The sequence below is a fragment of the Thalia democratica genome, chromosome 5 (assembly GCF_965202585.1).
Source record: "Thalia democratica chromosome 5, ktThaDemo2.hap1.1, whole genome shotgun sequence".
NCBI lineage: Eukaryota > Metazoa > Chordata > Thaliacea > Salpida > Salpidae > Thalia > Thalia democratica.
In genome coordinates, this window is record NC_139169.1 from 51,050,768 (window position 1) to 51,122,856 (window position 72,089).

The following is a 72,089-nucleotide window of genomic DNA, read 5'->3' on the forward strand; positions in this document are numbered from 1 at the left end:
TTCTTAATCTTTTCAAAATAATATTGCATGAATAAAGTTTTAATAATTTGTTAAATACCTTGTGAGTATAACGACAAGTCATTTAGGATGTTTTTATTAAATATATGGTATTAGTTTAGTTTTTGTTAATTTTAATTGAAAAAATAATTAATTTTTTATAAATATAGATTTGTTTTTTTTTCGTTTAATTGAAAAGTAATTAATTTTTTTAGTTAGTTTAAAAATGAGCAGGTATATTTACAAGTGATGAGCTCCTAAATCACTTGCTTCAGAAAACATTTATCGTTGCAGAGGTAAGAGTGAGTTCTGATGTTTTCTACCTTATAAAAAATAGATAAAGCTTGTTCAAATACAGTTTGTTATGTTTTTAAGTTTCAAAGTATTTTATTTTCGTTAATATAGTACACTATCATAAAAATTAAAATACAATTTATAGTTAATGAAATCAATGATTTTATTATCAAAATACTAATAAATAATTATAGTATATAGTGTTTGGGTGCGAGATCAAACTAAGAGACTTTAGGGGTGCGGGCCGCGGGGCATCAAAAAGGTTGGGAACCACTATACTATAGAATTACATTTTTGCTGTCAAGTTGCATTATAAGCTTTCATATATAAGCTGCATACTGAAATAGGGGATTTTTCTTACAAAGTTTGAAATGTTTAAATTAAAGTAATTTTTCAAGCTTTATCTACTAGTATAAAATATATAGTATAAATTAAAATTAAGGGCTTCACTTTTTTTAAGTAGATTGTAATTATTTGTGGTTTAAATTTAGTTATTGTAAAAGATCTGTAGATATGCCAAAAATATTTTTCTACAAAAAACCACATTGGGTCACATCTGTGTTAAAATCTAGTCAACAGGTGCCTTGCTCCACCTCCCACCTTAGTATTATAAATATCAAAAGACTTCATTGTTGTTATTACAATAAGTTTGAAATAGATTTTGTATCAACAATACCAACTCTTTTTGCAAATGAAATAGACAAAGTTTACCCAGCACAGCAAAAAAAAAAACAAATAAATATAATTTTTGGATGTTCTACTAATGTTACTGATGTTTACAACTGCTCAGCAAAACCAAGTAGTTTATTTTATCCATCCATTTACAAGTTAGTATATAAACCAAAAATAATGATTTTTGATTTCTCTCCTTTAAATCAAAATTTTATTAACCTACCAATAAATGATGAAAATCATGTACTTTTAAGTCAAAATAATGGTTTAGCAAAAAATAACTATGCAATAAGCAGTCACAAAGCAAAGTTGATAGTTTCTTTTTCTACTACAAGATCTACATCTAACAACACAGGTCAGTAAGCTTATTTATTTTATTACTAATAAGTACCTTTTAATACAGGGTTTGTACGTATCAGGTTAAACCACTTTAAATGCCAATGTTAGAGTATTTTAGTATCTATCTGTAAAAATGCTTCAAATTTTCAGTTGAAAATAAGTTTGAATATTAGTTGTTATAAATATTGTTTTTTGAAAAGAACTTTAAATTGTAAAATTATTTTTGAACAAAAATTTAGTTTTTGTAGTCATGATTAACTAAAGTTAAATTAATATTTGAAAAGTGTCAGGATTTGTTAGCACAAATGCTTATAAATTTAAGAATTTTTAAAATAATTATCATTATAATTATAATTTAAAAAGTATTTGTTTTTTTCATTAAATTGTAACTTTCTATCAAAATAAATAATCCGATTTGTAGATTTAATTGTAGTGAGATTAAAACACACTGTAAAATGAATACCATTTTATTCCAGCTATTTATGTGCCATAATATATTAGATACTAATTTTTTTCATAGACATGTAGTATTTAGACAATTTAAATAAGTAAAACTAAACTAACTTAAGCGTTAATTAATACGAGTATTTATAAGGGGCTATATCTATAAATTAGTTTGAAGCTTAAGGTTATTGTAAGAATTAGGAAATAATACATTAAAATTTAACTATTCAAATATAAATTTAATCATTTGTTAACAAAAGATCCTAGCAAAACAAGTTCACTGGAATATATATAATAATAACAAGTTATACAGTATCCTTCTTTTATTACACTGACATATGTTTCTGTGTTTTAAACAAGTCAACACACTTCAACTGAGCTTTATAAAAAAAATACTGTAAGGAAAGAATAGAAGCTAAAGTAGGTATATACATGTGTCCATTAGAAATAGAAATGATAGCTAAACATTTTTATAGGTTAATAATAGATAAAATACTTAATGTTAAGGGCATAGGGGGTCCGACTTTTTCTTTTATACTAAAAATAACATTGAATCTCAGATAAAAGCTTAAAGTAAAAACTACAAGCCAATTTTTATAGAATTAAAAAATATTATTTATCTTTTGAGATATTTTAAATTTTATAAAAAGCTTCCAATACAAACAAATGGACTGCAAATTTTTTGAGGTCAATTTTCTCAAAAATTTAAGAAATTACTAAAAACCTATCTCCTCCTTCATTTTTAAGCTAGAGACTTCAATCTTTCAGCAAACGTTCCTTTTATAATTTAAAAGACTTCCAATGTTGCAATTTTAAAAATATTGAAAAATATAAATTTTAGATGAAAAAAAAAACTAAAAAATAGGTATTTTGTTTGTAATAAATTTTTATTTTTCAAAATTAAAATAAATCCTGCATTCAATATTTTTAAAATTTAATAATACACTTTCTGTATAATTTAAAGAAGATTGCTTAAAAAATGAAGGAGGATATTGATATTTAGTGAATTTGTCTTTTTTCCCGTTTTTAGTTTGCACCTTCCATTAGGAACCTATTGAGGTCACTGACTTTGACCGCTCATACCTCAAAAAATACTTCTAATTTTTTCAAACCGTTTAAAATGTCTGATAGCTCAGATAAAACTTCATAAAATAAGATCAACTTGTAAAAATAAAGGTGGAACACCTCTATGCCTTTAAATTTGACTGTAATAAAACTATATAATATTTGTAATTATTAAATTTAAATTTAATAAAATAAAAATAGGAAATAATATAACAAATCATAATATAAACTACTTACATGAATTTGAAGGAAAAACTAAATCTAAATATTTACTGGTTACTAATCATTGAAAAAAATATATCTAATAATTACGTCACAGTATATATGAAAATGTAAGTAGTTTGTAATACGATTTGTTATCTTATTTTGTATTTTCACTTTAATGTATTTAATTTAGATTTAATAATTGCAAATATTATATAGTTTTATAACAGTCGGATTATTATTAAGTATGTTATCTGTTATTAACCTATAAAAATCTATAGCAATTAATTTTATTTTTAATGGACACATGTATACCTACTTGAGCTTCTATTCTTTCCTTACAGTATTTATTTTTTTACAGAGCTCAGTTGAAGTATGTTGACTTGTTTAACACACAGAAACATATGTCAATGTAATAAAAGAATGATACTGTATAATTTGTTATTGTTTTATTTATGTTTATCTTTCTTATTTAAACCTCTATTTAAAGCGAGTTGGAAGATACGCTATAAACTACATTCATTTTGAATCTAGTTAACTTATTTATGTATTAGAAGGTTGCGCCTAATAACTCATTTATGCTACTGTTGAACTTTATTTTATATTCTAGCTTATGATTTGATAATTAACTTAGATACACCTTAACCTTTAACATTGTTGATTTTATAAACCCTACAATCCTATCTTATATCTTATAAATCCTACAATTCTAGCTTATATCTTATAAACAACTTATATTCAAGTATACTTTTTAATGTTATAACTTTATAAACTTTTGCTATTTGATTTGTATAGTTTTTATTTGTTTATGTGTAATACAAAGTTTTTTTACACATAAACTTTGTATTGCAATAATTTGATAATCTTTGACAATTCAGCATATAAATCAACATAAATTCCTAATATACTCTTAACTTTGAAGTTTATAGTTACTTCCAACTTATAAACATGTTGAGATGATCAATATTCTTTAAACTTTACTAACTAGGGTTGCCAAAAAAATTGGAATCATTTAAATACATTGAAAAACTTGGAACTTGACAGTTTAGGCAAAAAAAAAGCTGGATTAACCTGAAGTTTCCAACTAAAATTACAAAAAAACTTTGTACAACCTACAGCGTAAATTATTTTTAAATGTAAAGTTATGAAATTGCAATTAAATATAAAAATTCCAACATAAAGATAAATAACTTTTTGTTTAATTAGATTTTTATAAAGTTAAAAGACACATTAAAGTTTTATAGTATAATTTCAATGTTGTTATTCTCTATAAGTAAGTGTTTTTACCTTAAATTTAATTTTATAATAATGATGGACCAAAAAGCTTGTTCTTTAAAAAACCTGGAAGAAATTATAAAACCTGGAGTTTTCTTTTAAACTTTTGAAAACTCTGACTAATATTTTTAGTTAGTAAGTATCTATACCGCTGCTTGTGAAGTTAATTAAAGGCATAGGGGGGGGGGGGGGGTAAAACTCTTTTTTTGTTTTTGATCTTATTTCATATAGTTTTTACTAAGCTACAACATGCTTTTTACAGATTTTAAAAATTCAAAATAATTTTTGAGATATAGCCGGTCAAAGTTGGAGGCAACAATAGGATCCTTATAGGAGGCGCAAACTAAAACGGCAAATAACTAGAAATCACTAAAAATATATCTCCTCCTACGTTTTTTAAGATAACTACCTCCTTAAACTCAAGTTTTCAGGAAATGTTCCTTGGAATATTTAAAAAATTCTGTCGGAACAGAATTTAAAAAAAATAAAAATATAAAAATTTTGAAACAAGAAAAAAAAACAGTTTTTTGTTTATTTTTCATATAAAATTTTTATTTTTAAAAAAATTCTTTGTGACAGAATTTTCTAAATATATTAAGAAACATTTCCTAAAAATTTGAGGTAGTTATCTCAAAAAACGTAGGAGAATATAGATTTTTAGTGAAATAGTCTATTTTTGCCGTTTTAGTTTGCGCCTCCCATAAGGAACCTATTGTTGAATTAGACTTTGACCAGCTATTTCTCAAAAATTATTTTGAACTTTTTAAATCTGTAAAAAACATTTTGTACTTAGTGAAAACTAATATAAAATTAGATCAAAAACCAAAAAAGGGTGTTTACCCCCTCCCCCCTATGCCCTTAACTGATAGAATTTTACATTTGTTAGGATTTGAATCAAGTTTTTAGCCATTTGTAAGTACCATCTAAAGACAGTTGTAAAATAATATCTAACTTACTTAATATTTTTGCATCATCTGCAAATAGTCTTATTTTACTTTGAATGTCAGTGTTTAAAAAGATATCATTGATAATGATTTAAAAAAAAGGAACCAATTTCATCATTTAGTAATACTACAATGTAAACGTTAAGGGTCTAATGCAGTGGTCGGCACGCTATTTCGAATCAGTGAACCCTAGATCACAAAATTAAAATTCTATGCACCCCAATTTGCATTCTTTAGCGCCGCTAGTGTTTAAGAGTATGTAAACACTTTTAATCGTTTTTTACTAATAATTTCGTAACACCCAGTTAATTTTTACACGCTTACTTTAAGTTTACCAGTTTACCCTATCCATTTTAATAAACTTTTAATATCGATGATCTAGTTTTTACAACAACCAGAGTTTTAGTATTTAAAATTTAACAAGTAAGTTTGACACTATTACATTTTAACCCCTTTTGAGTCAAAAACCAAGCCTGAGTGACTAAAGACTGGACTTAGTACACAAGATAATCTTGAAGAGTGGTAGGTATAAGCAAAAAACTGTTTTAAATTACAATGAAAATTATACATTATAGATCTTGAATTATTAAAATATTAATAATTAATTACAAGTTAAAAAATTTCAAGTAAAGCAACAGTTGAAGATTTTTAAAAGATATCAAAATAAACCCAAGATTTTTGATAAATTTATAACTAGTTTCAGTCAAACTGAGTTTTTGTAAATATATTAAAACTAGCCTCAGTTAGTCTAGGTTTTTCATGATTTAAAACCAGACTTAATTACTCTTAAGAGAGCTAAATATGTGACAGCCCTGATATTATTGACCCTTTCTGTACTTTAATTTTATTATAAGTAAAACATAATTAATTTTTTTTGCCTAACAAATTTTTTGTCAAATATCAGCTTATTAAGCTGATAAATATAGTGATTTTTAATGTAGCAAAACGCTTTTAAACATTAAGAGCTAATAAAATTAAACATTAATAAAATACTAACCGTTTTATTTTGTTTTAAGAATCTATGAGATTTGCTCACTATAGTTTTGTTTAGGCGGTTAAGGGTGGAAGAATTTTTACACGAGGTAAGAGAATTGAACTAGGAGAGTACTAAAATGATCGTTTTATTAACAACAAAATGGTCAATTAGATATCAAGGTTGAATATGTCTTAAATGTAGAAAGATTAAAAAAAAAACTTTAATTTACTTTCTGCGCAAAAAACAAATTCATATACCCTAAAATAAGTTTCATGCACCCGAAAAGTCATGTGCACCCTAAAAGAAATTTCATGTACACTAGTGTGCACCAGTGTACACCGTGCCGACCACTGGTCTAATGGCATATTATTAATGAGTACTCTTTGTGATCTATTATTATAATAAATGAACCAATTTATTAAGAATTCATGTAACCCATCGTAAAATTTTTAATTAATTTTTATTGATATTGAATCAATTTTTTTTAATATCAGTATAGACTACTTTAATACATTTGTTTTTGAGATAAAGAACTATTTAAATACAAACAGTTAAATGCTTGATGAGCGGTTAGGGACAAAACCAAATTGTTTATTATATATAAAGTTATAATATTGTCATACGCTTTTTTAAATGAAAAACTAGTTGAATGAAATATGGTTTTATCTAAACTAAAATGATTGAAAATTAAGAGATAAGTATGTTTCCATTTTTATGGGTTGGACAATTGATTAAGTGAGTTCAAAAACTTCTGTGCCAAAATTAAGAAAACACTCATGGGTTTCATTGTAGTCTGTGTTAAGAATTTCCCAATTTTTTTTGAATATTTTTATACCCAAGAACATAAAAAGAGTAGTCATTGGAAAAAAAAATATTTATATTACATTTTTAACAGTCTCGTATATTAGACAGGTGTGGAAGGTAAATACAGAAAACTCTTAGTTTAATTTTTTTCTAATTTCGTTTATACATAGTAATTTAAAATTTATGTTGTTAATAGAGATTAATTCTTTTTTAACTTTAAAAACTTCAAGGGAATTTCTGTAAAAGACAGCAACACCTCCTCCCCTACTAAACCTATTGTTTTGGATAATATTATAGTTAGGAGGATAGACTTTAGGTGTCAACCATGCTTCATTTAGAAAAAATAAATCAATAATATTCATGTTCAATTAATTCTCTAAAAGTAAATTTAATTAAAACAGATCTTATGTTAATGTTATCAATTCTAAAATTATTTTTGTTTCAATAATTATAAAGAAACTTATTACTATTAATATTAAATTTATCAGATAAAATACTATGATTAGAAATGTTAAGAAGTGTTGACTCACTGTTTTTTACTAATACCAGAGCTCCTGGGTATTGTAAGAAAACTGCTAACTTGTTTATTTGACTGATTTATTGTTCCTAACCAAATACTTCATGTTTAAAATATTCTGGTTTAGTTTGCTTGTTTTAGTTTGACTTATTTTCTCAAGGTTCTAAATGCTTCAAATTCCAAGATAGTTCTGTCTGGGTTGATGTAAACATTTGCTTCTTTTCTATATTTCATAATTTTCAAATTTCTCAGTTTTAACAGTCTGTGTTTTGAGGCTACATTGTTCAGCTTGATTATGATTGGTCTTACCTTTTGTTATCTTACTAACACGATATAGTGATTTAACTCTATCTTTTTAATCTTGTTTTCTCCTAAAACTTTTTGGATAATTTGCAAATCTTTTTTTTTAGTTTTCAAGTGAACTAGTAGTTGAGTTTTTCCACTAAGGAATGTTGAATACAGTTAATACATTTCATGCCATCTTTTCTTTTAACTTTAGTTTGTTTCAACTTCTATTTTTGGCTACAGCAATCAATTTGGTATTAATTTTAGTGATAAAGTCTGTTGTTATGCTTGTCTGTATTGTATCAGCATATGTTAAAAACTTGATTTAAACCTATCAATTTTGGGAGAAAACTCAGTTTTAAATTCCTAAAACTTATTTGTAATTCAATGATTTTTTAAATCAATCCTGTTACTATACATTAATTTTTTGTCACAATTGAATTCATTTCAGAATTACAAAAGTTTTCTTCTCAATGCTCTTACTTTCTCTTTATACTCTTTTTTTAACTTTATAATGTCAGCTTAAAGTATATTGAGTTCATTTTCGTTTCTACTTCCTAAAGCAATTAAGTTTTCTTTTGGTTGTTTTACTATTTTAGAAGTTTCAATCAGGGCTTTGATTTCATTTTCCAAGGACATTTACTTTTTCTATATACACATTCTTATTCAAATAGAATGAAAGTTAAATTTAATAGACTGGAAAGTTATTAGTAAGCATAACTAATGAATTTGTTGAATTTGTTTTTTGTAAAATGAGAGACAATCTTGTTAAAAGAACATTAATATCAAAGTAATTCTTTTTAATAAAGTTTTTTAGCCTTAATTTAGTAAAGGATTATTATAGCACAAAAGCAAAGTAAAATAACTGAAATTTTATTTTTTTCCATTATTCATAAATTTCAACTTTGGAAAATGCAGTTGAAGCAATACACTAAAACACAAAACATATATATCACACAAACTATAAAAGTTAATAAATTTATTAAACACAGGTATAGTCTACAGAAGTAAATATCAAATTAACACAAAATGCTTTCTTTGATGTTCTGGCTGAAAAAAGAGATAAAAAATTCATAACAAAAGTATAAAGAAAAGCCATTTTTACAAGTAATTACTTAAACTTTCAATCCTTTTGTAGCAAACACATATAGATTTGTCTTTTTAAAACGTTATACAGTAAAGCACAAAGAATCTGCTCACTATAATTTTTAGCTCACAAATTAAACAACAATAAAGCAATTCTCGAACTCAACGGGTGACCTGAGAATTAGTGAACAATTTAATTAAGTTACAGTCAATTCCTTAAAAAAATGCTAAACCATATACACCAGAAAAATGCCTGGTATTACTAAAACTATTGTATATTGGAGCAGCTTCTAAAATGATTAAAAGATAGTAAATTTTACGAGCAGAACATACTTTTCATTGAAACAAACCCAAAGTTCTCTTTACGTCCAAACCAACACTTCATTGATTGGGCAAAGACCCAATGGCATCAGAAAAAAAAAATTTTGTTGCCTACAAATTTAATACTACTGCGAAAATAGCTACATTTGGCAAAATTCCAGACATCTAAAACCAATAATAAAAATTAGTGTATAAGTGTAGACCAGTAATAGAGAAGACAAACAGAGTTCATAGTTGAACACCTTTTGTAAACAATCCCAGTTGTGGAAATATTTTCAAAATTTCTAATTTTAGTGTTATGAAACAACGTTCAACTATTTTAGAATTAATTGGGCTGGAAGACATTTTAAGGCATTTAAACAAACCTAATTTATGCTAAATTAGGCTATAGTGAGTTTGATTACACTTGAGCTAAAACCATTTTGTGTTATTTTTAAATTTACTTTTGTTCAATTATTTGATTAGTTTATATAGTTTTTGTAATGTACATAAATTGTGTTTTATTGTATTGTTTTAACTCTATTTTCTCTGATGAAAATTTATGAAATATCTAAAAAAAGTAATTTGATTCTTATATTTAGTGAAGACAAAAAAGTCTGGTTTTAAAACAACTTAAGAAAAACGCTTCATATAATTCTAATTTTTTTTTATACATTATTTTTTTTAGTGTGTTTCTTGTATATTATATACAACAGGGTTGCCAAAAAACCTGGAATCCTAGAAAAACCTGTAAATTGGAAAAAAAAAACTGGAATTTCGAGCAAAAATCATCAAAAAACCTGAAATTTTGAAAAAAAAAACTTGGAATTTTAAACAACTTTTAAATTTTAGCTAGTAAAATTTGGATTTTGACAATAAATCTGTGGCATAGACAAATTTTTTTTCTCATCATCAAAAGTTTTTTATTTAAAAACCCGTTAAAAGAATCTTTGAGATATTTTTTTCAATGTTGTTATACTATAAAACACATTTTTTACAGGGTTACTTCTTCCCTATAATTCCATATAAATTTGCAATATTTAAAAAAATCCCTATAAATCTCTAGAAAAAATTTAAAAACTTGTGAAAATCCCTAGAAATTACGTTTTTTTTGCTTGGTGATTGAAATTTCAAAGCCAAAACAGCAACACCCCATGGTAAAAAAAGACATAAAAAAAATTTAAATATTTTTTTCAAATCAAAATCTTTGCAATTAAAGTACAAAAATGTAACTCTATTGCACCACCTAACAAATAAAACTTTTCCTTTTATCATTAAATACGATTAATCTAAAGTTTACCTATTTAACTAAAAACAGAGCTTAAAAATCCACGAACCTTTGTAAATTTCTTATTAAGACTGTGCTTTGTAAACAGTTAATGACATATTTTAATTTCTGTATGTCAAAAATATGTTCTTAAAATTCATTTTTTTTTGTTTGATAATTTCCCCACAAAATTGCTATATTTAATGGATTTTACTATAAAGTTTTTTTTTTTTAATTTTATTTAGAACCCTGTTTTTACCTTAAACTTAATTTTAAACTAAAAATAGACTCCAAAAAAATTTATTTTTTAAAACCTAAAAGAAATTTAAAAAACCTTGAGAAAATTTGCTAAAAACATTTGGCAACTCTGATATAAAATTGTTGTTAATACAAACTAATGCTTAAAATTTACATACTCTTAATTGATTAACACTTGTTGACTGAAATAAAGTTAACTGAACTGAAAATTCAAAATATCAACAGTATAATTTTTTTTTGTAAGCCTAAAATATAATTGTACCTATAAATCAAATTAATAGAATCTCAGGTCTACAGAAAAGAAATTGATACTTGTGTAATTTTTAATGTCAATTAAGTAGCTAGATTAAAATAGATAGAGTAAGTATGGATAATCAAATTGCACCAACAATAGCCATCTTTTTATGGGTAGCTTATCATATGAGTATAGTAACTTAAATTTGAAGCATGTTAATTAATTAATCAAATTTAGAAAATGAAAGAGGAAATAAATTGAAGTGTCTTGCTGATAACCTTCAAAGTGAGGTAAGTAATTATCCCATTATGCAAAACTTTTTTTTATTTAGAAACATATTTTTATTTAATAGTACTCTTATAAACTTAGATTCAATAATATATAATAAAATTTAATTGTTCATTACCATTACACATACATCTGTGTATTTACTTACAGTATATAAATTATATATACTTTAAAACAAATATATAACAATTATATGCTAGCTACCATTATTTCTATCATCTGCTACTAATTGGCACAATTTTGAACGTTATACTGAAGATGTAAAACTGAAAGTTGTCATTCACAAGATGAAAGAAAAAAAAATTAATTCTGAAATCAGGTCTAATACAAAGAATATCTCTACTGTAAGTTTTAGGTAAATTTTTATAATAACTTTATTAATAAACTCGATTTATAAAAGCTTTATAAAATGATAAAAAAAAATTTCGTCTTAAAGTACTTTTATCTTTAAAGTAGAAACTTTAAAATTTATTAACATACCTTTTTAACTATCGACCAATGGACAGTTATTACTTAAATTACGCGAAGCTGGTTTTTATCTGACTCCTAGCGCGTTATAAATATATCGTTGATGTTATTTAAATGTTTAGAATTGACTTAGCTAAGTTATTTAGCTAAGTCGACCTAATGAAATGTGACTTAAACTTAGACTATAATTGGGCAGAGGGGGGTAAACACACTTTTTTGGTTTTTGATCTTACTTTGTATAATTTTTACTAAGCTACAAGGTGCTTTTTACAGATTTTTAAAATTAAAAATCATTTTTGAGATACAGCCGGTCAAAGTCGGAGGCAATAATAGAATCCTTATGAGAGGTGCAAACTAAAACGGCAAATAACTAGAAATTACTAAAAATCTATCTCCTCCTACGTTTTTTGAGATAACTACTTTTATGAAATGATCCTTGATATATTTGAAAATTCTGTCGGAACAGAATTTAAAAAAAAAAAAAAAAAAAATTATAACATAAAAACTAAAAAAAAACTGTTTTTTTTTGTTTATTTTTTGTATAAAATTTTTATTTTCTTAATTTTAAAAAATTCTTTCCGACAGAATTTTCTAAATTTATCAAGGAACATTTCTAAAAAATTTGAGGTAGTTATCTCAAAAAACGTAGAAGAAGATAGATTTTTAGTGAAATGGTCTATTTTTGCGGTTTTAGTTTGCGCCTCCCATAAGGATCCTGTTGTTGCCTCCGACTTTGACCGGCTATATCTCACAAAATTATTTTGAATTTTTAAAATCTGTAAAAAGCACCTTGTAGCTTAGTAAAAATTATATAAAATAAGATCAAAAACCAAAAAAGGGTGTTTACCCCCCTATGCCCTTAATGCTTAGCCTAATTGAATAGTTAGATTGTTAGAATGCTTAAACTAATTGTATATAAGAAATCGAGTTCTAGAAATAAAAGCTGTTTTATAATGAATAGAAACTGCGATAAACACATTAACAAAACATAGCAAGTAATACAAATTATTACTTCAACTCAGAGGTTCATACAACAAACAGTTGCCTTCGTACAAGAAGTACGAGGCAAACACAACCTTTTTACCATGATATGATATTATTCCAAGCTAAAAACTAAATGGCCAAAAAACTAGCGCTTTACTGAATTTAAGCATTTTTAACTTTGAGAGAAAAGGAAGAAAAGAACAGTGCTAGCTGTTACACCTTGTAGTTTAAGTATTTAAATGTTATTTTTCAGCTCTATTAGTAGATAATGAACTTAACCACACAACCAACAACAACAGCATCAAAGACAAACAAGCGTTGAGTTGTGAACAATTTAGCTATTTAATTTTTTCAACTTTATCCACAAATGAAGTTGCTTAAGGGCATAGAGGGGGGGTTAACACCCTTTTTTGGTTTTTGATCTTATTTTATATAGTTTTTACTAAGCTAAAAGATGCTTTTTACAGATTTAAAAATTCAAAGTTTTTTTTGAGATATAACCGGTCAAAGTTGGAGGCAACAATAGGTTCCTTATGGGAGGCGCAAACTAAAACGGCAAATAACTAGAAATTACTAAAAATCTATCTCCTCCTACGTTTTTAGAGATAACTACCTCAAATTTTCAGGAAATGTTTCTTGCAATATTTAGAAAATTCTGTCAGAACCGAATTTAAAAAAATTTCTTCCAACAGAATTTTCTAAATAAATCAAGGAACCGAACATGTCCTAAAAATTTGAGGTAGTTATCTCAAAAAACGTAGGAGAATATAGATTTTTAGTGAAATAGTCTATTTTTGCCGTTTTAGTTTGCGCTTCCCATAAGGAATCTATTGTTGCCTCCGACTTTGACCGGCTATATCTAAAAAAATATTTTGAATTTTTTAAATCTGTAAAAAGCATTTAGTAGCTTAGTAAAAACTATATAAAATAAGATCAAAAACCAAAAAAGGGTGTTTACCCCCCCATGCCCTTAAGTGATTATGTTACTTTAGCCGGCTTGGTCATATCTCAATAGCAGTTTCTCATGATTATACCTGCCTGATGAGTCCTAATAAGGACAAATTTAGTCGTAGGTTATCTTGGATGCTGTTGTTTATCATGTGATGTAGTTCATTTTTTATAATTGATGGCACGAAACATCTCAGCTTTGTTGATGACGGCCAATATAAATACAATTAAGATAAGGTTTATTAGTAAATCTGTCAAAAGATAAACTTGCAAGGTTTGTTACTTATATGTAGTTAAATGCAATAAGTATGTTTTTACCACCACATAAAATATAAAATAACTTAAGTAAGACTTGACTTTCAAAAATAAAATAAAACACAGCAAAAGACAATATCAAATTAAAAAACTCTTAAAAAATATTTTTCTGAGCAGCAGTCTTTTTATATTGATGTTTGCAATTCTATATTTAATTTTATGTTTATGCAAATAAACTATGAACAAACACATTTTTAAGTTAGTTTATTTTTTAGTCTAAAATTTTTGCTTATGTTTAATTTAATTTAAAAGAGTTATTTAAAAAAGACAGTTTTTATATAAATTTTATTAAAAGTGATAAAATGCCTGATACTACTTAAGTTTTTTAAGATTAGGTTATTATTCATAAAAATTTGTTAAAGTTTTGTTGAGTAAATTTCAAAGTGTCCTTTTCAGCTATAGTAGTTTTTATTAAATGTAATCTTAAAACTTTACTAATCAATTTTTTATAACAATTTTTTGTTTTTTTGAGTTACTACAGTTACAAGAGAACTAATGTCAGGGTTGCCAAAAAACCTGTAATCCTGGAAAAACCTGGAATTTGACAATTAGGCTAAAAAACCTGAAATTTTGAACCAAAATTACTAAAAATCGTGGAATTTTAAACAACTTTTACATGTAAAGTAGTAAAATCAAGATATTGATAATCTAAGTTGATAGAAGATGAGGTACAGTCTGTCTTTATAAACTTATTGCGAATAAAAGCTATTTTTTATGATAAATACTGATTGGGCTGAATCTAGATTTTTTGTCAAGATCAGCCGGATCCATATTTATTAAACAGATCTGGATCTAATTTATTGAAAAAAGCAGTGGTATCATTTTTATTGCTCAAAAATCAGGGTTGCTAAAAATTCAGAAAAGTCAGGAAAAAATGAGGGTTTTGAATAAAAAGTCAGAAAATTTTATATAAACATGCTCTTAATAAGAACGTTTATCATTACTAATAACCGCAATTTGTTGTGTTATTTTCTGAAAATTTTGCTTTTGCAATTCATCTTTTTTTCAGGGTTTAACTTAGTTTTTGAAATAAATTAAAACCTGATGTTTTTACCTGTATAAGAATTAAATTGAACTTGGTTATTTTTATATTGGTTTTAATTAATGGTTTGATTTAGAAAAGTTGGGATTTTTTTCAGCTTGATATGTGGCAACCCTGAAAACAACAATGACTCTAACTTTGTAACAAAACGTTTACTGAAAAGAAACAAGTAAGCTTTCAAGTACAAACAAATTCACAGTATTAGTAATTATAAATAGTTTTTGTTAAACTAAGTAGCTTTATAAATTTAGTTATGTCTACAAAAAAAGCTCTTCTAATAGGAGCCAAAATATAACAAAGTACAATTTTAAATTTGTATAACTTACTGTGTTTCGTGAATAAGGCAATGTTCAAACTTTAATAACTTTACAAAACACATTGTACAAAACTACTTATACTTTTAGATGAATAAATTAAAACAAAAAGTTGTTCATGTACATTAGTTATTTATAGTTTAGTAGTATTTTGTTAATGTTCAATGAATAACACAACAGTGCATATATTTTACTTTTTTATTGTACTAACTTGTTTTGGTTTGGTGTGATAAACAAACCTTAACAAACAATAATAAAACAAGTGAAGTTTGCATAGACTATTTTTGTAAAGTGCAAACAATCAAGGGATAAATTGTATATATTTATATTTATTTTTGATACTTGTAAGAAAAAAATCCAAGGTTGTAATACTTATTCATAATTTATATATGTAAAATTGATTAGATAATTAAAAAAAAAGTGTGTATTGATTTAAAAGAAAATTGTAGTTTCTTTTAAAAGTAAGTTAATATAAATCATTATAACAATAACAAAAATTTTCACAGAACTTGCTATATTCAACTGATACACATGTTAAACAAACTTAGTTCCACAAAATTTTGGAAAAAATAAAGCTCTAAAAAAAAGCTAAAGAAGATTAAATGTGTTTTTACTAAATATGAGCCATAATTATAATAGATTAACAACTATAGTAATAAGTACACAGATTAATTAATCACTGTGTAAAATTGAGTAAATGTAACAAGATTATTAGGCTTCAATTAATAAGTTATAGCTATAGTGCGAATAATTATTAAATTTTGCTTAATAATATCAAAATGAAATAAAAAACTTATTAGGTTAGTTAATAGTTGGGAATAATATAAAAGAGTTTTAATATGTCAAAAATTTAAAGTTAGTCAAATTAAAATAAAATAAGCTATACTCATATTCATTAAAGCTTTCCAAAGTAAACTTAAATTAGAATATTTCTAAAGCAGAAGGTTTTTTAAACAATAGTTTTGTCATTGTATTATGCTCTAAGTTTTAGTTCTTCTAGAAAGCTTTAATGAAGTGAGTATAGTTAATTCTTAATTGATTTTAATGTAGTAATTAAACTTAATTTAGTCATTAATTAAAACAAAATTATTAAGAGGGTTGCTACACACTCAGGATTATTAGGACAACTTGGGATATTTTGAAGTTATTAAATATACCAAGACAGAGAGGACAGCTCAGGATATTTTTTTTCAACTCAGCTGACTCAGGATAATTTTGTTTATTTATAAAATATTCAGGGTAGTTTAAATATTTTTTTAAATTTCAGGGTCTTTTTTTTTAGATTGTGAATGAGACTTAGTTAAATTAGTTGCAATATTAAAAATTTAAAAAAAATATATAACCAGTTTTGTTAAAGAACTAGTTTTTTATTAGTTTTAGAAAGTTGAAATAATTTTTAAGCATTTGAAAAAAAAACTCAGGATGACTCTCAGCACAGTATAAGGTCATTCACGACAGTTTTTGGTCACTCAGGACAGTTTTTTTGACTCGAAGAGTGGTAACCCTGATTATTTTCAACATAATAGCTTTAATTATCATTAGTAATTAATTTAGTTGTTTAAAAAATTAATAAGTAATTTTTCAAAGCACTATAGTTTTAATTTATACTAATGCTTATTAATTTACTCAATTATACACTGTAAATGATAAGTATTTCTTTTAATCACTAGTGATTATTAAGGGTATATGGGGGAGGAGGTCAAACATTTTTTTTACTTAAAGTAACATTGGCTCTTATATGTAAGCATAACTTATAAACTACAAGCCAGTTTTAATAGAACATAAACATTTTGATTAGTTTTTGAGATATATATGCTTTTGTAAAAAGTTTCCAATCTAAACTTATGGACCGCAATTTTTTATCATCAATTATCTCAGAAAAATTAAAATTCACTAAAAATCCATCTTCTCCTTTATTTTTGGAGCTAGAGACATAAAATTTTCAGAAAACATTCCTTTTATAGTTCAAAAGACTTTGAGTGTTGCAATAAAAAAAAATATAAAAAACCAAAGTTTTAGTTTAAAAAAAAAGCAGATTTTTTAGATTGATTTATTATTTTTATGATTCAAAAACTTCCTGCATTCAATTGATTTAAATATTTATTAAAGACTTAATGTGAAAATTTGATGAAGTTTGTATAAAAATGAAGGAGAAGATAAATTTTTAGTGAAATAGTGTTTTGCTGCGTTTTTGGTTTGCGCCTTCTATAAGGAACCTATTGAGGTCACAGACTTTGATCGCTTATATCTCAAAAGTTACTTTAAGTTTTCTTGACCTGTCTAAATGTCTGATAGCTCAGATTAAACTCTACAGAATAAGATCAATTTGTAAAAATCAAGGTGGGCCTCCCCCTATTCGTTTAACCTATCATAAATATGGCTTATAAATGGTATATACACATAAACATATTTTTCTTTTCTTTTTTGCATCACTATTTTTTTTTCAGAAATCCATTGAACTGTGTTAATTGTTTAACACAGAGAAACGAGTGTTAGTTTAATAAAGTAGTTACTGTTCAAATATAAACTGTAAGTGAATTCACTTGGTTTCAAATGTAGTTTATTTTTGTTGATGATGATATTTCATCACACCTGTGTGTGAAATCAAACAGAACACGTTGTTTCTTGACTTTAGCTTTGGCTATATTTAATGTATTTAACTTCTGTTTCAGTAAATTATAAGTATTTATAATTTATCACTCAGTTTAGTAGTTTTATTAACATATTTATGTGTATAATTTTGAAAGTAAGTAAACACAGATTATGTAATTAATGTTTGTATTATAAAGGTTTTATAATAAACGGTAGAAGGAAGCATTTTATAAAATACATATGTGGTTTACTTTTTAAAAATTATTAGTAAGATTGTATAGTAAGTAAGAATGGAAAAATATTTATTTATTTTTCAATTTACAGCTTTTATTATAAATGACATGATAGAGTATTTATATACAGCATATAATTAAAAATTAAAATTTTTGAATGAAGGTAGTCTGCCTCCTTTGATTTTGAAAACTGGACAGTTTTTAAAAAATTGATTAAACAAAAATAAAAAATGGTTGAGACCATTAAAAAAAACCACTGTCTCAGTCTTTAAAAAAATACTTTGAAAAGATCTTTCCTTTGTTAAAAAATAAACATTAATTATTTTTATTCAAATAGAAGGAATCCAATTAGAATTCTATAAAAAAAGATCTTTCGTTTTTAAGAAAATAAATATTATTAGTTCTTATTCAAATACAATGAATTTAAATAGAATTCTATTTGAATAAGAATTGATAATGTTTATCTTGTAATAAACCAAAGATCTTTTCAAAGTGTTTTTCAAAAGACTGAGACAGTGGTTTTTTTTAATGGTCTCAACCAAATTTTAATTTAGAATATGGTTAATTTTTCTTTTTTGTAATATTTTCCTTATTTTCTTTTGTTTTGTAAGGTTTATTTAAAAATGTTATGTATAATTATGGCTAAGTTTTTAGCATACATTATGGTGTAACTTTTTAAAAGCTTTAATCAACATTTTTGTTTTGCAGAATTAAATATGATTTAGTTTAAGTTTTTAAAATACAATTTCAATAAGTACTATTAACAACTATCCTACGTTGAAGTACACATTCTGAACACATCAGCTACTCAAAAGTTTTCACTAAGAATTACTTGTCTAAATAAAAATGTAACTTGACAGGAAATTTTTATTTTAGTTGAAAACTGCGTACTAAATAAAAATTGCGTACTAAAATTATGCGTTATTTATAAAAGTTCGTAAAATAAATGTTTTATTATCAAAATATACGTATCAAAATACGTATTTAAGTGGAAATGTGTACTTAAGAGGAAAGTAAATTTAGGCTTATTTGGTCTAAATCTTGAAAAGTAAGCCTAATTTAATAAAATTATATTTGGCAACCTTGATTAAATACTGTTAACATATAGTACTAAAAGCTTAAATATAAAACTACAATTTGTGAAAATTAAAAATAAATACTGTACTCTTTAAGCCTTTGGTAAAAGTCAAATCAGTCGGAGGTGAAAAGAAAATTATAATTTTTTAAAAGTCCGGTGTCTTGACATGTTTTTAATGATAAAGTGTTACACCAACTTTTAAGTATAAGTACCTTGTAAATTATAATTGTTTTTGCAGAGGATTGGAAAACTACAAAAAAGTTTTACAAGTTTACAGATTCTGGAATAAAAAATATCTAAAAAAAGGTACATTTGAAATAATATCTATTAATCCTTACGAAAGCCAGAGCTTAGTAGAGGTCAAATGGAGAATTGTAGGTTATACTCCAATCAATGTAATTTCTTCTATTTTAATGAAGTTCTCTTCCTTACCTACGTGAGTTTGTTAAAGCATTTTGTATACTTTAGTTTTAGTCGCATTCCTTTTTTTAATTAAATTCTAGATTTGTTTTCAGTTTAAAATACATACTTAAACCTTAACAGATATTTCGACTATGTGAGCTTGTTTCATATGAATGAAGATGGTTTAATTTATTGTCATGAAGTAGAAAATGTTAGTAGTTTTGTAAATCCATAATACCGTTTATAAAATTGTGAACTAATAAATTCGGCTTTATATAAATTTCTGGGGAACGGGTCAAAGTTGCACGAGATTACTAAATTTCACGAAGACAAAATTACACGAAGGTAAATTTGCACGAGGGGACAAAATTGCACGAAGGCAATTTTGCACGAATTACAATTTTTCACGAGAGTAAAAAAACAGAAAAAAAAAAGTTACTGACCGAGAGTTAGGGTTAACAGTGATAGTAAAAAAAAAAAAAATAACAACATTGAGAAAAATTTATAAAAAATACTAAAAACTACCGACCGAGGGTTAGGGGTAACAGTGATAGTAAAAAAAGGAAAATTAAATAAAAAATTCAACCCGTGCAAAAATGTCTCCGTGCAAAATTGTCTGCTCGTGCAAATTAGACAGCTACCCAAATTTCTTTACATAAAAATTTCTGTACAAGTTTGATGTAATATTTTGAAACAATTAAATGATATACTTTTTTACTTTGCTTTCTTAGTGCATTGTATCAAAACTTGCATATATCAAAATTTTATTTGCATATAAATAAAAGGCATATAAAGAACTAACAAACTATATTTGGGATTTGAAATACAACAACACAGACTTTAAAATAAAATGGGGAACACTAAGCATACATCAAAACTCAGTGCTAAGTTTGGTTGCAGAATTTGTAACCTAGAAAAAATCCAAATAGATAAAACAGATAAGACTAAATCACTAAATAAGAATAGTGAAAGCCAAAATATATGTATACATTACCAAAAATATTTTTTTGGAAACATTAAACCCAAATAAATTAAAATAAAAGTAAAATTAAGCTGCTTACACGAATAGTTTAAAACATAAACATTGTTCATTTCAAAAACATAAAAAACAAAAGTAATTATTGAACTTTAAACAAAACTTTCTAATTTTATTTTTTTCTTTTGTATTTTACAAAATCTTTAATAGCATTTACTTGAACAAACCTTTTAAAAGTTTACAAGTTCTTACATGAAATCAACAAAAAGAAAAGCAGCGTTTATTCAATTTCAACTAGGTGTACATAATTTTTTAACATCATTACTACATCATAATGTCTATAACATTTGTAAATTTATAAAATTCTGAAATTAAAATGGGATGAAGGTAGTCTGCCTCTTTTGATTTTAACGACTGGAATAGGATTGAAAATTAGACTTGACAAAATAATAAATGGTTAGAACCATCAAAAAAAAATCAGTCTCAGTCTTATACACACACTTAGAAGAGATCTTTCGTTTATTAAAAAACAAACGTTTTCAATTCTTATTCAAATAGAATGGTAATTCATTTTGATATTAAATTGATAGTAAACTAATCAACCTAGAATTCTATTTGGTTAAGAAATTAAAATATTTGTTTTTTAATAAATGAAAGATCTCTTCTAAGTGTGTGTATAAGACTGAGACTGATTTTTTTGATGGTTCTAACCATTTTTTATTTTGCTATAAAACTCTGAAAAAAATTTAAATAAAAGTAAATTTATTCTGAAGATTGTATAAGATAAGAATGTTCCATATATTAAGCATGCGTAAAAAACTGAGTTTAAAATAATTAGCTAACTACTACTTAATTAAGTATATATATATATGTAATTTATTCAAATGGCGATTTTAAAAATTCTGGAACATATGTTTCACAAAGCTTTAATTTTTCATAAAGCTTTGATCATCAGCCAGTTAAATTCAAAATACAAAGCACTGTACTAAACAAAGATACAAAAGTTATGCAAAAAAACAAAAAACAGTATGACGTAATATTGTACATTACAAATATTCAGTACAAAAATCGATCTACCTTCTAACTAATTAAACAACTAAAATTAACGAAAACAACAGTTAATTGACTATAAAATATATTAAATTTATATAAGATGTAACGTTATAAGGCGTTAAATCCTGGAGATCCTGATAAGCTAAGCTTATCGGAATGTATATCACAGATGTTCTTGTGCTAAAACTTTATTTTAACTAACGGCGTTTCACTGCTCTCAAATAAATTTAAGAACAGATCTACGGAGTCTATAAAATGTTAACACACATTAGAAAAAAAGCAGAAAAAAGCATGTATAATTATGTATAGTATTTATCTAGGTAGTAACTATAAATGGACTTTATGGTTTAAAAACAAAGTTTGGGATAAAAGCATAAAATTATAAAATTGTCTACAAAAAAAACAAATTTAATAAAAGTAGGCACTAACCTCAAAAAGCTCTAAGAATAGGCAAATTTTAAAAAATGAAAATTAAATTGATTTTCATTTTTTAAAATTTGCCTATTCTTAGAGCTTTTTGAGGTTAGTGCCTACTTTTATTAAATTTGTTTTTTTTGTAGACAATTTTATAATTTTATGCTTTTATCCCAAACTTTGTTTTTAAACCATAAAGTCCATTTATAGTTACTACCTAGATAAATACTATACATAATTATACATGCTTTTTTCTGCCTTTTTTCTAATGTGTGTTAACATTTTATAGACTCCGTAGATCTGTTCTTAAATTTATTTGAGAGCAGTGAAACGCCGTTAGTTGAAATAAAGTTTTAGCACAAGAACATCTGTTATATTTATATATATTTTATAGTCAATTAACTGTTGTTTTCGTTAATTTTAGTTGTTTAATTAGTTAGAAGGTAGATCGATTTTTGTACTGAATATTTGTAATGTACAATATTACGTCATACTGTTTTTTGTTTTTTTGCATAACTTTTGTATCTTTGTTTAGTACAGTGCTTTGTATTTTGAATTTAACTGGCTGATGATCAAAGCTTTATGAAAAATTAAAGCTTTGTGAAACATATGTTCCAGAATTTTTAAAATCGCCATTTGAATAAATTATTTAAAAGCCCTTCAAGTGGGCTCAGTTGAAAGTGTTTACGTTTAAACATTAACCTTATTTTATATATATATATATATATATGTATATATAAAGATGATTAAAAGTATACACGACTTAAGACCTATAAACTTCAATTATTCATTAAAGAGCATACCAATAAGTAGTAGTAATAAAGAGTTCAAAATTAAAATGTACGAAAAAGTAGATAAACTGATAACTAAAATGAGATGGAAAGCATTCCATTTAAGGGATGAAAACACAGAAGCTAAAGTTTCAGATTATGACGGCTTATTTCCAACAAAAAAAACGAGCTTCCGAGGATAAACTGTTAACAAATTTTGAAAACGACCTTTACGAGTTAATAAATAATTTAAAATTCCGAAAATACCAAAATTCTTTTACCCGCAAACTTAACAAAGACTTAAAGGAAATAAGGTCCACCAAAAAAGTTTTTGTTTTTGCAGATAAATCTCACAGCCTATACAAAATTAGTCCGGATAAATATAAGAAATTAATTACAGAAAACATTACATCTACATACAAAAAATCGGAAAACAGTCTCATCGAAAAAATTAATAATGAAGCAAAGGAAATAGTATTGAAAAACAAAATAAAAGGTAAAATTCCCAAACTTTCTCAACAACAATGTTACATTACTTTAAAAGATCATAAACCAAACTTCCTAAATAAACTAAGTTGTAGAATAATTAATCCGGCAAAAAATTTTATTGGCAAACCTGCAAAAACTAATTTAGATAAGGTCAACAATTTTATAAGATCAAAAAGTAATTTAATACAATGGAAACATACTTATGAGGTATTGAAATGGTTCAATAGCTTAAGCAATAAACCAACTTCAAGGTATATCAAATTTTATATAGTGAGCTTTTATCCAGCCATCTCAGCAACAATTTTGGAAAACTCCTTCAATTTTGCTGCAGGCCTAACTAAAATCACGGAAAATGAAAAAGAGCTAATCAGACATTTCTGTATATCAGTACTGTTCCACGAGGGTGAACCATGGTCAAAAAAGCATAACAAGAACAGCTTTGATGTACCAATGGAAAGCTTTCATGGCGCAGAAATTTGCGACCTGGTTGGCCTATATATTTTAGATACATTGAAGAAGGAAAAGATCTTTAGAGATGGTAACTTTGGTATATACCGTGACGATGGTTTAGCAGTGGTGGACATTCTACCGGGACCAGATATGGAGAGAAAAGTCAAACATCTAAGAAAAGTCTTTAAAAACATTGGTTTTGATGTCACCATCGAAGCCAATCTGTTTGTAACAGACTTCTTAGATGTAACATTAGATCTTCAAAATGAAAGCCATAGGCCGTATAGAAAACCAGATGCGCATACAGTTTATGTGAATAGCAAGTCAAACCATCCAGAGCATGTGTTAAAACACATACCGGTCGCAGTGAACAACCGCCTTCAGAAAATTTCTAGCAGTCAAAGCATTTTTAAGGAAACAACCCAACAATACCAGGAAGCTATAAGAGAAAGTGGGTACGATCACGAGTTAGCCTATAGCCACAAAAACGGAAAGGGTAACAACAAGAAAAGAAGGAGAAGGAATATTTTATATTTCAATGCTCCATTCTGCAAAAGTGTGGCAACACGGGTTGGGAAGCTCTTCCTAGAGATTGTGGACAATAACTTTACTGAAAACCATCCATATTGTAAAGTTTTTGACAGGAAGACACTAAAAGTGTCCTACTCCTGCGTGCCAAACATGAAACAACTTATAATGGCACACAATCGAAAGATGTTAGACACGCAGTACAAAGAGAGGCGAATGTGTGACTGCAAAAAACAAGAATGCCCGGTAAATGGAAGTTGTTTAATGGAAAATATTATATATAAAGCGACAGTCATAACTGAAAACCAGACTAAGTTTTATGTTGGCTCGACTGGACTATCGTTCAAGAATCGCTACACAAAGCACAAGTACAGCTTCAAACACGAAAACATAAAAATACGACAACTTTATCGCAGTACATTTGGAAACTAAAAAATAACGAAGTTAATTTTAAAATTCAGTGGGAAATTTTAACAAGAACGAAAAATAAATTCAGTTTAAAAAACAGATGTAAATTGTGCATTGCGGAAAAAATCGAAATTTTAAAAGTTAAAAAATCTAAATCTCTAAACAAAAGAAACGAATTACAAACTGGCTGCATACATTATCGAAAACAATTTATCTAAAAACTCTGTAAATAATTTTGTCTAAAATCAACTGTCTATTACTACGTAATACCTAATTTTGTATAATTTTATTGCTGTACTTACAAGTTTGCTTTTCATTGAATAAAACTTGGCTGAAGACGCGTATTAAACGCAGAAACAGCTGTACCAAGCAAAAGTTTATTTTGTGTATGTTATTTCTATATATATATATATATATATTTATTTATTTAAAATTAATAGCAAAATGAAACATTTAAAATAAGCAGTACATATGTTTCATATAACATAATGCTATAATCTTCAGCTGTTTAGATTTAAGTTTTTTTTTATGTACAAATGATTGCCAAAAAGAACCTGAAGCTTGAAAACACTAGAAATTTAACAGTTTAGACAAAAAAATTAACTGGAATTTCAAACAACTATCACAAAAACCTGGAATTATAGACTGTTTTATATGTAAAATAACAAAATTTTAATTAGATACGAAAGTCTATCATAAAATTTTTCTCGAATCGTTTAATTTTTTTTCTTTAAAAAACACATTTAAAGTAGCTTGACAGTATCTTTCAATGTTGATATGCTATTGAAAACAGTTTTTTATATATTTACCTTAAATTTAGATTATCAATTGACCAAATAACTTGTTATTTAAAAACCTGATAAGGTGTGGATTGTGGTACACTTAATTTATTGGTACTACTCATCATAACTAAATCCTACCTTGTTTAATTAATATCTTATAAATACTAGATTTCATTTGAGACTTATATAAATCAGACAAGATAGTTTGGGTGAGGTATCTATTATACAAAAGAAGCACAAAACAATAATACAAAATCTCTATCTAAAAAATGTAACATACATTTAAATTTTTTATAAATCACTTGGCAAAAGTGCAACTTAAAAATAAACCAAGTTTTAGTGCAGTAAACTATAAAACACTTAAAAAACTAATACATATATATTTTCGAGACTTGAAATTTCAAAAGACTTAAAACAGTTAAATAAACATCAAATAAAAACTTTTAGTAAGCAATAAACTATAAAAGGCTTAATAAATTATTAAACATGTAAATCTAGCTTAAATATTTAAGAAATTAAACACCAGTTACAATACTTACAATTATAAACTAAAATGTTCAAATAGGCTATTTCAGCAGTTCCTTCTTTCAGCTACACACAAAAACACTAACTGCACACATCAAAATGTATTTGTTATCTTTTTTATAAATTGTTTCATCAGTAATTAATCCTTGTTTCTCATTGGCTCATTTGGTATCGCTTCATCATAAGGTTGTCTAGCTACAAGTAACAGCAGCAAGCTCTAAATATTCTTTTAATATTTCGAGTTTGAACAATGAATAATGCAAGTAACTGCAGCAGTTCATTACAACCTGGAAGAAAATCAGAAAACCTAAGAAAAATTTTTAAAAACATTGGCTTTGATGTTACCATTAAAGCCTTCTTCTCTTTTTAACAGACTTATTAAATGTAACTTTAGAACTACAAAACAAATGTTACAAAATGTACAGAAAACTAAGTGAGCATACGTTTTTGTAAAAAGCAAGTCAAACCATTAAGAGCGTGTTTAAGCACATCTTGGTCACAGCGAGCAACTGAAAAAAAAACTGTTTAAATACTTTTAAATACCATTGAAAAATCTGAAACGAAAACAAGTATGTATGTAAACAAGCATATATAATATAAACATTGATATATATTAAGGTGAGCTACAGTTCAATTATTCTACAACAACCGCCTCCAAAAGAAATCTAGCAGTCAAAAGTTATTTAAGGAAACAGCCCGATACTACTAGGAAGCTATAAGAGCAAATGAGTACGATCACGAGTTAGCCTTTAGCCTAACACGAGAAAAGTAAGCGCAAGAGAAGAAGGAGAGTAAGTGTGCTACATTTAAAAACTCCATTCTGCAAAAGCGTAGCAACGCGGGTTGGGAAATGATTCCTAAGATTTTTGATAAAAAAATTTACTGAAGTCTACCCATAACAATAACCTTTTTAACATAAAAGAACTAAAAGTGTCTTATTCCTGTATGACAAACATGAGACAATTAACAATGGCACACAATCATAAGCTGTTAGACATCTAAGAAAAAAAGATGCGAATGTGTAACTGTTAAAAACAAGAATGTCCGATCAATAGCAAATATCTAACAGAGAATTTTATTATAAAGCGACTGTTAAATCTGAAGATGATACCAAATTTTATGTTTTCTCCACTGGAATAACATTCGAAGGTCTCTACACAAAACATAAGTACAGTTTCAAACATGAAAAACGTGGCAACTCTACAACTTTATTGCAATACATAAGAAAAATTAATAATAATATAACTAATATTAAAATTTATAGGGAAATATTTATTAAAACAACAAAAACAAATACAGTTTGAAAAATGAGTGTACGTTATGTAACGCGGAAAAATAGAAATCTTAAAAGTAAAAAAAACCAGAATCTTTAAATAAAAGGAACGAACTATAAAGTGACTGTTTGCTTTACAAAAAAAATTGAAACTTTGTTGATAATTTAGTTGAATATTATTTAGAATGTACCTTTTGTGCTTCTGTTACGTAATATCTAATTTCAAATAACTTTGTTATTGTACTTGTAAGTTTGCTTTCCATTAATAAATAAATAATGATCTTCACCCCACAACCGTCAACAATAGTATCTGAGACAACCTAAGACAGGCATTCGTCCTTATTAAGATTTATCAGGCAGGCATAGTCGTGAACATCCGCTGTTGAGAACCACACCAAGCGGGGTTAAGTTCATATGCACTGAAGCGACCGCTTGTGGGTAAAGTCCGAACTTCTTTGAATAAAATACTTGACTTAGGAAGTTTTTGAACGCTGAAACAGTTGTTCTAGGCAAAAGTTTAATAAACTTATATATAGATATAAGTATAATTATAAGTAAATTATATGAAATAAGTTATATATGTATACATTTTAGAAAAACAATTGTTTCACTTTTCTGTTCTGTTAGACTTATTTCAAAATGTAAAATTAAAAGTGATAATAACTTTGCATTTTCAAATCAATAATTTGAAAGTCATTTGAAGTTGGTTCAGTCAAGATAGATTTAGTTTGTTCAATCTAAATCTATTTTATATAATTACATATATTAATAAAACACTACGTTTTTTCTTAAACAATTTTTTGACTATTCTGATTAACTAAATAGATCCTCAGTCAGGTTATTTTGTAGATTATAAAGTAATACATAATTCCAAGTACACATGAAATTGAGCTAAAACTGTTGCGTCATTAATCAGTAATTAACGCTAAATTTGTATAAACGTTCAAAATTATGAAAAATATCAGCTAGAGAAGTATTTACATTTACTAAAAAGTTCTTTTCGTTTATTTAAATATAGTTTTGTGTTTAATTTTGAGATTTTATGTTTTTTCCTTAAACAACTGACATAGGGGAACATCCGTTAATTAATTAATTACCGTTTAAATTATTGTAGCTGTTGTTTATGATTATTACATTTTCATAGGCAAGTTAAGTTGCTTAAAAACAAAATAATATTTTACAGGTATTGAGGTTTCGAGATTCAAATTCAGAAATTTCGTGGAAAACAACTTTATCAGAGTTTATAAAGTCTAAATCTGGTGTTGGTGTGTGATAAACACTAAAATAATTTTACGTGTTATCAAGTACTTAGTTTTTAGCAAAACACTGAAGTTAAAATGTTTTTTTAGGATAATTCAGATATATTTATGCTTTTATCTATAGTTTAATAGTGCATGTGTACTTTTAAGTCTGTCAGTAAACTGTCTGTCTGTTATTATTTAAAATGTATATAAAAATATTTCTTGTCCTTTGTAACTATTGAGCTCAATAGTAAAAGTTTCTATTTAAATTTTAATTTATACATACTTTAGTATCCTAAAATCACTTTATTTTTACTAAATACCCTTAATTTTACAAAAATACAATTGACTTTTTTTCAAAAAAATGAAATAAAATAAATTTAATTTTTGAGGTATATTACTAAGCATGTTTATTTTTCACGATAAAAAAACTGATTTGTATTATTAAAGAATTTTTTGATGCATACTAATTTATGGAACATTGATCAAAATAAAAAAGCTAATATAATTGTTTATAAAACATATTTATATTAAAATATTTTATGATTTAGTCTTAAAAAATATAATCTATTTCAGTTTTGATTCTTAATTACAATAATGATCTAATTTTCACAATTATATAATTGTGAAAATACAGTACAACAGGGACGAAGCTAGCTCGAAAAAGTTACAAATTTGCAAAAACAAAAAACATCAGGTACAACGCGTTATGAGGTCATAGCGGGTACAGATGAATTTAAACTACCTATAATGTTATTGTATTTTATATTAAAGTATGCAGTTATGTCAAAATTTCAAAAACAAATGGAATTTAAAAGCATGAGAAGTAACATAATCAGGCATTTTAATTTGCTCTATACCCCCTACGACTCCTCATTTGTAAACACATTTAAGAATTTTTTCAACATAACCTCAAGAAAATCACAGTTTTTTTCTTAGATGAGTTAGCTAGGTTTTAAATTAAAAATTTGATAAAATTCATCACAACTCTTAAATTATTTGTTAAAACAGTTAATTTTATCAGATAAAAATGTTAAACTTATACGATTTTTTTGAAAAACCAACTATTTATGCATTAATAAAAAACGACACATTTAATAATTTTTAAAATTTGTAACATGAAAACAACTTGTACAGTAATCTTCTTTTATTGTACCAACATATGTTTCTGTGTGTTAACAAATCAATATACTTCAACTGGGTTCTGTAAGAAAATAATTTATATAAAGTCAGACCTAAAAACTAGTTCAAGTTATTAAACAATTCCATTACAAAATTTTTTATAAAAACTCCGTCGACCGAATAAACTCTTGTGGTCAAGAAATATTAATAAAGAATAATATATCTGGTAAACGTATCCGTAAGTTAACTAATTCTAAATCGTATATTACTATATAAGATCATAAGGATAACTTTCCAGCAACTATCAAATGTAGATTAGTTAATACAAGTAAAACAGACATTGGTAAAATATCTAAACTTATTTGAGCAAGCATTATTAATGATGTAAGAACCGCCACCGGTTCGATCCAATGGAAAAATACCGGTGACTTTTTAAAATGGTTTTCGTCATTAGATGATAAGAGCAATAAGCGTTTTGTCTGTTTTGATATACTTGAGTTCTATCACCAAATAACACTTTTTAAATTAAGCTTCTATGTATTCAAAATTCGCCGATTCCGATTTTGAAATTATTTTACATGCATGCGATTCCTTACTTTTTTCAGACAACAATGTTTGGAAATATAAAAATAACGACACTTTTTTGATGTACTTATGGGAAACTTCCAAGGTGCAAAGATTTGTGACCTTGTCGGATTATATATTCTCAGTAAACTGGGAAATGTTTTCAGTAATTGTGGTTTGTATAGAGACGATGGGTTAGGTGTCATAGATCTAGCAAAACCTGTCGTATACGACAGAACAAGGAAACAAGTGCTTAAGGTAATGTTAGGCATAGGTTTCAAAGTTACGTTAGATCTAGGTAATCAAGAGACTGATTTTTTAGATGTCACCTTAAACCCATCTGATGGTACTTTTCGCCCTTACTGAAAACTAAATTGTTTGATTAATTTTATCAATTCAAATTCCGACCACCCTCGATAGAAAAAAAGCTATCCCAATAATGACCAAGGAACGTTTAAGCTCATTGTCATTCAGTGCAGAAATAATTAACAAAAAAAAAATTTTAAATGTAACTTAACATATGTGAAAATAAACAATAACAATGATATTTTTAACGATAATATACATAATAATGATAATAAATAAATAGTATTAACAGCATCATTAATAATTATAATAACAATAATAGTTTTAAAATTAATAGTTATAACTACAACAACATTAATAATATTGTAAATAAAATAATAGTAGTAACAATAACGATAATAACAAAAATTGTAGTATTAACAACAACAGTATTACGAGTGAAAATTACATTAAAACGCAGAAAAGTAATAAGTCTCGTAATAGCCGTGTGTTGTGGTATAACCCACCATACTGTTCTAGTATCAACATAAGCTTGGGTAAAGAAATTTTAAGATTAGTAGATAAACATTTTCCAAATAACCATTGTTACCGTAAAATGTTTAATAGAAAAACTTTGAAAATTTCTTATAGTTGTATGAACAACGTCAAGTAAATAATATAACCACACAATAACTTTGTTTTATCTAAATATGATGAGTTGGCAGCACAAATTAATAAAAACAATTACAAACATAACACTAAAAATGATAATAATAACTATTCAGATAATACATATGAATTAATATTAGTTTAGACAGAAATGATAATAATTGTAAAAACAACAAGGTTGGTATAAACAATAATGATAACATTAACCTAATTAATAAAAACAATAATAATAGACGTATAACTAGAATTATCAGTAAAAACCTAACTAAAAATAAAAACTCAATTGTACCTAATTCTATGTTTCTATAAATCCTAAACCTATACCATGTTCTATTAATAAAAACTATAGTAGTAATAACAATAATAGTGGTAATAAGGGTAATAGTAGTAACCATATTGATAATAATAATGATAACAGTATTAATAACAAAAGCATAACCTACAATAGTAACAATAATAATAATATTAATAATGATAATAATAATTACAATAACTGTAGTAAACAGAATAATATCAATATCAGTAATATTAATAAAAGATGAAGTAGTTAAGCGTGGTTTTAAATTCAAGAACAATATAAGAAAAATTGTAACTGTCGTAAGTCGAATAAAGTAAAGTGTCCGTTACATGATTACTGCTTAGTTAAAAATGTCCTGTATAAGGTGCGTGTTAAATGTAATCTGAGTGAAGATAATAACAAAAATAGAAATAAGGATAAAATGTATATTGGTTCGATAGGAGGTCATTTTAAAAATAGGTACACCGGGCATAAGTATAATTTTATGCATATAAATAAAAAGAATAGCACAAGATTGTCTGATTTCGTTTGGCTGTATTTTGACAGGTATGGAACCAAACCAGAAATGGAATGGAGCATCCTTCACCACTCCAACATTAACATCATCAGCGCGAGCAAGATCTGCCAAATATGCAATCTTGAACGAATTGAAATTTTAGCAGAAAATAGTAAACAATTACTAAATAAAAGACGTGATATTTCAAACAACTGTGCACACAACCGACGGTTCTTCTTAAAATAACACCTTGGCGCTTTCTCACCTTCCATATTTTTCGTTCATCTATCACATAAACACACACATTTAGTTAATATATGTTATTATAATTGTATATCCTAAGTAAAATATAGTTTTATTCATTTATTTTTTATATACTTATTTCACACATGTCACTTTTTATTCTCCGAAATTTCATATATTCACTTTACCCTCCGACTATAATTCTTCACATCTTTATGTGTTAAGTTCCAAGTCTAATTTAAAGCCTGTATTCAAATCACATATAAACCGTGCTTTTTTACCTACTACGCCAAATAGAGCTAGAGGTTTTTTACTGCAGGTTTATACTTAGCATATGACCCCTTTGTTGTTTTATGTTTTACATTTTAACTTTTATATATAACACAGTTTAATTATTAAATGTTTAAAATATCTGTATGGGATTTTTAATTTAAACACCCGACTGCCCTTTTATAAAACAACAATCAATTATTTTTATAATCATTATATACAATATATATGTAATTTAAGTCATTGTGATTTTATGTATGTCGCTGTAACTTAATTATCGGTCAGTGCTTTGTAAAATGATTTTTTTGTGTTTTGTTTTGTTAGATTTTTAAATTTTTAAATTTAAACTAAATCTGCTTCCTAATTGTAACTATCTTTGATTTTGTTATAATTTTAGATTTAATCATTACAATCATTTAATATATAAAACACACGTTATATCAAGTTCCTGTGACTTTTATTGTCTTTACTGTTGTTAAATTTTAGTGATTCACTAGTTAATGGTTTTTGTTTCATTTTTATTCGAAATAGATTACATACTGCTTTTCATATTAAAGCGCTTTACTGCTTTCCTAAACATATAGACTAAATTAAGTAACTTTACAATACAAATCAAATAGCTTTGTTAATGTTCATTTATATTGTGACGTAATTATTGAATGCATTTTGTTCAGTCATTGGCAACGTTAAAATAAATTTGAATTAGTTATTCTTTCTATTCTAGTAAGTAGCTTGTTTATATAATGATTTGTTGTTTTGTTGTGTATTTTAGTTTACTTTACTTTACCTAATTCAGACTTAACAATTACAAATATTATGTAAGTTTTTTACAGTCGGATTTAACATTAAGTATTTTACCTACCATTAACTATTAACCTGTAAAAGTCTTAGAAATTATTTTGCTTTCATTTTAATGAAAAAATGTATACAGATACTTCATTCTATGCTTCTATTTTTTCATTACAGTAATTATTTTTCTACAGAACCCAGTTGAAGTGGGTTGATTCGTTAACACACAGAAACATATTTTGGTACAATAAAGGAAGATTACTATATAACTTTTTTTCATTTAAGTGAACTTGATTCACTAGGATCTTTTGTTAGCAAACGATTAAATCTGTATTTTGAACAGTTAAAAATTATAACATTAGTTTACAACATCTTGATAATTTATCAAAACTTTTTTTTTTTCAGATGTAAATTTATTTTATTTTAGTCAAAAGTAAATTTTACAAAATATGAAGTTTACTGAAGTTTGTATTGAACATGTCTTACCAAATATGATTTTTAGATTTAGTTTCAAAAAACGTTAAGCTGTAGAAAAGATTCAAACACTTCTTACTATAAAAGTGTGATTTAAAACTCATTTTTAGAGAAATTTCTACAATTCTATAGTTGGCTCCATATTCAAAGGCTAAGATTCATATTCAACACTATTTGAAATATTTTAATTTTTACTGATAGTATCCTTGTAATATTTCGTACAGCTAATCTAATAAACCTTTTCTCTTTGGATTATCAGTTTAAAAAAATAAAAACAATTGTTGACGTCATAATCGGCTGTTTAAGATGAAAATGTTGTATAACCATTATTTATCGTACTCTATTTGAAATATTTCTATTTTTACTGATAATATCCTTGTAATATTTCGTACAGCTAATCTAATAAACCTTTTTTCTTTGGATTATAAGTTTCGAAAAATAAAAACAATTATTGACGTCATAATCGGCTATTTAAGATGAAAATGTTGTATAACCATTATTTATCGTACTCTATTTGAAATATTTCTATTTTTACTGATAGTATCCTTGTAATATTTCGTACAGCTAATATAATAAACTATTTCTCTTTGGATTATAAGTTTCAAAAAAAAAAAAAACAATTATTGACGTCATAATCGGCTATTTAAGATGAAAATGTTGTATAACCATTATTTATCGTACTCTATTTGAAATATTTCTATTTTTACTGATAGTATCCTTGTAATATTTCGTACAGCTAATCTAATAAACCTTTTCTCTTTGGATTATAAGTTTAAAAAAATAAAAACAATTGTTGACGTCATAATCGGCTGTTTAAGATGAAAATGTTGTATAACCATTATTTATCGTACTCTATTTGAAATATTTTAATTTTTACTTATAATATCCTTGTAATATTTCGTACAGCTAATCTAATAAACCTTTTTTCTTTGGATTATAAGTTTCAAAAAAAAAAAACAATTATTGACGTCATAATCGGCTGTTTAAGATGAAAATGTTGTATAACCATTATTTATCGTACTCTATTTGAAATATTTCTATTTTTACTGATAGTATCCTTGTAATATTTCGTACAGCTAATCTAATAAACTATTTCTCTTTGGATTATAAGTTTCAAAAAATAAAAACAATTATTGACGTCATAATCGGCTATTTAACATGAAAATGTTGTACAACCATTATTTATCGTACTCTATTTGAAATATTTTAATTTTTACTGATAGTATTCTTGTAATATTTCGTACAGCTAATCTAATAAACCTTTTTTCTTTGGATTATAAGTTTCAAAAAAAAACAATTATTGACGTCATAATCGGCTGTTTAAGATGAAAATGTTGTATAACCATTATTTATCGTACTCTATTTGAAATATTTCTATTTTTACTGATAGTATCCTTGTAATATTTCGTACAGCTAATCTAATAAACCTTTTCTCTTTGGATTATAAGTTTCGAAAAATAAAAACAATTATTGACGTCATAATCGGTTGTTTAAGATGAAAATGTTGTATAACCATTATTTATCGTACTCTATTTGAAATATTTTAATTTTTACTTATAATATCCTTGTAATATTTCGTACAGCTAATCTAATAAACTATTTCTCTTTGGATTATAAATTTCAAAAAATAAAAACAATTATTGACGTCATAATCGGCTGTTTAAGATGAAAATGTTGTATAACCATTATTTATCGTACTCTATTTGAAATATTTTAATTTTTACTTATAATATCCTTGTAATATTTCGTACAGCTAATCTAATAAACCTTTTTTCTTTGGATTATAAGTTTCAAAAAAAAAAAACAATTATTGACGTCATAATCGGCTGTTTAAGATGAAAATGTTGTATAACCATTATTTATCGTACTCTATTTGAAATATTTCTATTTTTACTGATAGTATCCTTGTAATATTTCGTACAGCTAATCTAATAAACTATTTCTCTTTGGATTATAAGTTTCAAAAAATAAAAACAATTATTGACGTCATAATCGGCTATTTAACATGAAAATGTTGTACAACCATTATTTATCGTACTCTATTTGAAATATTTTAATTTTTACTGATAGTATTCTTGTAATATTTCGTACAGCTAATCTAATAAACCTTTTTTCTTTGGATTATAAGTTTCAAAAAAAAAACAATTATTGACGTCATAATCGGCTGTTTAAGATGAAAATGTTGTATAACCATTATTTATCGTACTCTATTTGAAATATTTCTATTTTTACTGATAGTATCCTTGTAATATTTCATACAGCTAATCTAATAAACCTTTTCTCTTTGGATTATAAGTTTCGAAAAATAAAAACAATTATTGACGTCATAATCGGTTGTTTAAGATGAAAATGTTGTATAACCATTATTTATCGTACTCTATTTGAAATATTTTAATTTTTACTTATAATATCCTTGTAATATTTCGTACAGCTAATCTAATAAACTATTTCTCTTTGGATTATAAATTTCAAAAAATAAAAACAATTATTGACGTCATAATCGGCTGTTTAAGATGAAAATGTTGTATAACCATTATTTATCGTACTCTATTTGAAATATTTTAATTTTTACTGATAATATCCTTGTAATATTTCGTACAGCTAATCTAATAAACCTTTTTTCTTTGGATTATAAGTTTCGAAAAATAAAAACAATTATTGACGTCATAATCGGCTGTTTAAGATGAAAATGTTGTATAACCATTATTTATTGTACTCTATTTGAAATATTTCTATTTTTACTAATAGTATCCTTGTAATATTTCGTACAGCTAATCTAATAAACTATTTCTCTTTGGATTATAAGTTTCAAAAAATAAAAACAATTATTGACGTCATAATCGGCTATTTAAGATGAAAATGTTGTATAACCATTATTTATCGTACTCTATTTGAAATATTTCTGTTTTTACTGATAGTATCCTTGTAATATTTCGTACAGCTAATCTAATAAACCTTTTCTCTTTGGATTTTAAGTTTCAAAAAATAAAAACAATTATTGACGTCATAATCGGCTGTTTAAGACGAAAATGTTGTATAACCATTGTTTATTGTACACTATTTTAAACATCTCGCTTAAAAGTTTCTAAACTTATTCTTTAATATAACTAACTGATATAAAAGTTTATCACCTTTCTCTTACGAGTTTAGGTTATAGACCAATTTATATTAGACGGATTTCCAGGAACTTTAGATATAAACTTAGTTTTAAGGACGGATTTTAAGTCTAAGTAAAAAAAAAATATGGTTGAAACTAGATCCGGTTCCATGTAGTAACCTTTGGTTTAACATTATTGAACAAAACTCATATAAAACAATTTGTACTATTTATTTTGTACTATTTAATTTGTATTTATTTAGTCTTAAGAAAACCAAAGTAAAAGTAATGTTGTAGTTCATTTGAAAGTAATGTGCCATTTTATGTATAGTACAAAAAGTTATTTTCTTAACTATTTTAGTAAATTTTTTTTTTTATTACGTCATTATAGAAATACTAATATTTCCGGTTTACCATAAACTAAATGTTACATAAAAGTTATATCTATCAAATACTTACCTGTCTTAAGTAACAAAAATGAAAAAAAATTCACCTATATCTAGACTTATTAAGTCTAACAGGTCTATATTTGTTGATGCTGCAATAGAAGCAATGTTTTTAGAAAATTTGAAAGTAAATGAGAATGACGCTTTTAATTTGTATTTGAATAACGTTTACAAAAATCGAACATGGACAAAAAAGCTAAAATATGACTATGTTAAATGTCTCAAGATTATATGGAAAAACAACAAAGATAGTTTAACAAAAGAAGTTTATCAGAAAAAAAAAGAGAAACAAATTCTGTAGCTGGTAGCAAAGTAGTAGAAGGTATAAAGTATGTTAAAAATGATTCTATGAATATTAGAGAATGTGAGCTAGTTGAACAAGAAAGTAAACTTAACAATACAAATGAAATAGACAAGTTTTCAAACAAAAAAAGCTTTTGTAGAATAGAAAGCAACAATGATATTTAAATGGTAAGTACTAAACTAGAGGAAATTTAAAATAGCCAATCTAGTGATGATAATTCTTCAGATTATCAAAACACTTCTGTATCTGAAAATCTAACTACAACAAGCGAAAGTGAAAAAGAGCAGGAAAACATAGAAAATTTATCTTTAAGCTTTAAAAATCTTAGGGCCATTGATAATATCAAAAAATGGTCAGTTTCTAAAGATGAAGTAAAAAAGTTTTTCAATTTTAAAATTAATAATGTAAAGAAAGATTGGTGCAACATTGTTTTTGATAGTTTTATAGTTAAGCACAACCCGTATTGTGTTCTAGTTTTTAAATATAAACATACAAAAGTAGAAAATTCAAGAAAAAGAAAAATGACATTTTTTAGAGCAACGGCTCGTTGCAAACATTCAAGCTGCAAAACAAATCACACATTCACAATGAGAAAGTTGTAAGTTTTTGTTTTTTCTTTATTATTTTTTTAATACTTTATTAAGCAGTTGTATATTTGCACAGAAAAATTGATGGTAAAACCTACATTGAATGTGTTTACACCTATAAAGGAAAAATATCACATCAGGTTGAAGAGTCTCATTCGAGACTCTTAAATAAGAGTAAACGAAGACGTGTCGCTGAAAAAGTAACTAACAAAGGCCAAACGCAACGACAAGTTGTAGAAGACAGCGTTCGTGTAGAGGGAGTAGAGGAACAGCTTTGTGGTGGTAACTCCACTGCTCGGTTATTAAAACACATTAGTACTTAAAAATATTATTTTTATATTAAGTTATATAAATTTATACATATTTTTTTAACTGTTCTGACATTTTTTAGTATACACAATTGGCAACTAAGTCAAATCTTGTCTGAGCAACAAAAAAGTAAACACTACGACTGGTTTGATTTAGTTGAAGCAACTAAAGAGTTTTTTGAGAGAAATGACAACTCGAGTAAAATTCTGAAGGGATATATTCAACAGTTAAACAAAAAAACTTTCGGAATGTACATGTTTACAGAAAAAGGTATTAAAAATAAGTCATTATTAAAGTATAACACTATCTTTAACAGTAAAAGGTTAAATTCAAATGTTTTTTTTCTAGGTATCAAGATTCTGAAACACCATCTAAAGTCAGAAAACCTAAGCTTATACATAGACGCCACGGGTGGTGTTGTAAAAAAACCATCAAAAATGAAGGGAAATTTTTTTTACTACGCCATAGTATTGCCTGGCGCTGGAAGAGGCAGACCATCTTTGCCAGTAGCCGAAATGCTAAGCAACGGTCACACAGTGCCAGATGTTTCAGGATTTTTAAGAAAATGGCCATACAATATTAAAAAATTTTCAAAGCTGCTGCCATATAAAATTGAAACAGACTTTAGTTACGTGTTCATACATTCAGTATTAAATGTTATGAACACAGAGTCATTAGATGACTATTTATTAAGGTTAGTAACTGTTGTAAAACTACTTTTATAAACTTATTTATCTTTAATTCTTTAACAGATGTTACAAAGGTGAGTACAGAAACGATAAAGTTATCGTTCACGTTTGCGGTGCTCATATAATGAAGGCTTTTATTTAGTATCAAGTTTGTATTGTGTTGTATTTAAGCAGTGTGATTTTTTTGTTTTTGTTTACAGCCTAAAAATACTTTTTTACAATATCTTTATAGTGTTAAAATTAGTTTCATTTTTTCTTGTTTATCTAGAAATCATCTTGAAAACAAAGAAAAGTTGTTAAAAACAGTAAATACATTCAAAGCTATATCAATAAACCATAATGAGCAGAAAGACGGAGTTAGCTGTGGGCTTCATGTAGTTGAGGTACAAGTATAATATATAAATAACATGTAAACAAAATTATAGATGACAGCGTATGACTTAATTTAATAAAAAAGTAAGATTCTTTTAGTAATAAATTTAATAAACAGGCTGCAGAAGAAGTATTTCTCACTTATCCACAGCTTCCACTATCAATACAGCTAACAACTGATCCAATGAAAAATCATGAAAAAAGGCTTGAAGTGGCAACTTGGTTAATAAATGAAGGAGGTAAAATTACTTTTTACTACGAAGTTACTTAGTTTTTTATTTTTATAGTTTAACATATATACTTAGCTTGTAATACATAACACTCATATAAACTAAATTATTTTTATTTTTAGTCATAAACACAACTATCTACCACAAATGCTTTATGCATACTCCAAGTTATAGGAAATGTAAAGAAGATAATTGTGATTGGGTAAGCTGTTTACATTTTTATGCTTAGTTGATTTTCGTTTTAAAATAAAACCTAATAAAAGTCAATATCAAGTTATTTAGACAAGCAATTTATAGGTACAATGCGACAACTGCCTAAAATGGTACCACAAGTGCTGCCTTAAAATGCTGCCAGAACAGTTTAAACAAATTAAAGACTTAAAATTGTATTGGAGTTGCTCATTATGTAAATTTATGTAAGATGGTGATAAGTCACAATGAAATTGTGATACGACGTAATGACATCATTTAACTTTCTTTTTAATATTCTGTGTAGAATGTTTTTTGATCAATACAGTTTTTCTATCTTTTTTAGAAATTAAAACAAGTTTATGATTAGAATAAATTTAATTAGTTTCGCTTATTGTTTTTTTTTTTTTTTTCGTTGAATACTAATAAAAGTACAACAACAAAAAAAGTACTTAATTTATTTAACAGTTAAATACAAAGTACATTTATTATAAGGTTAAAATAATTACATTGTATTAAAACAGTTAGTTGAATATACAAAACAAAAACTTAGTCGATTTTTCTACGAAGGTCAAGAGGTCGACTGGTTTTTTTTTATAGTGTTTGTTTTTATTTATTGAAACTTATAATCCAAAGAATACAGGTTTATTAGATTAGCTGTGCGAAATATTACAAGGATATTATCAGTAGAAATTGAAATAAATCAAATAGTGTACGATAAATAATGGTTATACAACATTTTCGTCTTAAACAGCCGATTTTGACGTCAATAATTGTTTTTATTTTTTTAAACTTATAATCCAAAGAGAAAAGGTTTATTAGATTAGCTGTACGAAATATTACAAAGATATTATCAGTAAAAATTTAAATATTTCAAATAGAGTACGATAAATAATGGTTATACAAAATTTTCATCTTAAACAGCCGATTATGACGTCAATAATTGTTTTTATTTTTTGAAACTTATAATCCAAAGAGAAAAGGTTTATTAGATTAGCTGTACGAAATATTACAAGGATACTATCAGTAAAAATAGAAATATTTCAAATAGAGTACGATAAAAATGGTTATACAAAATTTTCATCTTAAACAGCCGATTATGACGTCAATAATTGTTTTTATTTTTTGAAACTTATAATCCAAAGAGAAAAGGTTTATTAGATTAGCTGTACGAAATATTACAAGGATACTATCAGTAAAAATAGAAATATTTCAAATAGAGTACGATAAATAATGGTTATACAACATTTTCATCTTAAACAGCCGATTATGACGTCAACAATTGTTTTTATTTTTTTAAATTTATAATCCAAAGAAAAAAGGTTTATTAGATTAGCTGTACGAAATATTACAAGGATACTATCAGTAAAAATAGAAATATTTCAAATAGAGTACGATAAATAATGGTTATACAACATTTTCATCTTAAACAGCCGATTATGACGTCAACAATTGTTTTTATTTTTTTAAACTTATAATCCAAAGAGAAATAGTTTATTAGATTAGCTGTACGAAATATTACAAGGATACTATCAGTAAAAATTAAAATATTTCAAATAGAGTACGATAAACAATGGTTATACAACATTTTCATCTTAAACAGCCGATTATGACGTCAACAATTGTTTTTATTTTTTTAAACTTATAATCCAAAGAGAAAAGGTTTATTAGATTAGCTGTACGAAATATTACAAGGATACTATAAGTAAAAATTAAAATATTTCAAATAGAGTACGATAAATAATGGTTATACAACATTTTCATCTTAAACAGCCGATTATGACGTCAACAATTGTTTTTATTTTTTTAAATTTATAATCCAAAGAGAAAAGATTTATTAGATTAGCTGTACGAAATATTACAAGGATACTATCAGTAAAAATTAAAATATTTCAAATAGAGTACGATAAATAATGGTTATACAACATTTTCATCTTAAACAGCCGATTATGACGTCAACAATTGTTTTTATTTTTTTAAATTTATAATCCAAAGAGAAAAGATTTATTAGATTAGCTGTACGAAATATTACAAGGATACTATCAGTAAAAATTAAAATATTTCAAATAGAGTACGATAAATAATGGTTATACAACATTTTCATCTTAAACAGCCGATTATGACGTCAACAATTGTTTTTATTTTTTTAAACTTATAATCCAAAGAGAAAAGATTTATTAGATTAGCTGTACGAAATATTACAAGGATACTATAAGTAAAAATTAAAATATTTTAAATAGTGTTGAATATGAATCTTAGCCTTTGAATATGGAGCCAACTATAGAATCGTGAAATTTCTCACCAAAGTAAAAACAAAGAGTTGGAGTTTTTAGATGTCAATCACATCATAGATGAAGAAATTACATAAAGCCTACCGCTATTAATAGGGTTTACATCTATGGAAGATCTTATCATCCTCGCTTAATTTACAAATCTATTGTATTTAGCGAATCTATAAGATTAAGAAGATTGTGTGAACGGGATTGTGACTATTTAGAAGCTTTGAAACTATTAAAAGTTAAGTGCATAAAATCATACTTTTGCGAGGGTTTAGTTGTAGAGATGCTGGAAAAAACAGAAAAATGGAAAGATCGGTTCAGACCACCAACAAAAAGAACGAAGGAAAGTAACAAAAACATAAGCATTTGGACGACAATCTTTCCAAGCTTGCTTAAATTAACAGAAAGAGAAAAACAACTGAATCAAAACGTGATGATAACATACAAACGATCGCAGACTATTGCAACTTTACTAACCAACTACAAGAAATTAGCTCATGAAGTTAATAATGAAGAAGGAATTTCATCCCCTTGTGGTAAATGTTTGCTTTGCAAAGATACAATGGTAAAGAAAACAAGCTTAGTAAAGTTAAAAAACAGAAAAACGATAAAATTGAAAAAAAACTTAAATTGCAAAAAACTTGAGATATATGCGGCGAAATGTAGTGAATGCGAAAAGTTCTATGTCGCCAAGACAATCACGTCCTTTTCGCAAAGATGGTGCTCTCACAAACACATCTTGAAGAGTACAACCACAGATGGTGTTAGTGATAGAGCAGCACTTAAAAGATATTAAGCCAAAAAACACAAAACATCAAAAAAAGATTTAAAAGAAGCTTTTTCAATTATCTTTGTAGACACCACTAAAAATTATTCAGACTTAGATTTTTTAGAAAGTAATGGATCAATAAACTCGAAGCAACAATAAATATAAACAAAACTATATTACCACTTTACAGATAATTGACTAGGTTACTATTATTTAACATGTTTTAATGTTTATAAAGTTTTTTGATTATACATTTCTAAATAACTTAACAAGTTAAGGTTATACGTACTACTACTTTTATCGACTTAATTATTATGATTATTTACTCTATTTATTTTTGATTTTTTAACTTCAACCAACAATAAGCTCGATTACTATTTTTATTACTATTTTATTTTTGATTTTAAATTTTAAAGTATTATAAAACATTAAATCAAACACATCAAAGTTAAACAATTTAATTTCATTTAGTCCTTTGATTTGATTTTATTTCATATTTTTTTGTTTTATTTCATTTAGTTTTTGCGAGTTTAAACTAGAGATACTAATAAGATTTACTATTTGAAAAACTTTTAAAAGACAGACTTTTTTAACAAAGTTTACCTAAAACTTGTTTTATAGTTACGTACTAATATCCTTTTTTAAACTTTTTTATGCAAGAAAATTTTGAATTAATCAGTTCTAATTGTCTACTGAAGAAGAATTAGGCAATATAACGAGTACTAATAAATTTGTAGATTTTTTTGTTAAATAAAAAAACTTTTTTATTTAAAAAGAATTATATTCCGAAATTGTATGGATTATCGAATTAGCTTCACAAATTATTACAAGAATATTATTACGAAAAATCGAATTTATTCAAATAATGTACGAGAAAAATGGGTTGTTATATTTTTTTTTATTAAACAGCCGATTTTCACATAAATTGTAGTTTTGATACTTTAAAACTTACTCAACAAAATTATGCAGTTTATTATATAAACTCAAAATGTTATACAAATCATATTACAAAAATCGAAATAGTTCAAATAGTGTAGGATTAACAATGGTCATTACAAGTATTTAGTCAAAAACAGCCAATTTTAACGTCAATAGCAGTTTTTATGCTTTAAAACTTATATTCCTAAATAAATTGGTTTATTAAATTAGCAAATCGAATTATTACAAAAGCAATATTACGAAATTCATTTAGTTTAAGTAATATACGATAAAAAAGGATTGCTTTAATCATTTAGATTTAAACAGTCGATTTTGACGTCAAAAATAGTTTCTGTACTTAAAAACTTGTAATCCAAATTTAAGAGGTTTAACAGAATAACTGTACAGAATATTTGAAGAAAAAAATTGTAAAAAATCTAAATAATTCCAATAATGTAGGATAAAAAAGGAATACTACAAGTAGTTCTATTTAATCGGCCTATTATTACGTCAAAAGTATTTTTAAATTTTTAAAGTAGTATTCTGAACTTAAAAGGTTTATTAAATTAACTGTACGAAACATTAGTTGAATACTATTAAGAAAAATCCAAAAAATTCAAATAGTGGATGATAAACAATTTTTATTACAAGTTTTTCGTCTTAAACAGACAATTTTTTCATCAGACATCAATAGTAGTTTTTATACTTTGAAACTTATATTCCTAAATCATTAGGTTTATTAAATTAGCCATACGAAAATTTACGAGAATATTTTTATAAAAATCGAAATAATTTAAACAGTGTACGATAAAAAAGGGTTATTACAAGTAACAGTTTTAAACAGCCTATTATTACGTCAATAGTACTTTTAATACTTTTAAATTTTTAGTTAAAGATAAGAGTTTTATTAGATTAACTAAACAAAATACTAGAAGAATACTATAACGAAAATTCAAAATAATTTAAATAACGAACGATGAGTAATGATAATACAAGTATTTATCTTAAATAGCCGATTTTGACGTCAATAGTATTTTTTATACTTAAAAACTTATATTTCTAGATGAAAAACTTTATCTAATTAGTTTTACGAAATATTACAAGATTATTATCACTTTAAATCAAAATAATGTAATTAGTGTACAACAAAAATGAGTTAATACAACTATTTGTTTTAGGAAGCCTTTTATAACGTCATTAGTGTTTTTTATATTTTTATAGTTATATTCTTCAATTGAAAATATTCGATTAACTGTTCGAAATATTAGTAGAACTCTTTTATAATGTACGATAAAAAAAAAGCTATTATAATTATTTAGTCTTTATTAAATAGCTGATTCTGACATTAATAGCAGTTTTTATACTTTTAAACTTATACTACAAAATTCAGATGATTGAAAGATCAACTGTACAAAACATTACAACATATTATTACAAAAAACGAAAAAAATTAAATAGTGAACGATAAAAATGAGTTATTACAAGTATTTCGTTTTTTACAGCCTATTATAACGTCAATAGTATTTTTCATATTCGTTAACTAATATTTCAAAATATAAGAGTTTAATAGATTAACTGTATGAAATATTAATAGAATTCTATTATAAAAATCAAAACAATTCTAATATTGCACGATGAATATTTTTATTTTAAGTATTTCGTCTTAAACAGTCGATTTTGACATCAGTAGTAATTTTTAAAGTTCTATACTTACAATCGGAAATAAATTGGTTTATTAAACTAGGTTCACGAAATATTACAAGTATGTTATTACGAAAAATCGAATTAATTCAAATGATGTACAATTAAAATGGGTTGTTATAAATTTTTAGTGTTAAACAGCCGATTATGACGTCAATAGTAGTTTTTATACTTTAAAACTTATATACCAAAATTATTTGTGTAATTAAATTAGCTTTACGAAATATTGCAAAAATATTATAACAAAAAGTCGATATAATTCAAGTAATGTGAGATAACAATGGTCATTACAAGTATTTAGTCATAATCAGCCAGTTTTTACGTCTATAGTAGTTTTTATACTTAAAAACTTGTATTCCTAAAAGAAGAGGTTTATTAAATTAGCTGTACGAAAAATTAAAATAATTTGATTAAAAAAATTTAAATAAATTAAGTGATGTACTAAAAAAATGGTTATAATAAGTATTACGTTTTAAACAGCCTATAAGAACTTCAATAGTAGTTTTTATATTTTTAAAGCTATATTCAAGTATTGAGAGTTTTATTTGGTTAACTGTTCAAAAAATTATAATAATACTATTTAGAAAGTCGAAATATATCAAATAGTGTACGATAAAAAAGAGTTATTACAAGTATTCCGTCTTATACAGCTGATTTTGACTTCAATAGAAGGTTTGATACTTTTAGACTTATGTTCCGAAATTTATTGGTTTATTAAATTAGCTTCACGAATAATTACAATAATATTGTTACAAAAATAAAGTTAATTCAAATAATGTACGAGAAAAAGAGGTTGTTATAATTTCTTAATGTTTAACACCCGATTTCGACATCAATAGTAGTTTTTATACTTTAAATTTTATTCAACAAAATTGTGCGGTTTATTAGATTAACTGTACAAAATATTAGAAAAATTATATTAGAAAAATTGAAAGAGTTCAAATAGTATAGAACTAACAATGATTGTTTAAGTGTTTAGTCTTAAACAGCCGAAATTAACGTCAATAGCAGTTTTTATGGTTTTAAACTTATATTTCTAAATAAATTGGTTTATTATATTTGCACAACAAATTACTACAAAGATATTATTATGAAATTCATTTAGTACAAATAATGTACGATAAAAAAGGATTGCTATAAACATTTAGATTAAACAGTTGATTTTGAAATTAAAAGGAGTTTTTATACTTAAAAAATTATAATATGAATTCTAGAGGTTTAATACATTAACTGTACGAAATATTCGAAGAATAAAATTACAAAATATCGGAATATTCAAATAATGTACATTCGAAAGGGTTATTACAAGTAGTTCGTTTTAATTAGCTTAACATTACTTCAATAGTATTTTTCATATTTTTAAAGTAATATTCGAAACTTAAAAGGTTTTTAAAAATTTACTGTACGAAATATCATTAGTATTCTATTACGAAAAATCAAAATAATTCAAATAGTGGACGATAAAAATGGGTTGTTATAATATTTCAGTGTTAAACATCCGATTTTGACGTCAATACTTGTTTTTATACTTTAAAACTAATTCAACAAAATAAATAGGATTATTAGATTAACTGTACATGATAATATAAGAATTAGAGTATAATAATCAAAATAATGAAAATAGTGTAGAATAAATAATGGTTATTACAAGTATTTAGTCCTAAACAGCCGATTTTAACGTCAATGCTAGTTTTTATGCTTTAAAACTTATATACCAAAATTTATTTGTTTAATTAAATTAGCTCTACGAAATATTGCAAGGCTATTATTACGAAAAATCGAATTAAATCAAGCAATGTACAATAAAAAGGATTATTATAATTATTTGTTTTAAACAGGCGATTTTGGCGTCAATAGTAGTTTTTATAGTTTATAACTTTTGTTATAAAATTAAGCTTTTAAGAGAGTAACTGTACGAAAAATTAGTAGAATTCTATTACGAAAAATCAAAAAAATTCTTATATTGCACGATTAATAATTGTTATTAGAATTATTTCGTCTTAAACAACCGATTTTGAAGTCAATAGTAGATTTTATATTTTGAAACTTATGTTACGAAATTAAAATCTTTATTAAACTAGCTTTACAAAACATTTCAAGAATACTATTACAAAAAATCAAATAAATTCAAGTAATGTACAATAAAATAAGTTTGTTATAATTATTTAGTCTTAAACAGCCAATTTCGATGTCAATATGTCAATGGTAGTTTTTTTACTTAAAAACTTATATTCCAAAATTAAGAGGTTTATTAGATTAACTTTACGAAATATATTAGAAATAAAATTAAAAATTATTAAAATTATTCAAAAAATGTAACAATGGTTATTACAAGTATTTAGTCGTCAACAGCCAATATAAACGTCTAGAAAAGTTTTTATGCTTTAAAATTTATATTCCTAAATGAATAGGTTTATTAAATAAACTGGACAAAATATTTTTAGAATATTACTACAAAAATTAAAAGACTATAAACAGTGTATAACAAAAGAGCGCTATTACAAGAATTTTGTCTTAAACAGCCTATTTTAATCTCAATAGTATTTTGTTAATTTTAAAGTTAATTCTGGAACTAAAATTTTAGTTTATTGACTGTACAAATTATTAGAAGTAAACTATTACAAAAAACCTAAATATTTCAAAGTGTATACGATAAACATTGTTTATTACAAACTTTTCGTCTTAAACAGCCAATTTTGACGTCAATACTAGTTTTTATACATAAAACTTATGTTCCGAGATAAAAAGGTTTAGTTGATTAGCTGTACAAAAAATTAAATTAATATTATTACAAAAAATCAAAATAGTTCAAATAGTGTACGATAAAAAAGGGTTTTTACAAGTATTTTGTCTAAACAGCCGATTTTCAAATCAATTGTTTTTTTCATACTCTGAAACATATATTCTAAAATTAGTTGGTTAATTAAATTAGCTATACGAAGTATTACAAGAGTATTATTACGAGATCAAATTAATTCAAATAATGTACAATAAGAACGGGTTGTTACAAGTAATTCGTTCTAAATAGCCGGTTTTGACGTCAATAGTAGTTTTTATACTTTTAAACTTATATTCCGAAAATAATTAGTTTATTAAATTAGCTTCACGAAATATTACAAAATATTATTACGAGATATCAAATTAATTTAGGTAGTATACGATAAACATTGATTGTTAAAATTATTTAGTGTTAATATTTAGAGTTTGATTTTGACGTCAATCGTAGTTTTTATACTTAAAAACTCAGTCTAGAAAATTAAGTGGTTTATTATATTTACTGTTAGAAATATTAGAAGAATTATATAACAAAAATTAAAATAGTTCAAATAGTGTAGAATAAACAACGTAAAGAAATAACAAATAAGAATAAGAATAACAAGTATTTCGTCTTAAACAGCAGATATTGACGTCAATTGTAGTCTTTATGTTTTAAAACTTATACTCCTGAATGAAAAGGTTTATTAAATTAGTTGTATGAAATGATAGAAGGATATTATTAGATTAAACACAATAATTTGAGTAGTGTACAATAAACAATGCTTTTTACAATTATCGCGTCTTAAACAGCCGATTATAACTTCAATAGTATTTTTAATTTTGGAACTTATATTCTCAATATAAAATATTTATTAGAATAACTTTTTGAAATAATAATAGAATTCAATTACGAAAAATCAAAATAATTCTCATAGTGTACGATCAACATTGGTTATTACAAATATTACCGCCGATTACTTAAACAGCCGATTATAATGTAAATAATAGTTTTTTTATATATGGAAAGTTATATTGAACATTTAAAGAACTATTAAAATTACCTCTACGAAATATTAGTAGAAAGAGAAAACAGCCGATTTTGACGTCTATATATTTTTTATACTTTAAAATTTATATTCTGAAATCAATTGGTTTATCAAATTAGCTCTAAAAAAATTACAAGAATAATATTACGAAAAATCGAAATCGTTCAAATAATGAACGATAAAAAAGGGTCATTATAATTATTGAGTCTAAAACAGCCGATTTTGACGTTAAAAGTAACTTTTAAACTTTGAAACTCATACTCCAAAATTATTTTTTTTATTTAATTGGTTTTGCGAAATATTAGTAGAATTCTATTATGAAAATTAGAAATATTTAAACAACCGATTTTGACCTCAATAGCAGTTTTATACATTGAAACTTATATTCCCAAATGAAAAATTCTATTCAATTAGCTGTACGAAGTGTTACAAAAGTAATATTACTAAATTTAAAATAATTTAAAAGTGTACGAGAAAAAAGGGTTATTACAAGTATTTTGTTTTAAACAGCATATTATAATGTAAAAATATTTTTTTATATCTAAAAAGTTATTATCTTAAATAAAGAGTTTTATTAGATTAACTATACGAAATATTAGAAGAAAACTTTACAAAAAATTGATATAATTCTAATAGTCTTCGATAAACAATGTTTATAACAAGTGTTTGGTCTTAAACAGCTGATTTTGACGTCAATAGTAGAGGTTTATAAATTATTTTAACGAATTGTTAAAAGAATAATATTACAAAAAACAAAATAATTTAAATAATGTACGTTAAATTAGGGTTACTACAAGTATTTTGTTTTAAACAGCCTGTTATGTTGTCAATAGTAATTTTTATAATTTTTAAATTTTATTCTAAAGTTAACAGTTTTATTAGATTAATTGTCCGAAATATTTAAAGATTACTATTACAAAAAATCGAAATTATTTAACTAATGTACGATAAAAATGGAGTATTTCAAGTATTTTGCCTTAAACAGCTGAATATAACCTCATTAGTAGTTTATTTTATATTTAAAAACTTATGTTTAGCATTAAAAGGTTTATTAAAACTAACTCTACGAAATATTAGTAGAATCTAATACAAAAATCAAAGTAATTCAAATAGTGCATGATGAATAATGGTTATTACAAGTATTTCGTCTTAAAGAGCCTATTCTGACGTTAAAATCGGCTTTTTACTACAAAATATTTGTAATGACTATTATTTATCGTAAACAATTTGAATTATTACGATTTTTAGTAGTAACTGTTTGAAATATATATTTATTTGTTTGCTTCAAAAGATCCAAAAAAATTAATTATAAAGTAATCTTCCTTTATTGTGCAAACTAATGTTTCTGTGTGTTAAATAATCAACAGACTTCTTTAAGCAATATAAGCAATAGGACTTTTGTTTAGCAATATAAGTTTTTAAAGATTTAAACTCTATTTGACGTTATAATCGGCTGTTTAAGACGAAATATATGTATTAAACATTGTTGATCGTTCATTATTTGAATTATTTCGATTTTTGGTAATAAAGTTCTAGTGATTCTTTATACAGCTAATTTAATAAACCTCTTCAGCTAGGAATATAAATTTCAAATTATTAAAACTCCTCCTGACGTCAGAATCGGCTGTTTAAGACGAAATACACGTAATAAACATAGTTTATTGTACACTATTTAAATTATTTCGATTTATTATAATAGTATTATTCTAATACTTTTACAAGTAGTTTAATAAAACTTTTCATTTTAGAATATAACCTAAACATTTAAAATATTATATTAGCGTGTTAAAAGGCTGTTTAAAACGAAATACTTGTAATAATCCTTTTTTATTGTACACTATTTTAATTATATCGCTTTTTTGTGATAGTATTCTTCTAATATCTCCTACATCTAATTAAATAAACCTCTTTTCTCAGGAATATGACTTTAAACATACAAAAAATACTATCAACGTTATAATAAGCTGTTTAAAACGAAATATTTCTAATAACCCTTTTTCATCGTACACTGTTTGAATTATTTCGAATTTTAGTACTAATATTCTTGTACTATATTGTACAGCTAATTTAATAAATATTTTTGGTTAGGAATAATAGTTTTAAAGTATTTAAACTCATTATGACTTCAAAATCGGTTGTTTAAGATAAATAATTGTATTAAACAATGTCTATCGTACACTCTTAGAATTATTTCGATTTTTGATAAAAATACTATGTAGAATTTCATACTGCTAATATAACAAACCACTATGAGTAGGATTATCAGTTTAAGAAGTATTAAAACTCCTTTAACGTAGAAGTTGGCTGTTTAAGAGGAAAAACTTGCTATAAACCTTATTTATTGTAAACTAATTGAATTATTTCGATTTTTTTCGTTATAGTTTTCTTTTAATATCTCGTACAACTAATTTAATAAACCTCCTTTTATAGGAATATGACATTAAACATATAAAAAATACTCAACAAAATCGGCGAAAGTCTGCAGAACAAGTCCGGACTTTCGTTTGCCGTGAGACAAGCTCAAATTTAACAAAAGGGTTGATCATGCCAATTCGATCATCAGACCACAAGTTTCGGTAGACTGAGACCGGTTTCGTCCTTATTAGGACTCATCAGTCAGTCACAACCGAAAAACTTGTAGTCGTCAATCTACAAACGGTTTATCATGCTTTCGCATGAAGCAACCATTTGCTGGCAATGATTAGTGACGTCAGCATTGTCTTTGCCGTGCAACGTTTAAAACATTGTCCACTAGGCAAGACATCTGGTACGCTCGTTTTAGTACAATCAACAAAATCGGCGAAAGTCTGCAGAACAAGTCCGGACTTTCGTTTGCCGTGAGACAAGCTCAAATTTAACAAAAGGGTTGATCATGCCAATTCGATCATCAGACCACAAGTTTCGGTAGACTGAGACCGGTTTCGTCCTTATTAGGACTCATCAGTCAGTCACAACCGAAAAACTTGTAGTCGTCAATCTACAAACGGTTTATCATGCTTTCGCATGAAGCAACCATTTGCTGGCAATGATTAGTGACGTCAGCATTGTCTTTGCCGTGCAACGTTTAAAACATTGTCCACTAGGCAAGACATCTGGTACGCTCGTTTTAGTACAATCAACAAAATCGGCGAAAGTCTGCAGAACAAGTCCGGACTTTCGTTTGCCGTGAGACAAGCTCAAATTTAACAAAAGGGTTGATCATGCCAATTCGATCATCAGACCACAAGTTTCGGTAGACTGAGACCGGTTTCGTCCTTATTAGGACTCATCAGTCAGTCACAACCGAAAAACTTGTAGTCGTCAATCTACAAACGGTTTATCATGCTTTCGCATGAAGCAACCATTTGCTGGCAATGATTAGTGACGTCAGCATTGTCTTTGCCGTGCAACGTTTAAAACATTGTCCACTAGGCAAGACATCTGGTACGCTCGTTTTAGTACAATCAACAAAATCGGCGAAAGTCTGCAGAACAAGTCCGGACTTTCGTTTGTCGTGAGACAAGCTCAAATTTAACAAAAGGGTTGATCATGCCAATTCGATCATCAGACCACAAGTTTCGGTAGACTGAGACCGGTTGTGACTGACTGATGAGTCCTAATAAGGACGAAACCGGTCTCAGTCTACCGAAACTTGTGGTCTGATGATCGAATTGGCATGATCAACCCTTTTGTTAAATTTGAGCTTGTCTCACGGTAAACGAAAGTCCGGACTTGTTCTGCAGACTTTCGCCGATTTTGTTGATTGTACTAAAACGAGCGTACCAGATGTCTTGCCTAGTGGACAATGTTTTAAACGTTGCACGGCAAAGACAATGCTGACATCACTAATCATTGCCAGCAAATGGTTGCTTCATGCGAAAGCATGATAAACCGTTTGTAGATTGACGACTACAAGTTTTTCGGTTGTGACTGACTGATGAGTCCTAATAAGGACGAAACCGGTCTCAGTCTACCGAAACTTGTGGTCTGATGATCGAATTGGCATGATCAACCCTTTTTTTATAAAAAATACTATTAACGTTATAAAAGGCTGTTCAAAACGAAATATTTGTAACCACCCTTTTTTATCGTACACTATTTGAGATATTTCGATTTCTGATAATAATGTTCTAGTAATATTTCGTAAAGCTGATTTATAAAACCTCTTTGGTTGGGAATGTTAGTTTTAAAGTGTTAAAACTCCTTATGACATCAATGTTGGTTGTTTAAGAGGAAATACTTGTAAAACTTTTTTTATCGTACACTATTTGAACTTTTTCGATTTTTTATAAAAGTCTTCGTCTAATATTTTGTACAGCTAATTCAATAAATGTCTTCATTTAGTAATAAAACTTTAAATATATAAAACATGTTTTTACGTTATAACAGACAGTTCAAACGAAATACTTGTAATAACCCTTTTTTAGCGTACACAATTTGAATTATATCAAATTTTGGTATAAAATTTCTTGTAAAAATTCTTAAAGCTAATTTAATAAACACCTAAGATTAGAAATATTAATTTTAAAGTATTTAAACACCTTGTACGTCAAAATCAACTGTTTAAGAGGAAATAATCTCAAGGTTCATTGTTTATCGTACAGTATTGAAACAATTAAATAATTGTTATAGTTTTCTTTTAATGTTTTTTTCAGCAATTTTAATAAACCTCTTCATTTAGAAATATATTTTAAACAAAAAAATACTATTAGAGTTGTAATAAGTGGTTTAAAAGGAAGTACTAGTAATAACCCTTTTTTATCGCCCATTAATTGAATTATTTCGATTTTTGGTAATAATACTTTTGTAGAATTTCGTACAGCTAATTTAACAAACCTTTATGGTTAGGATTTTTAGATTTTAAAGTATTAAAACTCCTTTTACGTCAAAATCGGCTGTAAAAAAGAAAATACTTGCTATAAACATTGTTTGTTGTACACTAATTGAATTGTTTTGATTTTTTGTTATGGTTTTCTTCTAATATTTTGTACAGCTAATTTAACAAACCTCCTTTTATAGGAATATGACTTTAAACATATGAAAAATACTATTGACTTTATAAAAGGCTGTTCAAAACGAAATATTTGTAATAACCCTTTTTTATCGTACACAATTTGAATTATTTCGAATTTTATAATAATATTCTTGTAATTTTTCGTCTAGCTAATTTAACAAATCTTTTCGGTTAGGAAAAGAAGTTTTGATATTACAACACCTTAGGACGTCAAAATCGGCTATTTAAGACGTAACAGAACTAGTAAACAATGGTTATCGTACACGCTTTGAATTATTTCGATTTTGTATAAGTATTCTTCTAATATTTTTACAGTTAATTTGTTAAACGTCTTCATTTAGGAATCTAACTTTACACATATAAAAATACTACTGACGTTATAATAGGCTGTTTAAAACGAAATAGTTTTAGTAACCCTTTTTTTTCGTACACTATTTGAATCATTTCGATTTATTGTAATAATATTCTATTAATATTTAGTAAAGCTAATTTAATAAACATATTTGGTTAGGAATGTTAGTTTTAAAATATTAAAACTACTTTTACGTCAAAATCGACTGATTAAGACGAAATACTTGTAATAAACATTGATTACTGTACAATTTTTAATTTATGCCGATTATTTGTAACAATTTTCTTGGAACAATTTATACAGCTAGTTGAATAAACCTCTGTGGTTGGGAATATTAATTTTAAAGTATTCAAACTGTTTTGATGTCAAAATTGGCTGTTTAAGACGAAAACCATGTTATAGGCATTTTTATCGTACACCTTTTTAACTTTTCGAATTTTTGTAATAATATTGTTCTAATATTTTAAATAGCTAACTTAATAAACCTCTTCTTTTAGGAATTTAACTTTAAACATATAAAAAATACTATTAGCGTTGTAATACGCTGTTGAAACCGAAATACTTGTAATAACCTTTTTTTAGCGTACACTAATGGAATCATTTCGAATTTTGGTAACAATATTCTTGTAATATTTCGTACAGCTAATTTAATAACTCTTTTCGGTTAGGAAAATTAGTTTTAAAGTATTACAATTCATTTTGACGTCAAAATCGGCTGTCTAAGACGAAATACTTTTAATAAACATTGTTGATCGTACACTTTTTGAATTATATCGATTTTTGTAATAGTGTTCAACTATTATTTTGTACAGCTAAATAAATAAACCTCTTCTGTTATGAATATTTGTTTTAAAATATTAAAACTCCTTTTGACGTCACAATAGGTTGTTTAAGACGAAACACATTGATAAACATTGTTTATATTAAACTATTTGAATTATTTCGGTTTTTGGTAATAATATTCAAGTAATATTTCGTACATCTAATTTAGTAAACTTTTTCGGGTGAAAATATTAGTTTTGAAATCTTAAACCTAATTTTGACGTCAAAATCGAATTTTAAAGACGAAATAAATATAATAAACATTTTTTAACGTACATTATTCTAATTATTTCGATTTTTGTAGTATGTAGTATTCTTCTAATATTTTGTACAGTTAGTTTAATAAACCTTTTCATTTGAAATATAATTTTAAATTTATAAAAAATACCAATGAGATTGTGATAGGCTGTTTAAACTGAAATACTTGTAATAACCTTTTATATCGTACACTATTTAAATGATTTTGTTTTTTGTTTAAAATATTCTTGTAATATTTAGTAGAGATAATTTAATAACCTTTTCGGATAAGATATCGGCTGTTTAACAGGAAATAATTTTAAGAAAAATTGTTTATTTTACACTATTTAAAATATTTTGATTTCTGTTATAGTTTTCTTCTAATATTTTGTAGAGTAAATTTAGTAACCCTCTTTTTTCAGAATTATAATTAAAAAAAAATCTTTTGACGTCGTAATAAATTGTTTAAAACAAATACTTGTAATAACCTTTTTTTTTTGTACACTATTTAAATTATTCTAAATTTCGGTAATAATATTTTTGTAATATTTCGTACCGCTAATTTAAAAAAACCTTCATGATTAGGATTATTAGTTTTAAAGTATTAAAACTTTTTTAAGTCGAAATCAGCTGTTTAAGACAAAATACTTGTTATAAACATTGTTAATTGTACTTTATTTGAATTATTTTGTTTTTTGTAATAGTATTCTTCTAATAGTTTCTACAGCTAATTTAATAAACCTTCTAATTTAGAAAAATCATTTTAAACATATAAAATTAACTATTGACGTTATAATATGCTGTTTAAAACAAAATAGTTGAAGCAAACCTTTTTTATCGTACGTTATTTGAATTGTTTGGTTATAATTTTCTTGTTATTTTTCGTACAGATAATTTAATAAACGTTTTTAATTAGTAATCTAACTTTAAACATATTAAAAGTACTCTAGACGTTATAATAGGCTGTTTTAAACTAAATACTTATACTAAACCTTTTTTTTTATCGTACATTATTTAAATTATTTCGATTATTAGGTATTAATTTTCTTGTAATATATTATACTGCTAATTAAAGAAACCTCTTCGGTTAACAGTATTAGTTATAAAGTATTATAATTCCTTTTGACGTCTAAATCGGCTGTTAAAGACGAAAAATTTGCGATAAACATTATTTATTGTACACTATTTGAGTTATTTTGATTTTTAGTTACAATATTCTTGTAAAACTTCGTAAAGGTAATTAAGTAAACGTCTTTGGTTGGTAATCTGACTTTAAACATATTAAAAGTACTATAGACGTTTAATAGGCTTTTTTAAACAAAATACTTCTATTAAACCCTCTTTTGTCGTAAACTATTTGAATTATTTTAAATATCGTTATAATATTTTTGTAATATTTCGTACAGCTATATATAAAAAACTTTTCAGTTAGGAATACTAATTTTAAAGTATTATAACTCCTTTTGACGTCAAAATCGTCTATTTAAGACGAGATACTTGTAATAAACATTGTTTATCGTACATAATTTAAGTTAATTCGATTTTTGGTTAAAATATTCATAAAATTAACCGCGACTATTCCTGCCTGATGAGTCCTAATAAGGACGAACCCGGTCGTAGGATTGTCTCGGATGCTGTTGTTTTTGATCTTGCGGTAAAGTTCATTGTTTATTATCGATTGCATAAAACATCTCAACTTCGTTGATGATGGCTGAAATAAATACTGGCTAAAACTGATCAAACGAGCGCAGACTATAATCTCACAACAAGCTGACAATGTCTGAGACGTGAATGATTGGGCTGTGAATGATTTAGCTGTGTCATTTTTTCAACTTTACCCACAAACGGTTGCTTCAGTACTTTGTACTTAAGCCTGCTTGTTTAAGATCACAATAGCGGTTTCTCGCGACTATTCCTGCCTGATGAGTCCTAATAAGGACGAAACCGGTCGTAGGATTGTCTCGGATGCTGTTGTTGTTGATCTTGCGGTAAAGTTCATTGTTTATTATTTAAATTTAAAACGTTTTTTTTGTATTCTATTTGAATAAGACAGGAGTTAGTTAAAAAATTAAATAAATTAATTAAAATGGCTCGGTGAGGCCTGAGAAAGTGAATTGCTCAACATTAAAGAAGATGATAGAAAAATTAACTGAAGTCCAAAAAAAATCAACTAATGCACTTTTTAATGAAATGCAGGAAATTAAGGGAAACTTCGCAAATCAGGCAGAGGTAATAGACTCCATGAAAAAGTCACTTATTTTTCTAAACAAACAGTTTGAAGATGTAAAAAAAGAGAATGAAAATATCAAAAAGGAGGTAAAATTTGTTAAGTTAGATAATGAGAGATTAAATGTTCAATTGAAAGAAATGAAGAAGGAGGTCAGTAATTCAAGCCTACAACTTGACTACATTAAAAGAAATTTAAAAAGTAGGAATGTCGAAATCAGTGGGGTGCCTTTTATGAAGAATGAAAATGTAGTTGATGTTGCAATGAAGGTCATGAAAAAAGTTGACCCTCTGTTGTGTGAGGAAGATATTGAGTCAGCAAGACAACTAGTTAAAAAAGATAATAAAAATGAAGTAATCAAAAGTTCTATTTTAGTTAGATTCAAAAATATTAATAAAAGAAATTACATATATAATAATAAAAAGAATCTTGCTAAAGCTAAAATTAGTTCATTAGATGATAGTATTAAAAACGTGTACATAAATGAAAATCTTACTCCCAAAAATTTTATATGGCAAACTGTTATAGAAAAACTAACAACTGGAAGTTTCTTTGGACTACAAATGAAACAGTTTATCTAAGAAAAAAAGAGGGATCAGATACAGTTACGGTAAGAAATATTTCAGACTTAGATAACCTAGCTTCTTAATTGAGAACTTTGTTATTTTGCTTAGAAACATTTTAGTAGTTTAATGTCTGTTAATAAAAGTGTATATATTTGTTTAGTGTGTAAAAAAAGTGTAAAAAATAACTGTATATATTGTGAAATATGTGGCCAATGGTCACATTCTAAATGTTGTAAAATTTCTAGTTCCCAATTTGTTTCTCTAAGTGAATCTAATGAACTTTTTTTTTTTAAATTGTTTTGTACAGGAAATACCTTTTAGTTTTTTAAGTAATAAAGAACTAAAAAACCTTAACTTAATGTAGTTATAATTGCAAAATTTGTAATGTTAACAGTTGTTTTTGCAAAAATATTTTTCCATTTAGTCGAGTTAATAACAATGAACTTTTTGTGATAAATAATAGCATTTCAAATAAAAAATTTAATATCCAGACTGGACCTATTGTTACGAAAACTCAGTATTCCTGTTCAGATGATTTTGAAAATATATTAGATAAAGATTTTAAATACAGTTGAAGTTTTTTACACATAAATATAAGAAGTTTGAATAAAAATAAATCTAAGCTAGAGGAATTAATGTTCTCATATAAAATCATACCTGATATAATAGGAATCAGTGAAACTAAAATTAATAAAAATACCGACACAAATTTTTTGTCATTAAGTGGTTAGAATTTTCATGATTTAAATTCTATGTCAAACTCAGGAGGCGTTGGTGTGTATGTCAAAAATTCAGTAACGTATTCAATCAGAAAAGACTTAAATTTTATATGTGTTAGTTATGAATCTATATGGTTAGAAATATCAGTAAGAGTTAATAGTAAAAATAATAAAAATATTTTAGTAGGAATTATATACCATCACCCTAATGCTTCGATTCCTGAATTCAGTAAAAATTTCTCAGATTTCTTCTTAGAAAATATAATTAATTATAAAGATATTTGTATATTTGGAGATATTAATATTAACTATTTAAATGATAAAACTACATCAGTGAAAAATTATTTAAATCTCATAAATGGATTTGGTCTTACAAATATCATCAAAGTCCCGACTAGAATTAATAATTCTGGAGGTACATTGATAAATCATTTTTATTTCTCAACACCAGAAAAAGTTATTCAGTGCCAAGTGCTTATGTCAGATATATCAGACCACTTTCCCCTTTTTATAAAACTTAAAAATTGCAACCTAATGAAAAAAGGTTTTAAAAATAAAAACCAATACTTTCAAGACTTCTCAAAAATCGATACCAAAAAACTTATAGCAGATGCTTCACTTATTTTTAGCATACATGAAACTAACAATTTAATTCAATCTGAAAGTTCTATTGATACAAAATTTAATAACCTAATAAGAAAAAATAAAGATTTAACTTACAAAAATGTTCCAAATGAAAAATTATCTATAGCTAAACTAAAATTAAAATCAAAACCTTGGATAACTAAAGCAATATTAAAATCCATAAAACAAAAAAATTAATTATACAAAAGTATCTGCAAAGATATTTTTAATAATCCAATTAAAGTTCAAGAGTACAAAAAATACAGAAACAAACTTACAAAAATTAAAACAATATCAAAAAAAGCATACTATGAAAACCAGCTTAAAATCTCTGAAAAAAATACATCCAAAGTTTGCAGAATAATAAATAGTATAACCCATAGAAAAAAACAAGAAAACCAATTTCCACACCAGCTAGATATATATGAAAATTCTTATACTAAACCAGTTGAAATAGTTGATAAATTAAATACTCATTTTGCAAATATTGGCTTACAGACCTGTACAAAAAAAAGGGATACTCTGAACTCAGCTAATAAAATAAAAAATGTTAGTAACAGTTTCTTTTGGTTAGATGTAACAGGAATTGAAGTATTTAAGATTATCAAGAGTCTAGATCCAAACAAAGCCAGTGGTGAAGATTATATATCTGTAAAGATCCTTAAGAAGTAAACAACCTTATATTCCCGTTACTAAGCAAATTAATTAACCAAGCATTTTATGAAGGTGTTTATCCAAGTAGCCTAAAACTTTCAAAAGTAATACCTATTTTTAAATCAGGATTAAAAACTTTACCAGGAAATTATAGACCCATTTCACTTCTATCTAATTTAAATAAAATAATTGAAAAAGTAATCTATGGTCGCTATACAGTTTTTTTCTAAAAATAAAGTTTTAAACAATTCTCAGTTTGGCTTTCGACAGAATCATTCCACCACTTTAGCTTTGTCTGAATTTGTTGAAGGGGTTATGTCAAATTTTGATAAAGGAAACGCAGTTTGTGCAGTCTTTTTGGATTTAAGTAAAGCGTTTGACAGTGTAGATAAATATATTTTACTAAGGAAATTGGAAAGTTATGGTGTGAGAGGAAATATGCATCTACTAATCAGCTCATATATAGATGGAAGGATTCAATTTGTTAGCTTTAAAGGATATGAGTCAACCTGTGAAAAATGTGAAATTAGGGTTCCACAAGGGTCAGTATTAGGACCGTTGTTATTCTTAATAAATATAAATGACCTACAGAAAAACACTGGTCTTAATATCATCAACTTTGCAGATGACACAATGTTATACAAAACATATACAAAAGACACATATCTAAATGACAGTAAAAATTTTAACATAGAACTTAAAAAGGTATCAGATTGGCTTATGGAAAACAAACTTAAATTAAATCTTAATAAAACCAGAAGCACGATTTTATATCAAACAAAAAATATTTTTTGGAAAAATTAAGATCCTTATGTAAAAAAGGTAAAACAGTTATATCAAATACATATAGCTATAAATATTTGGGAATAATTATAGACAGAAATTTAAAATGGTCAGAACACATAAAAACAAAATTACAAAAAACATTGGGTTTATTATATAAAACCAGACACTTCTTAAATGAAAAAGCATTATATTTGATCTTTAATTCTTTGCTTATGAGCAATGTTAGATAAGGGTTGTTGTGCTGGGGAAGAGCAAATAAAAAATGTATAAATGATATTAATGTTCTCATAAACAGAGCACTTAAATGCATTCATTATAAGAAATATTATGACAGTGTAAGAGAATTAAAAAATCAGAAAAAAATATTAAATGTTTAGAGTCTGTATCTATATGAATTAGGACTTTTATGTTTAAGTTTAACAACAGTTTGTTACCAGATAACTTTAAAAATTACTATAAAAGTGTAAAAAATGTACATAATTATCATACCAGGTCTTCAGAAACAATTTTTTTCCTACCTAGATTAAACAGCAAAATAGGTCATAAATCACTATCTTTCCAAGGTAGTAAGTTATGGACTAAGTTACCATTAAGTTTAAAAGATATAAGTCATTTTGGAAAGTTCCAGCATGAAATTGAAAGTTATCTTTTAAATAGTAATTCTCAAGGTCATTAGTGATTATTCCTACTCCCTATTTACTTTGTTTAAGGAGTTAATAGTACTTGTCATTTAATATCCAAATTTTTATTAATTTTTTTATATTTTAGTTTTTTTTTTTTTTTGTCCGAGAGTTGATTTGTTTGGTCACAGTAACATTGGTTTAGTCTGGATTTTAGCATTTTCTATCTAATTATTTCTAAGATTGTAGTTTAAGATTACTATTTAATAATTCATTTAATATCCAATTTTTGTTTATTTTTTTTAATTTTTTTGTTGGTAAGTAGATTTGTTTGGTCACAGTAACATTGGTTTAGTCTGGATTTTAGCATTTTCTATCTAATTATTTCTAAGATTGTAGTTTAAGATTACTATTTAATAATTCATTTAATATCCAATTTTTGTTTATTTTTTTTAATTTTTTTGTTGGAAAGTAGATTTGTTTGATTACATTAACATTGGTTTAGTAGAGATTTTAGCATTTTCTGTCCAGTTATTCTTAAGACTATTCTTGAAGATTACTTTTTTGAATTAAGTTCAGAATACTTACAAACTTTTTTTTTATCTTTTTTCTGCTTACAAACTTTTTTTTAATATATACTTTATTATTATAATTTTTTTTTATTGCATGAAAATGTAAAAAGAATAATTATAGATGTTTATATTTTAGCAGAAAATATAGTATTTAAAAAGCAAGCTGAGATAAATGTTTCAAGCAAATTTATGTTAAAGAAAAATCTCTTTTTGAGCAAAGCAAAATTATTCTTTTTTATGTTTACAAATGTTGTTTTCTTTTTATTATTTCAGTTAAGACTTAGACAAGTTTTTCAAAAAGAAAAGAGTTTTTTTTTTTGATTGATTTAATGGAAAGAAATTTGTTGTTGTTAATATCATTTTTGTTAAAATTATTATTGTTTTTTTTTTACGTAATACGTATCTTCATATTTTTATTTATAAAAGTTAAGTTCAGTTATTGTAAAAATCACTTCTTAAGTAAAAAAAGTTTTACAATAGTTTATGTAGCTTTTCAAATGTGATATATTTTTATTTTTCAACTTATATTATCAAAAAAAAAAACCTTTTTAGCACAAAATACTTAATTTAAATGATATATTTATTCTATACTTTTTATCTATTTTGAGCAAATTTTTTGTTTTTATGGATACAGCTTTGTTTTACTTTGTTTGAATATTGCAGTTTTACGTTATTTTTATATTTTTCAATGTTATAGTTATATTTTACTGTTACTTATTTTTTGATAAGTTAAAATAAGTTGGTAGTAGAGTCGAAATTCTAAAACACACATAAAAAAAGGAAATAACTTAATATATATTTTTTAATATAAGAAAAATATTTAATGTTGTAAAGTTTAATAGTGTAACTTTTCATAGAGCCTTTCGTTTGAGAGTTTATTTTTTTCTTTTTTTTCATTTTTAGCTCATTATAATTTTGATTAAGTTTGGGTATGCAACTCGATGACCGAGAAGTCTTTTTGTTATCTTGGTCATTGAACCAAAACGTTTTTGAGCAAAAATTTTTTTTTTTTTTTCGCTTTTTGTTCAATAAACTATATTAATGGTACTATAGACTGTATAATAGGCTGTTTTAAACAAAATACTTTTATTAAACTCTTTTTCATCGTACATTATTTTAATTATTTTGAATATTGGTAATAATATTCTTGTAATATTTTGTACAGCTAATTAAATAAAACTTTTTAGGAATATTAGTTTTATAGTATTAAAACTCCTTTTGACGTCAAAATAGGCTGTTTAAGACAAAATACTTATTAAAAGTACTGTAGACGCTATAATAGGCTGTTTTAAACAAAATACTTGTATTAAACCCTTTTTTATCGTACACTATTTGAATTATCGTTATTATTAGGTACTAATATTCTTGTAATATATCATACTGCTAATTGAATAAACCACTTCGGTAAGATATTAGTTTGAAGTATTAAAACTCCCTTTGACGTCAAAATCGGCTGTTTAAGACGAAATACTTGCAATATACTTTGTTTATCGTACATTATTTGAGTTATTTCGATATTTAGTTATAATATTCTTGTTATATATCATACAGCTAATTAAATAAACCTATTCTATTAGGAATATAAGTTTTAAAGTATTATAACTGCTTTTTAAGTCAGAATCGGCTGTTTAAGACGAAATACTTGCAATAAACATTGTTTATCGTGCATTATTTGAGTAATTTCGATTTTAGATATAATATTCTTGTAATTTTTCATAAAAGTAATTTAATAAACGTCTTCGGTTAAAAATATTATTTTAAACTATTAAATTCCTTTTTAAGTCAAGATCGGCTGTTTAAGACGAAATACTTGCAATAGACATTGTTTACTGTATATTATTTGAGGTATTTTGATTTTTGGTTATAATATTCTTGTAATATTTATTACAGCTAATTTAATAAACGTCTTTGGTTATTAATCTAACTTTAAACATATTAAAAGTACTATAGACTTAATAATAGGCTGTTTTAAACAAAATACTTACACTATGCCCTTTTTTATCGTACACTATTGGAATTATTTTGATTATTATTATTAATATTCTTGTAATATATTATACAGCTAATTATATAAACCTCTTCGGTTAGGAATAATAGTTTTAAAAAACTATAACTACTTTTGACGCCAAAATCGGCTGTTTAAGACGAAATACTTGCAATAAACATTGTTTATCGTACACTATTTAAATTATTATAATTTTTGTTAATAGTATTTCGTACAGCTAGTTAAATAGACAATAGGAATATTAGTTTTAAAGTATTAAAATTCCTTTTGACGTCAAACTCGGCTGTTTAAGACAAATACTTGCAAAAAAAATTGTTCATCGTACATTATTTGAGTTATTTCGATTTTTGGTTATAATATTCTTGTAATATTTATTAAAGCTAATTTAATAAACGACTTTGGTTATTATTCAAACTTTAAACATATTATAAATACTATAGACGTTATAATGGGTGGGTGTCAGAATGACACAGCGACAAAATGACACGGTGCGTCACTTTGGCACGGTGCGTCACTATGACACGGAAGTTCACTTTGGCACGGCGACAAAATGACACGGTGCGTCACTTTGGCACAGCGACAAAATGACACAGTGGGTCACTCTGGCACGGTGCGTCACTTTGGCACAGCGACAAATTGACACGGTGCGTCACCTTGGCACGGTGCGTCACTTTGGCACGGAGGGTCACTTTGGCACAGCGACAGAATGACACGGTGCGTCACTTTGGCACAGAGGGTCACTTTGACACAGCGACAAAACGACACGGTGCGTCACTTTGGCACGGAGGGTTACTTTGGCATAGCGACAAAATGACACGGTGCGTCACTCTGGCACGTTGCGTCACTTTGGCACAGCGACAAAACGACACGGTGCGTCACTTTGGCACGGAGGGTCACTTTGGCACAGCGACAAAACGACACGGTGCGTCAATTTGGCACAGAGGGTCACTTTGGCACAGAGGGTCACTTTGGCACAGAGGGTCACTTTGGCACAGCGACAAAACGACACGGTGCGTCAATTTGGCACAGAGGGTCACTTTGGCACAGCGACAAAACGACACGGTGCGTCACTTTGGCACGGAGGGTCACTTTGGTACAGCGGCAAAATGACACGGTGCGTCACTATAGCATGTATAAACAAACTTATAAACAAAACTAAACTTTTTCAGTAATATAACTTTTAACTGTAAAACTTTGATAGTAATTAGTTAAACAATAGATTTATTATAATTTTTCCAAACTATAGTAGCTTGATACATTTGAAACTTTATATGATACAATTCTTTAAAATTTAAGTACAAGTATAAAAACAAAAACATTCTTAAGTTTTACTTTTTACGTTTCACAAGTTTTCATATTTATGTAATGAATAAAATTTAGTACTTTTTGTTAAACGTTTAATTAATTATTATCAGGAACTGTTATAAAATATAACTATAATTTAATACAGAGTTATTTCGTTGTAAGAATAAGTCATGCGTGTTTTAACTCTAGTTTTTGAAAATACAGAGATTAGCTGCTTTTGTAGTATCTAGCCAGTTATATTAAATATGTTTAATATTTTAACCTAGTAGTTTGTTTAAACATAAAAGTTTTATTATTACTGTTTTTTAAACGACAAAAGGTTATCGCTCGAAAAGTTATACCAAAGAACATTTCAGTTATCGAATCGTAAATCACATGCTTTAACAATCTATTACGTGCAGTTAAAAATATTTTTTTTTAATGTTAAGTCCTAAATTTACAAAAACATACAAAAAAATATTCAACAAAAGTTAATAAGTTAGGATGTTTACTTAAAACTCTGTATTGGAAATGTATAATAAACTTGTCTAAAAGCAAATAATTAAAATAAACGGTCCTGGAGCCTAAATTTATGAAAAAGTTAAAAATAGTATCATGAACAGTTAAGAGAAAATTAAGACTCTGATGCAACCATTCATGCGCATTTATAAATTTATCACTTTTAAGAAAATTAAGCACAAGAGGTTATACAACTTGAGTACTAATAAATCAAAATTAGTTGTTCTTAAAAATAGTGTATTAAATGTTAAGTTTATCGTCAATTTAGTTAATTATAATAAAGTTAATACTACAAGTCTTTTTATTTTTTACAAAACTTTGTAGCCTAAGATATAAAGAATTAAACTTAAAGTATGACAGATATTATAGTTTTTTTTGCATTTAAGGAATTAAATAGCATTTATACTATTAGTTTTAGTATTATAATAGTAAGGAAAATTGTACTTTGTTAAAGCAAGTCTACAATAGTCTATTACAAGTGTGTAATAGTGGTTTATTGAGTTTTATTTAAAGAGATGCTTGATGTAGGGAATGTTTTGCTAAAAAAAATAATTTATTGGCGGTTTTTTGTACTTATACTTTTATCTATGCAGTTTTAGTGCTTAGGTGCACAATTTTATTATAAGCATTATACTTCTACTTCTAAGTGCACGATATATGTTGCAACTAACAAAAGTCGCAAAAAGGCGCAAAATTTCGATCTTTTAAGTCAAGTGCACAATTATTTTTTGAAGATGTCGCTACTAACGTAAATCGTCAGGAAACGCAGTATTTTAGTTCAAAATTGTAACCTATTAAGTCGTCAAAAGAGCGCAAGTATCACTTTTTTTAAGCATAAAATCGAAAAATAAGAACCGCATTAGAATTTATAATTACAACAGCAGAAAAGTTGTTTTCGATAACGTCTGAGTTTTAGTTTATAAAACAAACTTTCCTCTGTGTTTACACCTACTAGTTTATTGTTTTGATGTGCTGAATGATTGATCTAAAATGTAGATTGTATTTTTTAAATAAGAATGTTGCTGAAGTTTAAAAAAAATGTTTGTATGAGTTTTTATCTTTTTAGTCGTAAAATGGCAAGTAATTTTTTAATTTTTATTACTCGTATCAAGTTCTAGTACAAAACTGTGTTTAAGTTTTTCCATTTGAAAGAAATCAAAAATAAACTCCCTTTAACTTTGGCAGTCGTATTTTGTTAAAAAAGTTGCTGCTTTTGCATCTTTGTGAACTTTGTTTGATACAAATAATTATTTGTCGTTTATTAAGCACAGCTTTTAAACACACCTTACACCTTGCTACTGCTTAAAAATGAGTATGTTGTTTATAAGTACAACGATGGACAATAGAAAGTATAAACATTACGTGTTTCACTGTATTTTATGAAGTCACAATCAAAAATTCCTGCGGTCTTTGTTTTTAAAGTTAATCAATGTGAATGTTGCTGATTCTACAAAACCGGATAGAAGACAGGAAACCGAAAAGTTTCCTAGAAAAACAAGATCGTTGTCCATACCAATGAAGATTGAAGTTTTACAACAAATCGTTCCCTCCCTTATTAACCACCGTGTCATTTTGTCGCTATGCCAAAGTGACCCTCCGTGTCAAAGTGACGAACCGTGTCGTTTTGTCGCTGTGCCAAAGTGACCCTCCGTGCCAGAGTGACGCACCGTGTCGTTTTGTCGCTGTGTCAAAGTGACGCACCGTGCCAAAGTGACGCACCGTATCGTTTTGTCGCTGTGCCAAAGTGACGCACCGTGTCGTTTTGTCGCTATGCCAAAGTGACCTTCCGTGCCAAAGTGACGCACCGTGTCGTTTTGTCGCTGTGCCAAAGTGACCCTCTGTGCCAAAGTGACGCACCGTGCCAGAGTGACCCTTCATGTCATTTTGTCGCTGTGCCAAAGTGACGCACCTTGTCATTTTGTCGCCGTGTCAAAGTGACCCTCCGTGCCAAACTGACGCACCGTGCCAAGGTGACGCACCGTGTCATTTTGTCGCTGTGCCAAAGTGACGCACCGTGTCTGTTTGACGACCGTGTCATTTTGTCGCTGTGTCATTCTGACCCGCTCCCCGTTATAATAGGCTGTTTTAAACAAAATACTTGTATAAAACAACTTTTTATCGTACACTAATTGAATTATTTTGTTAAGTGCTATTTATATTCTAGAAATATATCATAAAGCTAATTGAAAAAACCTCTTCGGTTGTGAATATTAGTTTTAAAGTATTAAAACTACTTTTAAAGTCAAAATCGGCTATTTAAGACGAAATACTTGTAATAAACATTGTTTATCGTAAATTATTTAAGTGATTTTGATTATTGGTATTAATATTCTTGCTATATATAAAAACAGCCGATTAATTAAACCTACTCGGTTAGGAATATTAGTTTTAAAGTATTAAAACTCCTTTTGACGACAAAAATCAGCTGTTTAAGACAAAATACTTGCAATAAACATTGTTTATCGTACATTATTTAATTTATCTCGATTTTTAAATATATTAATCTTGTAATATTTCGTAGACTAAACTAATAATCGTCTTTGGTTAGTAATCTGACTTTAAACATATTAAAAGTACTATAGACGTTATAATAGGCTGTTTTAAACAAAAAACTGTATGAAACTCATTTAAATCGTACACTATTTCAAATATTTTGAATAGTGGTAATATTATTCTTGTAATATTTCGTACAGCTAAATATATAAAATTTTTCGGTTAGGAATATTAATTTTAAAGTATTGTAACACCTTTTGACGTCAAAATCGGGTATACAAGACAAAATACTTATAATAAACATTATTTATCGTACACTATTTGAATTATTACGATTTTTAGTAATAATATTGTTCTAATATTTCGTAATAGTAATAGAATAATTCCTTCGGTTAGCAATATTAGTTTTAAAGTATTAATACTCCTTTTAACGACAAAACAAACTATTTAAGACGAAATACTTGCAATAAACATTGTTTATCGTACATTATTTTAGTTATTTTGATATTTGGTTATAATATTCTCGTAATATTTAGTACAGCTAATTTAATAAACGTAGTTAATTAGTGATCTAACTTTAAACATATTAAAAGTACTCTAGACGTTATAATAGGCTGTTTTAAACAAAATACTTGTATTAAACCCTTTTTTATCGTATTTTATTTAATTATTTTCATTATTGGTATTAATATTTTCAGAATATATCTTAAAGCTAATTAAATAAACCTCTTCGGTTAGGAATATTAGTTTTAAAGTATCAAAACTCCTTTTGACGTTAAAATGGACTATTTAAGACGAAATACTTGCAATAAACATTGTTTATCGTACACTACTTGAATTATCATAATTTTTGGTAATAATATAATGGTAATATTTCGTAAATGTAATTAAATAAGCCTCTTCGGTGAAAAATAATAGTTTTAAAGTATTAAAACTCCTTTTGACGTCAAATTCGGCTGTTTAAGACGAAATACTTGCTATAAACATTATTTATCGTACAATATTTAAGTTATTTAAATTTTTGGTTATAATAAACTTGTAATATTTATTACAGCTAATTTAATAAACGTCTTTGGTTAGTAATCTAACTTTAAACATAATAAAAGTACTATAGACGTTGTAATATGCTGTTTTAAACAAAATACTTTTATTAAACCCTTTTTTATCCTTCACTTTTTGAATAGTTACGAATATTCGTAATAATATTCTTGTAATATTTTATACAGATAGTTAAATAAACCTCCTGGTAAGGTATATTAGTTTTAAAGCAGTAAAACTCCTATTGACGTTAAAATCGGCTATTTAAGACAAAATACGTGCAATAAATATTGTTTATCGTAAATTATTTGAGTTATGTCGATATTTTGTTATAATATTCTTTTAACATTTCGTTGAGCTAATTTAAATTACGTCTTTGGTTAGTAGTCTGATTTAAAATATATTAAAAGTACTATAGACGTTATAATAGGCTGTTTTATACAAAATACTTGTTTTATACTGTTTTTTATCGTAAACTATTTGAATTATTTTAAATATTGATAAAAATACTCTTGAAATATTTCGTACAGCTAGTTAAATGAAGCTCTTTAGTAAGGAACATTAGTTTTAAAGTATTAAAACTCTTTTTGACGTCAAAATCGGCTGTTTAAGACGAAATACTTGCGATAAACATTGTTTATCGTACATTATTTGAGTTATTTCGATTTTTGGTTATAATACTCTAGTAATATTTTTTACAGCTAATTTAATAAACGTCTTTAGTTATTAATCTAACTTTAAACATATTAAAAGTACTATGGACGTTATAACAGGCTGTTTTAAACAAAATACTCGTATAAAACCCTTTTTTATCGTACAGTATTTCTTTTATTATGATTATTGGTATTATTATTCTTGTAATATACCATACAGCTAATTAAATAAACCTCCTCGGTTAGGAATATTAGTTTAAAAGTATTAAGACTCCTTTTGACCTCAAAATCGGCTGTTTAAGACGAAATACTTGCAATAAACATTGTTTATCGTACAATATTTAAATTATTACAATTTTTGGTGATAATATTATTTTATATTCTGAACGGTAATTAAATAAACGTCTTCGGTTCAAAATATTATTTTTAAGATATTAAAACGCCTTTTGACATCAAAATCGGCTGTTTAAGTTGAAATACTTGCAATAAACATTGTTTATCGTACATTATATGAGTTATTTTAATTTTTGGTTATCATATTCTTGTAATATTTTGTACAGATAATTTAATAAACGTCTTTAATTAGTAATCTAACTTTAGACATATTAAAAGTACTCTAGACGTTATGATAGGCTCTTTTAAACTAAATACTTGTACTAAACCCTTTTTTTATCGTACACTATTTTAAATATTTTGATTATTTGGTATTAATATTCTTGTAATATATCATACTGCTAATTAAATGAACCTCTTAGGTTAGGAATAATAGTTTTAAAGTAGTAAAACTCCCCTTGACGTCAAAATCGGCTGTTTTAAACTAAATACTTTCAATATACATTGTTTATCGTAAATTATTTGAGTTTTTTCGATTTTTAGTTATAATATATTGTGATATATCACACAGCTAATTAAATATACCTTTTCGGTTGAGAGTATTATTTTTAAAGTACTATAGTTTCTTTTGACGTCTAAATCGGCTGTAAAAGACGAAATATTTGCGATAAAATTGTTTATCGTACATTATTTGAGTTATTTTGATTTTTAGTTATAATATCCATGTAATATTTCTTAACGGTTATTAAATAAACGTCTTTTGTAATTAATTTCTTAGTTGGGAATACTAACTTTAAATAAATAAGACTTCTTTTGACGTTAAAATCGGCTATTACAGACGAAATACTTGTAATAAACATTGTTTATCGTACACTATTTGAATTATTATAATTTTTGATAATAATATTCTTGTAACACATCATACAGCTGATTTAATATACCTCTTCGGTTAAAAATATTAGTTTTAAAGTATTAATACTCCTTTTGACGTCAAAATCGGCTGTTTAAGACGAAATACTTGCAATAAACATTGTTTATTGTACATTATTTAAGTTTTTTCGATTTTTGGTTTCAAAATTCTTCTTATATTTCGTACAGCTAATTTAATAAACGTCTTTGGTTAGTAATTTAACTTTAAACATATTAAAAGTACC

General features: G+C 26.0%; 1 protein-coding gene across 1 annotated transcript; it reads left to right on the plus strand.

Moving 5' to 3' along the window:
* Window positions 1-725: 725 nt before the first annotated feature.
* On the plus strand, window positions 726-28,950 carry LOC145836172 (uncharacterized). The gene is made up of 6 exons (XM_082943984.1): window positions 726-1,318; window positions 11,200-11,252; window positions 11,451-11,605; window positions 19,463-19,660; window positions 19,768-19,837; window positions 28,478-28,950. Exons 1-6 carry the CDS (start codon window positions 805-807, stop codon window positions 28,565-28,567), a joined length of 1,080 nt encoding a protein of 359 aa, XP_082800110.1. The 5' UTR covers window positions 726-804; the 3' UTR covers window positions 28,568-28,950.
* The last annotated feature ends 43,139 nt before the right edge of the window (window positions 28,951-72,089 follow it).

Coding starts and splice junctions, on each gene's coding strand:
- LOC145836172 (XM_082943984.1), top strand. CDS start 805: ATGCCAAAAATATTTTTCTACAAAAAACCACATTGGGTCACATCTGTG. Junction 11,606..19,462: donor ATCTCTACTGTAAGTTTTAG/GTAAATTTTTAT, acceptor TTGTTTTTGCAG/AGGATTGGAAAACTACAAAA. Junction 19,838..28,477: donor ATTGTCATGAAGTAGAAAAT/GTTAGTAGTTTT, acceptor AATATTTTACAG/GTATTGAGGTTTCGAGATTC.